The sequence below is a fragment of the Corvus moneduloides genome, chromosome 2, assembly GCF_009650955.1.
Source record: "Corvus moneduloides isolate bCorMon1 chromosome 2, bCorMon1.pri, whole genome shotgun sequence".
In the NCBI taxonomy this organism is placed as follows: domain Eukaryota; kingdom Metazoa; phylum Chordata; class Aves; order Passeriformes; family Corvidae; genus Corvus; species Corvus moneduloides.
In genome coordinates, this window is record NC_045477.1 from 3,202,694 (window position 1) to 3,274,782 (window position 72,089).

The 72,089-nt window shown below is 39.5% G+C and overlaps 1 long non-coding RNA gene across 3 annotated transcripts; it reads left to right on the forward strand.

The window, feature by feature from the left end:
- Positions 1-3,944: 3,944 nt before the first annotated feature.
- LOC116437700 lies at positions 3,945-28,826 on the forward strand. 3 transcript variants are annotated; one of them, XR_004237418.1, is made up of 6 exons: positions 3,945-11,019; positions 12,574-12,741; positions 16,198-16,363; positions 22,519-22,612; positions 23,841-23,940; positions 24,269-28,826. It is a non-coding gene; the product is annotated as an uncharacterized LOC116437700 (long non-coding RNA). The 3 variants fall into 3 exon arrangements; XR_004237422.1 differs by lacking the exon at positions 22,519-22,612; XR_004237421.1 differs by lacking the exon at positions 12,574-12,741.
- The last annotated feature ends 43,263 nt before the right edge of the window (positions 28,827-72,089 follow it).

The window sequence follows — 72,089 nt, forward strand, 5'->3', positions numbered from 1 at the left end:
TGCCAAGGGCAAAAGAGAACTTGCAGTTCTCTGGGTACAACAGATGAGATTTCTGCTGCATACAGAGAAAATGAGCCTAACAATGACACGGGCCTGTAGATAAGAGGGAGAGCTGCCAGGATGAAAGAAGGTAGCTATTTGGCTGTGGTACAGATTTTCTTTTGATTGTCACTGAAAAACATCCCCTGACTGGCATGGAACATGAATCCTTTCCGTGAAGATATTGCCACGCCTTTTGCTGGGAGACTTGGAGGGCTGAATGCTATCCACACCTCCCAGCTGTGCTGCAAAGGGACCGGTGCCATGGCTTTTGTGTGAGGCTGCCCAGTGCCCAGTTTGCCTTTCAGAGGGAAACTACTTTGTCTTTGGCTGGTACTGAACAAGGTTTCACAGGCCTTGGACAAATTGAACATTGTTTGAAACCATGCATTCCTCTGCTGGCTGCTGTTCCTCATGTCTGTTTCTCCCTGTTTATTGAAGTTCTTCTTACAAACTTCTTCCCAGTGGTCATAGCTTGCACTTTCCTGTTTGTAGTTTGTTACTGGATCAGACTGGAGCACTTGAATAGCTGTAGTTAGGTGTTAAAAATGCTGCAGTTCACTTACAAGAGCTGTAACTGATGAAGTCCCTCACAGTGAACTTCTTGGAAAATATTTTAATCCAATTTCACTGGATTAGCAGTACGCATACAAAGCAGCAGGTGGTCTAGTGGCTGTAATGGAGTATTTATTTCCTGTTTCTCGGGTTCACAGAGACATTCTGAAGTTGCTTTCAGCCTGATTTACCCTTTAGTCCTGAGTTTTGTAGTCAAATTTCCATACAGGACATCTTCCTTAGCTGGGTATCACTGGAAAGGAGAAGCAGGCAGGAGAAGAGAGAAGGAGGAATATTTTTATTAATTCTGATGGCTTAAAATCAACCTTCCTCAAGCCATCTCATCTTCCTAAAAGCAGTACTGCCTGTACTGAATTAGAAACTCGTTAACACATCAGTCACATTAAAAACCAAACCCAAACAGCTTGGGAATAGATTATTTTTTGGGGCATCTCCCAGCAAGTCAAGAAACTCCCATAACTCATCCTGGTGACAGGCATTGTTGACCTTGTTTAGCAAATACAAACTGATTTCACCCAAGCACTTTGCCAAAGAACTTACCAAATAACCTGCAATAGCATCTAACTGCATTTAAATATGGGGTAAAGACAAAAAAAAATTAAAAATGCTACAAAAGCCTGATGGCAAAACCAGTATAAAGCCTTTGAATAATTGCTTCTCTTCTAGGTCTTTGTTTTATTAAAAAGTGTTGGGCACAAATACCCACAATCTTATCCAGGAAGACGACAGGAGCACAAAAGCTGAACACAAACCAAGCCCCTACAGGAGTCTGGAGCAGCATAAGATCATTATAACAGCTTGAACCATTTGTACTGCCTTCTTTTATGAGGAACAAAGGCAATTCATTCATTTGGGCTGCTGGTGCACACCAGCAGAGAGAAAGGGTAACAGCATAATCTGTCAGGGCGTTGGCTTGGCAGGCAGTGGGTTGTGTTTCCACCTGGAGGCTGCCAAGTCCTGACTGAGTCCAGATTTCAGACTTCAGTCTCTGCCATTGGCAGCAAAATGAAGGATCCTGTGAAGGGGTGTTTGCAAAGGGCCAAATGCTGCGCCAAGAACATCTCTTATACGTCCGTCATTATAGGGACAGATATTGCACAGGAAATGCTGAAAGGAATAGAGATGCTTTTATAAATGACAGCTTGCTTTTTAGAATTGCTTCTTCCTCACTCACCCCCTCCCCCCCAAAAAAAACCAACCCACAAAAAAACCCAAACAAACAAAAAAACAAACCAAACCAAACAAGAAGGCAAAACAGAACAAACAAGCAAAAAACCTGGGAAGCTTCCTGAAGAAATGTAGTTGCCTGAGGCAAGAATTTATGACGTCTTGCTGGGCTGGAAACTGGTTGCTTCCTTGTACCAGAGGATGAGCAAGGGAAGGAAGTGAGGTAATTTCACACAGTTGTATCTCTGTTTGAGCAGGTGATCTGGATGTGGTTGAAATTTTAAAACTTATGTTGTTGTAATTCCCTGATAACTTTCTTGTTGTAAAGTATTTAAATCTTGATAGTGTGCCCCAGCCAAACCATTTTTGGTTATTTTTACTAGAGTCCTCAGAGTGAGACCAGGCTGGAATTACCCTCATTGGCTTCACCTGGCCTTTCCACCTTCAGCTGCAGCACAACAGCCCCAAGAGGGGTTTTTAAGATCCAGTCTGAAGACTCGAGGGGAGACCAGGGGCTGTTTTATATCTGCTCCTTCTCTTTTGCTCTCTTGTTGTTTGGATTTCCTGGACTAACTTGGCTGCTGATCACTGGATGGGTTTTGTTGCTGTCATCATCTTGATGCTGCTTGCCTGGATCAGGAGCCCCACCTGTTAGAGCCCTCAGGAATTCATCAAGGACTGAGAGGTAAGCTGTGCTCAATTGGGAAGAGTTGGGAAAGAAGAAGCTGAAAAACTAAATACCAAGACAGCAAGGAATAGATAAAAGGGACTGTGCTGCACTAGATTAAAACCAATCCTATTATCAGAAAGGTGTGTGCAGAGCTCATGGACAGAATGGAGAAACCAATCAAGCACTGTGAGATCTCAGGCACAGCAGTTGCAAAATGTATGTGTACTGTATCATGTAAAGGTTGTAGGATGTATAAGTAGAGTAATGTGTATAAGTATGTATAAACAAATAAAATGCATAAGTAGTGTATTATGTATAAGTAAGATGTATAAGTAGTGTGATATGTGGAAGTTACAAGTTACAAGATGTATAAGTAAGTGAAATGTATAAGTAGAGTGTTATGTAAAAGTTTTAAGATGTATAAGTAGGTAGAATGTATAAGTAAGCAAAGTGTGTAAGTAGGGTATGATGTCAAAGTTGTGAGATGTGTGAGTGGAATGTATTTTAAACAATAAGATGCTTCTGTGTAATCGGATTGATTTGTTGATCACAAGGCATGAGTTCCTGCACTTTCTCTAGGAGTTGGATGCTGGTTTAGGTGGTTGATATTTGTGCATTGACTATAGCCTGTTGTGCTATCTTGCATCTTTAGGAGACTCAGTCATGAAACAGCTCAGCCAGAGGAGCCTTTGCTTTAGCAGAATTACACAGAATTCACTTTGGGGTTGTCTGTCCTGGCAGTTTTGACTTCTGTAAAGTAGATCCAACGCAGGATCCCATTTCTCTGAGACCGGACAGCTGAGCTTGGGTATTGATATGATATTAAATAATATAAAATCAATATAAAACAACTTCCTATTGTTTTCGCTATTCCTGGCACAATAAATGATTGCTGAAGCATCACTGCAAAAATTTGATTTCTAGTCTCTTGTTTTCTTTCCCTGTCTCAATGGCTGTTTAAAGCTGGAATCAATCCATCACCCATTTAACAACATCTATATCCCAAAAATACTGAAATTTTAAAGTTATTATTGGGTACAAACATATACACACACTCCACCCCTGGACTTTGGTGTTAACTGTATTGACATATCAACAATAATTAATTCCCCATTCAGTCAAGGTAAAAAACCTGCCTGGATTTTAAATAAGTCACTCACCTGAAGAAATCAGACACCTCATTCCAGACTGTCTGGGACAAAGAGCATTAACACCTTCCTGTTTCATTTAGCTTGTTTTAATTACTTTGTTTATTTAGCATGCAGTTGGCTTTTTTGTTGCTCAGGAGACTTGGATCTGTGGCAACAGGGAGGGGAATGCAGGTTGAGGTTCCAAGCAGTGACTGGAGTTAAGTGGGAAAAGTAGGAGTGGCTATTGAGCTCATCTGGGATGTTAGAGGGAATTTGAGAGAGCTCTGTTTCTGATTTCAGGAGAGTGACTCAGCCACTGGGCTATTGGATTGATGAGGAGGAGGGATGTGGAGGGGCTTGCAACTTGCTGTCTGTCCTGGTTAGGGTAAATAGAAGGCATGCAAACAATTTTGATCCAAAGAGAGAAATTTGAAAACAAACAACAGAAATCTAACCACCTAAATATCTTAGAAAAATCTTCAGCCTGCTGCATGGAGAATAAAGGTGATAGGGACTGTGTGGAAGTACTGTGAGCATACATCTCTCTCCTCAGAACAAATTGGATCCTGTCACAGTAGGAAGCAGTGCTCGAGTTAAACCTTCCCAGAGATGTTGCCTCCTGTTTTCCTTCCAGGCAGTTGATGCCTGCTGATCCACTTCTTCTGGCACCCTGTTTTAATGATCCCTGGAGCAGGAGAGGAGCAGCCATATGGCTTGCAGGAACTTCAATTTCAGCATAGAGTTGAAAAAGAGATTAATTTCATCTCTTTTTTTGCCTAGATAATGCTTTGAACCCTATTTTACATGGACTATGAAATACTACGGAAGCTACCAGGTCGTTTCAAACCAGTGAAAGAGCATCTTGAGAGAGGTCAGCACAGGAGGTGTGCCTGGAGGACAGTCCCTTACAGCTGCCCCAGGAGAAGCTTCAGTGGGTAGGAAGCAGATGGCTCAGCTCTGTCAGCCTCCCAAAGTATCCTAAAACACCAGATTATTGAGGCAGTGAGGTTCTGGCTAGCTAACTGCATCTGAGGTGCTCATGGACATGGCTCTCTTTCAGCCCTACAAGACAAAATAGAATTTTAATCCTCCAAAGAAAATTTTGTAATAGAAGTATGTGAATGAATGTTCACTAATATCAGTGGAATATTGGATTTGGGAATGTAGGAGGGCTTTTCTAGCTTTACAGACCCATAGTATTTGTAAAATTACTTTATTAAAAAAAACAGTCTGTGTTACACAGGCACTCTGCTAAATATGAATAATTTAAACCAGTGAATAATTAAAACCTGTCTGGGAAGAATTATACAGGTAATTTTAAATTTCAGGTGTGCACAGAAGAGAATGTGAACACGGAACAATTTGGGATTGCATATTAGATTTGCACTGTTCTGAACCATGAGCACGGCACTGTGTGCCACCATGAGCAGCAAATCCCAAAGCAATATGAAAATGTGCATTACTCCTGGACTTAATGGACTTTCTCTTCAAAGAAGACAAAGTGACTTTGAAATGGGAACTGCAAGTACACTCCAGCTCCTGGGAAAACCGCTCTGGCTTTCTTTTGATGTAAAGGTCATTGCAAATTGGGAAGTTTAATTCATGTCCTGCATGTTTTGTGCCACCAGTCATGGTCCCTAGCTGGTAAATAAGAAGAAAAGTGAATTTGTTCTTGAAGAGAGGGAGTAAAGAGCATAAAACTGGCCGGGTGCTTCTCAGGGAGAGAGTTTAGCCACACCTTTGAGCTTTTTATCTATTTTGCAACAGATGTGTCTCTCAGCTACTCATTATTTAGTACAAAGAATGACAAATAACATACTCAGTTAGGGATCAAAGGGATGATGCAGGAAAAGAGAGCCTGGATGCAGGATTGCCATTTCTGGGTTGATAGATCACCTAAAAACATAGGCTGCTACATGTGAGTGTAGTAACTCAAGAAATAAAATTATTCTTGTCCAAATGAAGCAAATGGTCTTGATTTGTTTCCATAGCTCAAGCACAATAGTACCTGGTTTTGCATTAAAAAGTCAGAAACAAATTAATTTCTGGTAAAAGACTCATGTTTGCAAGTCATCAGCTGAAGGAAAAGGTGGAAGATTAAGACAGTGACATGGTAAAAAAAAGCATTTTCAGAAACTTCCATTGCACATGAACAGCAGATTTGCTTTCAGAAGCTCTGGTCCTGCATATAGTATTTTTTTGCTAAGGCGAATATCCAGGAAGTTGCTGCAATGTCTGTATGCCAGACATGAGTAAATGAAGCTGTAATGTTTTGTAGTAATGCTGTTTGCTTTTCCAGGTGGCAATTATTTTTCTTCTAATTGTGTGAAAATCATATCTGCTATACACAGAAACATGCACGAGTGAGAGGGTTTGTGAAGAGCAGAAGTAAGAATTTACTTGTGTAATGATGTTTAGGTATAAAAATCTGCTTTTACTGTAAAATAGGTTAAGAGGAGGTCGGTTTGTTGGTGGTTGGGTTTTTAAAATTTAGTCTTATTTTTTAATTGTAGTGATAGCAGTTTTTCTCTCTTCTAAGAACAAAATCCTCCAGGGCAGCACATCACTCCGTTCTGAATTTAGAAGCTCATCAGCTCCATCACGTTTGTTACGTGTTCCTTTGGGATTTATTTTTGGGATTTAACTCAGTTATATTTACCCTATAGGAGTACTTTCACTGAGGTGTGCCCCTTTATGTTTCAGCTGTGAAGATCAAAAGATTTACAGGAGTTTATGTGCCACTGCTGTGCCTTTCTTCTTCTTGTCTCAAAAACAGGGAAGGAATGTGGGGAGTTTCTCTGCGTCTTACAGAGAACTGTGGAAGGCTGAGGGAGAAGTTGAGTTAATGCTGAGAGATTCAGGAAGAACAACTAAAACACAAGGAGAAAGAATTATTCATCTTCTAGTCCCTACTTTCTAATTTGTTTATTAACTATATGTCCCTCCAGGTGTATTTCCCTTTTCCAACAGCTAAGAATATGTAGTTACAGACACAGTCATGTCTTCCTGAAGCATTGCCAATGTTTCTGGACTTACCTGTCCAAAGTCACAGGTCAGGGTTGTAAAAGAACAGGATTTTGAATGGCATTTAGAATTAATTCAGAAAACTGAAGGGAAAGTTCTGAAGAAACATGATTCATGCTCAGGTCTTTTGTTCCTTTGTTTTACATTGAATTAAAAGCCAGGTTTCTGGATGTTTTTACACTAGACTGAAAAAATTCGTGAGAGCTGCATTTGTAATGATACTGCCTATTTTAAGCATAAAAAGGTCTATAAAACATTCACTTTTATCCTTTACATGAGGTACTGCAGCCCCCTGGACTGCATTCAGTATGCAGCACAAATCAATTTTCCAGTCAACCGGATCTGTGGTCTTACTTCTCTTGCTATAATGCAGTGATTCATTTTCCATTAATTTTCACACAGCTTATAGTTCCCTGAATATTAACAAGAATGGAGTTAGAATCAAAACCAAGTCCAGAACTTGCAGCAAATAAAAATATCAGCTTTTTCTCTTAGTGTCATTGATCTTTTGAGTCAATAAGTCTCTGGCAGAATAAATTTCATGTAACTTCAGGCATCTATAGTAGATGTAACTGTACCCTTGGTTTTCTCACATCTTCCCACATCGGTAGTAGTAACAGGAAATGAGCACTAGGGAATGACTCATCTGAACTTCTTTGGGCAAACCAATTAGGCTGTAATTTAGGGTGACACAATAGGTACAGAAAAGCCAATTTCTTCCCGGTGGCAATGGTGGCAGCCCAAGCCAAAACCCAGAGGCAGTCATGCAGGAGGCTCTTCCAGACAGCTCCTGTGCCAGGTGATGTGCACAGCCCTGCTGGCATCACAGCAGCCCTGAGAGGCTCTGTCTGCTCAGGGGAGGGACCTCAGTGTCTCTGCCTGGTTCATTTCCCTGACTGATAACTCTTGTTTAGCTTTCTGAGTAGGTAAAGATGAATGGATACTAGCAAAACACACACACAAAAAATTTATTTGGTTTACATGTTATTGTTTCTGTGCAAATAAGACTAGAAAACGTTTGTTAATTGTGTTTTATTTGTTAAAAAAATTAAAGAATAAATAAACTTTTAAAAGCTTGATTCAGACCTATTACAGTAAAATTCCCCAGGTGGTAAATGTGCTTTTTGTTTCCTTAAGGTTCAAAAAAATCTTCCAGGAAAGACTTTTTTGAGGAAATGAAAATATTTTCTTTTTAAACCAGACTTGCAACCATTTCCCTCGGGAAGTCAGACTTCTTCCAGTTGTAAGGCTCCTGTTCAAGCCCTGTTATGCCAGGATACATTAGAATATCACTCCTCCATATGTGAACACTATAATTTTCTGCTCACACCTCTGCTTAGTCAATTCCTTATATGTGAGTACCTAGATGTTTCATTTTGATAGTGATCAATAACCCATCGTTGCTTTAATGCAATTTTAATGTAATTTTAAACCAACCATGAGAGGCAAAAATGCAGTGCTTAAATTCCAAGCCTATCTGTCAGGCTTCTTCCCACATGAAAACTGAGGTCCTGTAGTCAGCAGAGCAGGTGCTTCTTTGCAGCTGTGCTCCTGCAGGGTTTGTAGGCAAGAGAGGGATGTGTATTAAATATAAATATATTTATTCCATAGCAAATTGAAGCTGCTGTGGTGATATGTTTGTTGTGGTTAAGGTGTGTATTTTGCTATGGTGCCCACAGTGTTGTTTCAGGTATCATGGTTGATGCTGTGTGTCACAAAAGCCTGAATGACTGAATTTGTTATGCTATTATTTTAATAGAACATAATTCAACCAGAGAAAACTGGCATTTTCTGCTGTTTGTAGCTGGAAAACGCAGCACTAAAATCAATATTATTGTAACAGGTTAGTTACGTTCTGTGTCCTGGCAGGACTTTAGGTTCAGGTCTCCCAGGAAAAAAGAGGATTTGAACTGATTTCTCTGCTGCTCTAAAGCATGATATTAATGTGCTAAGGACAAGAATGGCACTAGAAATTGTGTCTGGGGGGGGGAGAAGAGTAAATTCAAAACTCTACTTTGGTACCTAAAGCAGGAAACTCGTACAGCTGAGGTGCACAGTGCTGGTGAAACCTTTAAAAGATTTGATCAGGGGATGCAGAAGTGTAAATGGCACAAACAGATTGAAGAGAATTTCCCTGTGTCTTAGGAGCTGCCATGTGAAGATGAACTAATAAAAACTAGCAGGAATATACCTATCAGTAAAACTTTAATTTAAAAAGGGCTGAACAAGACAAAGAAAATGTACTTAGGCATCAAGGTCACTTTCATTTGGGAAGTTTGCCACATTTGCCTGGGCACTGGGGAAATAAGAAGTGGAAAGGAAAAACGAAGAAGTGCTGGCAAGCCCAGGTGGGAAGGCACCCGATGGCAGAGAGGTGGCAAAGAGCAGCAGGGTGCTTGCCAATAATGCAATGCAAAGCTGGTATCATACTGAACAAAGGTTGAGATTATTGGCATTTGGAATGCATTCATCACCAGGACCCATCTGGGGGAAGGCAGCATCAATAGTCCTTGCCCTTGCTTTATTCAGAGTTTTCTGTTACTGGAGCTTGGCTGCTGAGCTACTGCTCTCTCTTCTGGCTGAATTCTAGCCTATGTGCAGCTCAGTTATAAGATTCTGAGCAGTCTCTCCAACTTTATGAGGATTCTGCCCCAATATTGGGAAAAAAAAGGGTCTCTTTACAACATGCTTTATTGTAAAAACTCCACAGCTGAACGTTCCTGTTGTTTCTCTGAATGCGACACTGTTCATCAAAATGCAGCTGCTTTTTTTTATTGCTTAGATTTGATCACACATTGTTCTGAATTTTTTATTTTCATTTATTGAAAGATGACAGTACAGGAAAAAATTCATACTTTTTTCTTTTTTTTTGTCAAGATACACAGAGCTGGAGGAATTAATTTCTTTTCTCATATAGGAAAGCTGTCTGCTACCTTGTATCTTTGCTGTGCAGAGGAATTCACTCCCAGTTTCTAGCCCAGAGGACAAGCAAAGTTGAAAATCTGGACCTGTTCATTATACATGCTGCCACTGTGCTTTTTAAAATTAAGTTGAAGTGTTGAAAACAGGTGGAAGTAACAAGCACATTGATTTAATTTGTACCTCTATGTTGTTCGGGCTGTGTTGAAAATCCTCATTACTTCCTTCTGTGTTGTTGCAGGTCTGGGAGGGACACTCTGAGGACAATTTTCAGTGCCTTCTCCAGGTCCCCAGCACCTGCTGCTTTCCAGATTTTAACAAATAGTGCTGTTTGCAGGTCCCCACGCCTTGGGCATCGTGAGCTGCACTCACCAAGCTGTGCCCCATACCAAAAAACTGTAGATTTTGTTCTGCATATGTTTGATATCAAAAGATCAAGACCCTTGCAAGGGTGTTAAAATGGTAAGATAAAAAAGCAGTTCTTTATTGGGAGCTCCCAGGTGCATCCACAGTTATGGGCTATGGGCACACTCAGTAGTGGATTTCTAAAATTTTTATAGGTTTAGCAAGTTATCATATCTAACAAACATTGTTCAGTTGGTTAGGTAATTTTTCCCCCAGGTACTGCCCTATTGGAATTGGTCCAGGGCTTCTTTGCCCCATTTCTTGTTGTGTCTCCTCAGATTCTGATTGGGAAACAAAATGTTCTTCTTGTAGGTCCTCTTCTTGAAAATAAGACTAAACTATTTTGGGAACGTGTTAGAAGGTTAGTTTATCACTTTAAAATCTAAGAGAAAGGATAGGAAAGATACCAGAGGCTGTATAACCACATATTAATAGTCCACAAATCTATGAAAAATGTGTAAAAGCTGAAATCTTTGGGCATCACATCCAATTGCTGGGCACAAGATGGGAGGTGGGGACCAGGCTTGCTGTGTACAGGGGCTGAACTGCTTCTGAACAGGTCTGTGCAGCTTCTGTGCTCACTGAAATCCCACAGCAGCTCCTGGAAAGCCTCCCCTTGCCCTGAGAGATGCCTGCATTGGGCCCCACGCTGAGCAAACCTGCAGGTGTGCACCTCCTGCCTGCACCTGCCCACCCACTACAATATCGAGTGATGTAATAACAGCAATTGTGTGCTTCTCTTTGCTTCCCCAGAACATCTGCTCCAGCGTTTCTAGCACAGCATGGAAGAGCATTATCCTGGTTTCGGGCTTATCTGGCTCCAGCAGCATCAGGAATCCCAGCCATCAATGTGCTCCCTCTTGAGAGCAAACCCACTGCAGGTGTGTCAGCTGGCTGCACTCATATCCACGGGCTCGTGCTCATGGCACATCACCACAACTGCAAATCTGGGGAGTTTTACAGTTATTTATTGCCCTACCGAGGAACCAGCTGACCTAATCACTCTGGGTTTTGTGATTCATGTGAAGAACAGTAACTGATGTCAGCCAGAAAAGAAACATCTGAAGCTGTGGGCAAATTTCCATTAAAGTAAGTTTTTCGTATTATGACATTTATTTCATGAAACATTAACTTTGTTTTCTGCAGACTGTTTTAACATTTAGAGTTAAAGGTTTTCTCTCACTTTGGCATTACTAGATAATTATAATAATGCAGGGCATATCATAAAGTTTGCAGAGAGATGTACATCTGAAACTGTTACCGCTCAAAAATAGAAATGAAACAAAGTCCAAAGAGAAAACTGTCAGTGAAAATTGGTAGCAATTGGATATGTATGTAAATTACAAAAACTAATCTACCGAGATTCATAGGGCAAATAACTCCAGCTACTATTACTTGGCACCAAATAGGAACATTTCATTGTAAGTGCAGCTGCTAGAGAAATGAACTGAAAAACATAAATTGAACATAAATGGCTGCAGGCAAACTGGAGTAGTGAACAGAAAAGGGACAGGGAGAAAAAATGTTTGTATACACATGTGTGTGCCTGCACACAGAGTGTTACACCCGTGTAAACATCTGAGAGCCTCAGAAGTGGAGGGGATTGTCGAGGATCCCCAACCTAGAAAGTTTCCCAGGTAGAAAATTCCCCAGTCACTCTCCCCAGGAATGGAGCCCCTCCCTGGCTGCAGGTTGGGAAGCGTGTCCAGAATGGGGCTCTGAGCTGGCCAGGAGATGCTGAGCATGGTCAAGTGATAAAAGGGATGGAAGGAAAAAATCAGGCTCTGAATTTCATGCCTTGCTGACCGATGAATTTAACACATTAGGCTGTTGTATAAGAACTTAAGTAAAGTCTTAGGCCAAAACCTGATGTAATTTTTAGAAACTTAATTATGAAATTACTCTGTTATTCCCAACAGTAAGGGGGGGAAACTCAGGTTATATCTTATCCCTCTTCCCCTTCCATTTTCGTCTTAGTGTCCCAACTAGGTGTGTCTTCTAATTAGTTCCTTTCCCTAAGGACACCCTTTAATAGCCACCAAACCCACATATCAATTAGTGAACACCAAAACCACACATACAGCCATGCATATGCACATCTAAACTCCCCTCCTCCTTCCAGGCACATAAAAGCCTTAAATCATCCTCTGCAGCTTCCTAGGAACCACACTCCAGATGTGGTATTTAAGAGTGAATGTGGCTAACATTATTAGACTTGAACTGTATTGTGGGTAATTGTCCAGTAATAACCTTTGGTAAATTATATGAAGCCTTTGCTTTACTTAACAGGGAACGCAGGCTCCCCAAACTCTAATATTATCATCATTCAAGATAATGAGCAACACAAACCATTCTATTACCAATCTAAAAGCAATAAATGTCAAAGTAAAGAACTATGCAATATTCTGGCCTGGAAGAACAAAGGACAAAAGTGATGATAATGCCTTTTTATATTTGCAGTCTATTATATCATGCATAACAAATGACCCTGTAATTGTAGACAGTGTTATTTTAACAGGTTGTAAAGGGAAAATGGTGGGGGTGGAAAGGGAGTGTTTTGAGCACTGCCCTGAAAAATGCTCCAGGGCTGGTAAATTGGAATGCCTGAAGATTTATTTGAATTTTATCCTGGTAACTCTGCAGGATTTTTCTGAAGCTGTTTTGTTTATCACCACGATCATCTGGAGCTGTTGAATGTGACACCAAGATCCTTGCTTGAAGTGCTGATGGTTTTACCAATGACTTGGTGACAGCCTCAGCCCTCCTCTGACAGGAGCACAAGCAGGGACAGCACTTCCATTTCAAGCACAGGTTATTGATTTATGGACATTTCTAATTTGGGCATTTACACACCGTTCAGTGTTTGGGCATTCATTCATTATGAGCCTGGGGGTTGCTGCAAGGAAGGGGCTCTCTCTCTACTGCCCCCCGTGGTCCTGTAAGTTCAGGTGCTCCTGGGTTTGCAGAGTGACTTCACTTTGGGCTATCTTGGTCTAATTTTTTTTTTTTTTTTTTTGGTAAACAAAAGCAGAAGGTAATAAGTTATTTGATCAGCATTCAGTGCAGTTTTTTTTTAAAGCTGGGGGGAGCAAAATTGCCTGAAACTGGGGAAGCCAATGCCTCAGCTGCTCCTGTGTAAAAGTAGGATAATTACTTTCTTTATATTCAATGCCTAATCTGAGAAAAGCGTTTTAATAAAGAAATACTGTCTCTTAGTTCACATGCACTTCATGGCAGTGTGTCTGCAAGTAACGATAAATGACCACAGGTAACCCCAAAGGGGCCTCAAATGACCTCAAGTAACCCCTGGAGCAGTTAAAAATTTCTCCAATGACCTCAAGTAACCCCTGTGACCTCAAGTAACCCCAAAAAGGCCTCAAATGACCTCAAGTAACCCCCAGAGCAATTCAAAATTTCTCCAATGACCTCAAGTAACCCCTGTGACCTCAAGTAACCCCCAAAAGGCCTCAAATGACCTCAAGTAACCCCAAAAGGGGCCTCAAATGACCTCAAGTAACCCCTGGAGCAGTTAAAAATTTCTCCAATGACCTCAAGTAACCCCTGTGACCTCAAGTAACCCCAAAAAGGCCTCAAATGACCTCAAGTAACCCCAAAAGGGGCCTCAAATGACCTCAAGTAACTCCTAGAGCAATTCAAAATTTCTCCAATGACCTCAAGTAACCCCTGTGACCTCAAGTAACCCCAAAAAGGCCTCAAATGACCTCAAGTAACTCCTAGAGCAATTCAAAATTTCTCCAATGACCTCAAGTAACCCCTGTGACCTCAAGTAACCCCAAAAAGGCCTCAAATGACCTCAAGTAACCCCCAGAGCAATTCAAAATTTCTCCAATGACCTCAAGTAACCCCTGTGACCTCAAGTAACCCCAAAAAGGGCCTCAAATGACCTCAAGTAACCCCCAAAGGGCCTCAAATGACCTCAAGTAACCCCTGTGACCTCAAGTAACCCCAAAAAGGCCTCAAATGACCTCAAGTAACTCCTAGAGCAATTCAAAATTTCTCCAATGACCTCAAGTAACCCCTGTGACCTCAAGTAACCCCAAAAAGGCCTCAAATGACCTCAAGTAACTCCTAGAGCAATTCAAAATTTCTCCAATGACCTCAAGTAACCCCTGTGACCTCAAGTAACCCCAAAAAGGCCTCAAATGACCTCAAGTAACCCCTGGAGCAGTTAAAAATTTCTCCAATGACCTCAAGTAACCCCTGTGACCTCAAGTAACCCCCAAAAGGCCTCAAATGACCTCAAGTAACCCCAAAAGGGGCCTCAAATGACCTCAAGTAACCCCTGGAGCAGTTAAAAATTTCTCCAATGACCTCAAGTAACCCCTGTGACCTCAAGTAACCCCCAAAAGGCCTCAAATGACCTCAAGTAACCCCAAAAGGGCCTCAAATGACCTCAAGTAACCCCTGGAGCAGTTAAAAATTTCTCCAATGACCTCAAGTAACCCCTGTGACCTCAAGTAACCCCAAAAAGGGCCTCAAATGACCTCAAGTAACCCCCAAAGGGCCTCAAATGACCTCAAGTAACCCCTGTGACCTCAAGTAACCCCAAAAAGGCCTCAAATGACCTCAAGTAACCCCTGGAGCAATTCAAAATGTCTCCAATGACCTCGAGTAACCCCTGTGACCTCAAGTAACCCCAAAAAGGCCTCAAATGACCTCAAGTAACCCCTGGAGCAGTTCAAAATTTCTCCAATGACCTCAAGTAACCCCTGTGACCTCGAGTAACCCCAAAAAGGCCTCAAATGACCTCAAGTAACCCCAAAAGGGGCCTCAAATGACCTCAAGTAACCCCTGGAGCAGTTAAAAATTTCTCCAATGACCTCAAGTAACCCCTGTGACCTCAAGTAACCCCAAAAAGGCCTCAAATGACCTCAAGTAACCCCAAAGGGGCCTCAAATGACCTCAAGTAACCCCTGGAGCAGTTAAAAATTTCTCCAATGACCTCAAGTAACCCCTGTGACCTCGAGTAACCCCAAAAGGGCCTCAAATGACCTCAAGTAACCCCTGGAGCAGTTAAAAATTTCTCCAATGACCTCAAGTAACCCCTGTGACCTCGAGTAACCCCAAAAAGGCCTCAAATGACCTCAAGTAACCCCAAAAGGGGCCTCAAATGACCTCAAGTAACCCCTGGAGCAGTTAAAAATTTCTCCAATGACCTCAAGTAACCCCTGTGACCTCGAGTAACCCCAAAAAGGCCTCAAATGACCTCAAGTAACCCCTGGAGCAATTCAAAATTTCTCCAATGACCTCAAGTAACCCCTGTGACCTCAAGTAACCCCAAAAAGGCCTCAAATGACCTCAAGTAACCCCAAGAGCAACTAAAAAATATTCCAATGACCTCAATCCCACAAAGGGCTTCAACTGGCTCTACTCTCTGTGGTTGAAAGAGGTGATTCATGCAGCTTTGATATACTGTGGGGGCAATTAGCACACATGGCAATTGTCCTTTAGAGCTCATTTGCCAATATGCACAGCCAAATTCTGGTACCAGGTACCCAGGTCTGAAGGAAATCCATCCATTCAGCTCTTTCTGCACTTGTCGCCATGGAGTAGGAGCTCCCTGTAAGGGGGAAAGTTGTGATTTCTTTGATCAGAAGTTAATCCTTTGTTGCCACTATTTTACCTTATAGCTCATGTCATTCTTTACACCTTCAACCCAAAATAGTCCATCAGATTCAGCACCGTGCACAGGTCAAGGCCTGTAGAGTTTCATTGGGTGAAATTCTATTTTGTTCTGCTTTGGTGCTTTGTTATTAAGGAGCAAATAGATCTCAGAATTACAGCATGGCTTGTTTTGGAAGGGACCTCCAAGATCCTCAAGTTGCAACCCCTCTGTGTTGGAACCCCTCTTCCACCAGACCAGATTGCTCAGAGCCACATCCACCCTGGCTTTGGACACAGGGATGGGGGATCTACAACTTCTTTGGGCAAGATGTAAAATCTGATATTAAACTGAACTAACCCTGCTTGTATTAATCTTATGAAGCTGGTTTAACAAGTTACCTCTGTTGTAGATTTGCTGTTTGTAAGGTCACAGTACTTCACCACCTCAAAAATGCACCTGCAGTGTTTGTCAGAGAGAAAACAGGCCCTCAGAGCAAAGCTGTAGAATTTAGGTTACTTGTACTGGTGCTTAACAGGAGTGACAGGAAAAAAACCAAGCAGCAAGCAGTTATTTTACATAACTTTATTTTTTCAAGGAAAACAAATGATGAAACTTCTCAGTATTTGCATTTTCCCCATCAGCATACATCCCAAACCTGTCAAGTGAGTGGCACGGGTGGCAGTGCCTCTCACATCTCTGCTTTTGGAAAAGATCAGAACCCTGCTGGCACAGCCCTACTGCAGTTTCTGTAGCAGATCTCAGACAAGATGTTCCCCAGGAGAGTTTTTTGAGATCACTGCTTTTCAGGTAAGTTCCATGATGATGATCACAACTTGTGTTGTGTTTTATTTTTGCTCCTTCTTCCCCCTATCTAAATGTGTGTTATGCATTTATCTACCCGTTCATCTGTTTCTCTTTGTCTGCAATTTTATGTGGTAGCATCTGTGAGCGGTAGTTTTGTATAATAACATGAATATAAGTGAAATCAACAGTTGGGTTTGAGGGCTGTGTTCAGCAAGCAGAGGAGTTTTGGATGACTCTAGCTGTAGATTGACTGCTACAGAGTTGGTGTGTGAAGAGGGATTTGGTTAAACAATTTGTCTAGATATCAAGATTATTGTCCTCTTTTCCTGGGATACTGCAGGAAAGAAACATAGCTCCTTTCAGTCTGAAAGAAAAAGTCATCTAATATACAGCTGAACTCTGTTTTGGCTCACTCAGTCCCCATCCCAAATGGCATTTGGTTGCTTATCAGACTTTGTCAAGTTCAGAAACTGTTCAGGAAAGAACATATGTGAGTCCATCCTCAGAGAAAAGCATAAATGTTAATGCTGCCATTAAGCTCGGAGCAAGATAAGTGACAATGCCCAAGATAGTCAGGAGAAAATAATTAGAGAAATTGTTTTGGAATTACTTATATATTGGGTTTTAATTCCCAAACTGAGTGGGAGGCCACAAGACTCTTCCAAATATCAGTCTGAAGGCAGAAGTGTAACCACAAAGGCTTATTACAAATCAATGAAGTATGCTGGCATGGCAGAGAGATTTAGATCTATCTAAACAAGTCTGGATGCAGGGTGGCACACACTTACCAAATCCAGCACCTGGGAGCCCAACACATGCTGTGATAGCTTCAGTGCTGTTCCACCAGCAATGAAAGAGCTGAAAAGTTGAGGAAGACTTGAAAAGACTTGAAGAAAGGCCAGAAAAACTGTCCAGAGAGCTGCTCTACCTATCTTCTCCTCAGGCAAATGGCAATTCACCCTAATGGAGAGCATTTTTAATGGCATTTTGCACATTAATGGGGGGCTCTGAGGTATTTCCTGCATCTTGGAGATGGAGAACTTACATTAGAAGGGACTTGCACAGAGTAGCAGTGCAGGGTCTTGTGGGACTGCCACAATTTCATGTAATCCCGTCACATATACCCTGTAAGGAAGTGCTAATTAAAAGTATAAAAGAGCATATGTGGTATTTGTGAAGCTGCTATCCAAAGCTGTGTTGCTGCATCTGTTGTGCGTTGCAATTAGCCACAGTTAAATCAGAAAATAAGATATCTGAGCGCTGCACTTCTAAAACTGCAAATCCCTCCTCCCCAAAAAAGCAGGCACAGGGCACCTGTAATGCATTAGTGGGAAAAGTAGATTTTCAGCAGGCGGCTTTGCTGTTGTAGGGGTTTTTTTTGATCCAGATATGGCGTTGATTTTCAAACTTTTAAAACTGGAAGAGAAAATAGAGTTTTTGGTGTGGAACAGCAGGGAAAATGGGATCAGATGCTATATGTAGATATCCTCTGCATGGCCCACGTTAATAGGTCTCTTTATGCTGCCATAGGTACCTGTCCTACTGGGATTTTTAGTCTGCAAAATTGAAGAAAAGAGATGAAAAGTGAATCTTGCAAATGCAATGTCATAATAGTTGATCCTTCTTGGGTAAAGAGTTAATTCACTGAAAATTTTTTAGATTTGACAACAAATAAAAGTATTTATAATGGCCTTATTTTTGTCTATATACTCCTATGATTTCAGCTATAGATTTCTTTCATTAAATGCTATCTAATAACTATGATTCCTCTGGCTTTGTAGTGAGGATTGTAGGTTTTATTTGTTTGCTCACACCCCCATACCTGTAGGATTTAAACAGGCTAATAAAAATGTGAAGTTAATAATCATAGCTACAGCGACAAATTTTGCTGTCAGGCTTCACCCAGCCTAAGAGTTCATCTGCAATTTTTCCCACTGCTGCTATCTGCAGCTCAGAGCCACATTTAGACATCAGATCAATCCAGGGCTCTTGCCCATAAGCAGAATGCAGGAGTTCTCTCTGTTCCAGTGTTACTAACATTTGTTACAATAAGTTATTAAAACAAAGGAATATTATTAACGGAAAATCACTATTAATATTAGGAAAAAGTAGAAAGAAATAAAGGGGATTTTTCTGTGCTGGTTTTGTGACACGTGGCCCATCTTATATCTTAACCTATAACTTGATGTGCTACAATGATTTTTAGTGGCATCCAAAATCAGCACTCTCAACTAATCTACCCCCAGAAGCCACAGGAGTAGAAAGGAGGAGAAAATTAACATTGGTAAGCATTTTCTTAATGGCTGTTTCACAGTTTTGAAATACAAGAGTAATGCTGATTTTTTTTAATTTTAGCCCTTTAGTTGCTCTATATTTACTGTGGGTTTGACAACAATCCTTGGTGCTTATTTTTGCTTGTAGGATCCCCTCTTTCTGAACCTTCTCTCTTATTTATGAGAAAATTTCTTTTCTAAATCAGGAAGACAGGCAATTCTACCACAGATGGGGCCCAGGCCTCAGGGAAAACAGGTGACCTTCCCAGAAAGTGTCTCAATTTCCCATTTCCAAGACATTTTATTACTAGGCAGTCTTCCAGTTCCACGTGTAAAAAAATACACTGTAGAACTCCTAAACAGATAGATGGAAAAGTACCTATACTATAGTGGATTTTATTAGTGCAGAATTTAGCACTAAATATCCCAGATATTATCTTCTTTTTCAGCTGTTGTTAGAGGTTTATGGGATGTTCTTCATCAATAATGTTCCAGAGCCCTATACTTAAAATTAGAACTGGGTGAATTACTCATCCCAAACAATATTTACCATAAATTTATGCTCTCCATTTCCTGGAAGAACACTGCTTGTTTTTATGCTTATTTGGTAGGACAGCCTGCTGCTTTCCAAGGGCTCTCAGTTTCGGGGTTACAAGGTCCAACTATGAATTTTGTATCCCAAGTCTTTTGTTTGCCCTCAGAGGTGATGAGGGATGTTGTTCCCTCAGGGGCAACACTGAGGAGTTACTCCTCATTATTTGCCTGGTAACTGCTGAGGCAAAGGAGAGATTTCTGAAGGTGTGACCTTTCTCTGGAGGGAAATATCTTATTTCAGAGTAGCTCCAGACAAATTGATTTGTCATTCATACACGTTTGTGGTTCACTGGTGCTGTTTTGCTCTGGGCCAACCAAGCCTCATGAATATTATTCATTGTGGTCTGAGCACCTCCTTTTGAGGTCAGCCAAGATTTTTTTGGCTTTGGCTTGCAGAGTGTGTGTAAACTCATCTGAACTAATCTGACCTGAGCTGTTAGGAGGTGTTAATATGGTCTGGCAGCTTTCCTGCTGAATCCCATGGGGTGGGAAACTGTGGCTTTCTCTGGATCAGCTCACTTGTGCACACAGCTGAGTACTGGGCTACAGCACATGCCATGATTTATGCCTGGAAGTCCCTTCAGCTCCCCTCAGCCACTCATTTCTCCCCACTGGGATGGGGTAAAGAATTGTAAGGGTAAAAGGGAGAAAATTCATGAGTTGGGATCAGGACAGCCTAATACGTAAAGCAAAAGCTGCACACACAAGCAAAGCAAAGCAAGGAATTAATCCAGCACTTCCCATGAGTAGGCAGGTGTTCAGCCATCCCCAGCAGAGCAGGGCTCCATCACTTGTCAAGGTGCCTTGGGGTCACAAATGCCAAGATTTGAACATCATCTCTTCCTTCTTCCTCCAGCTTTTGGTGCTCAGCATGACCCCATAACGTCTGGGATATCCCTGTGGTCATCTGGGGTCAGCTGTCCTGGCAGGATTCTGTGAGAAACAGAAAAAAACCTTGTTGTTTGAGCAATAACTGAAATATTCCTGTATTATCCACCCAGCTTTAACCACAAAACCAAACTGTAGCCCCACACAAGTTACAGGAAGAGAAAACAGCCTGCACTCATTCTTGTTGTGCTCTGTCTCTAACACTGTGGTGCATTCCTCCTTTTTCTGGTATGGCAGGGGTTTCAAATGGGAGGAATTCTTGGGGATTGATTCCATGGTGCCTGAAGGAAATTTACTCTTGTGCTCAAGCTGTGAATCTTAAGTGTTCTCTCAAATAAAAAGAAAATGAGATTTCCTTAGAGAAGAGATAAGAAAGTCCCAGCTTTCATGTTTGTAGACATAAATTTATAGTAAGAGTACAGTGTAGTTTAAACAGTTAAAATACACAGTGTATTGTAAAGAAGATAGAAAGAACCAAGTCTTTAAGAAAATTGCTCTATGGTGGGTGCTGATTGTATTCCTGTGATTTTTGAATATATTTTTCTTTCAACTGTCTTCACAAAATGTCACAAAGTAGGTCTTAAATGCATTTTGGTGCTGATAAAGTGATAGTTTTAAAATATCTATTTTTTTTTAAATATACTATGTAAAATCTTCTAAAAATATTTTTTTAAATTCTTTTTTTTAAATACCCTATGTAAAATCCAATTGCCAACAATAAGCAAACTAGTCTGAAATTTTCATTCATGTATAAATTTTGTTTTATCCAATTGTAGCAATTATTTTGTTTTAAATTTAAGGGTCTGGGGTTTGTTTGGCTGCTTTGATTTTGTATTGTTTTCCCCTTATCTAGAAAAGACCAAGACAATTAATGAAGAGTAAATAGATCCTTAATATAAAAGAAATTAATAAAAAGGCAAATTTACCTGATTATGCACAGGACTGCTTTACTCCTGGTATTTTGAGTAAAACAGATAAAATGAAGGCTGATTGCAGTAAGGAAGGGAAAATCATTCTGTGCTTAAACTTTGAGTGGTTTCTGTTTCATACCATCAAAAAGACAACATTGACTGCCACCCACGTGATGCCCAACATTCATGTTGTCCTAGAAAGTTTATGAACTTTTTAAGACTTACTCATATTCTTCATTACCAAGGTTTTACAACCTGCCTAGTGGAAGCCATGGAGGATGGAGGTGTTGCCAGGTGAATGTGGAGTTTATATTCCCCCAGAAACTACAAAAATGTCATACCTGAAGATGATTTTACCTCTGTCTGTGAGCACCTGTGGGTACAGCAACACCATGTTTGCATTCTCCAGCCAAATCCCGACTTACAGGTTCTGCTTCTTGCCAGAACTACAGACACCCAGGAAAAGATAGGAGGAATTCTGAGGGGAAGTGAGTGAAATAAATTTTTCCTTTTACAGAAGATACAGTGATTTTCAAACCCCTGAAATACCAGGGGGAAAAAAAGGTTTACTGTGCATTTCAGTGGAATTCTGCATGAGGAGTTACATGGTGAGGTACAAGGAGGTGTTTGGCCAGCTTGCTGCAAAAGGCTCTGTTCACCTTGTTAATCACCAAAAGTTAAAGCTGCAGCATCATGAATCGAGGTTTCCTTGTTCTTTGACTTTACCTGCAGTGCAGAAGATCAAAATTTTACTGGCTTCTTTGCCTGACCTCCCACTGAAGGATCCTACGTGATCTTTTCCTCCTCTTTACTCCCTCTGTCTTATTCAATTAATATCCAGGCAAACCCCATCTCCTACCTTCTTACAGAGAGATTCTGATTTCAGGTGATGCCTCTACAGGTTGCTCTAGTAGAAACATTATGGAAAACAATGGTAATCCCCAAATCCCAGTCATTTGTCCTCTGGCTCCCAATGACTCCCAGTCTGGAGCCCAGTCTGCCTCCAGGGTGTGGTAACACTGACACCAAGCAAATATTCTGTGGGGAGAATGGGAGGAAAAGGACATAACAGAAGCAGAACTAAATGGCTTCATATCCCTGGAGGTATTTCAAATGAGGCAAAATATTTCAGCAAATGAGCCTCTCTGAGCACATTATTGCTAAAACTACTGTAATAGGGACAGGACAGCATGTCCCTATTTATGTCATTTGGTGGTTTTGGGGGCTTCTGTTGTTTTTTTTCTTCTGCTTTTTTGTTGTTGTTGTTTGGTCTTTCTGTTTTTTTTTGGTTTTTTTTGTTTTTTTTGTTTTTTTTGTGTGCCTGTCTCAGTTTTGTGAGTTTCTTGGGTTTTGTTTAGTTTTGCTTTGCTTTTTCCTTCATTAAAGGCATGCCTCACTGTCTCTACCTGCACCCTGTGAAGTTAAAAAAAATCCCTTGTGTCAGAATGCAAGTTAAGTCATCTGTCTTCAAAACTCTTTTTCTCTTCTTCAGATACCTGTTCTCTCCTTCATCCTAACCCCTTCTACTGCCTTAAGACAAAATCCTCTCAAGTGCTTAAGAAACTATATTTCCTCAGAAATTACAGGTTCTCCTTGGTTCTTCTCTCTGTTTTCTTTATTAAACTACTTAAAATAAATATTTTATCTGAAGTAAGGAATAAGAAATGGGGAAGATATGACCTAGTTTCCTTCTTATTGTGAGGTATTTTCAGTAATTCTTAAGAGGATTGCCTCAAATGTCCTTTCCAATATTCCACTTTCCTTCCCACCATCTCTTTTGTTTTAATATTCATGAAGAACCTGGTGCTGGGTGAGATGTGGCTCTGTCACTTCATGGGATGAGAGGAGCTCAGTGTAAAGAAGTGCATTCTCTCAGAAGGCAGAAATAGAGAGTGCGTGTGGGAGGATTAAGGGAGTCTTTCAGAGACAGTAAAATCTTGCTTTCCTGGAAAGACAAAAAAATAGATATTATGAAGTAGAATACTTTAAGTTCAGAAGACAGTTGGTCTGATCTTCTCACACACCCTCTGAAAATCTTAGGATTTTACTGAAATAATTCTGATTTTTTTTTTTTTTTTTAATGGAAATTGAAGTTGGAAACAAAGTTAGTAAAGACACATTTATGTTTTAACTAAGGTCTAGTGATTTCAACCACCTCTCAGCTATATACAGGCATCCACCTGACTAAATGTCCCTTTATCCACAGGGCAATTGTACTGGTCCATGGAGAGGGATTTCATTTGCTTCTCACATGGATTTTAATTATTTTCAAGTATTGAAGTTACCTTCAAAATACTAAATTTTTCATTTGGAGTAGTGGTACCATTTACAGTAATTCTGATCATCACTACCTAAACAGCTTTTTATTTCTTTCAAGTTGGTTAAAATCTTAAGAATATCATCAGTTCCCTTATCCAAATTGAAGTTATAAAAGGAATTAGAGTTCCAAATCTCTTTGAGTAGTTTATCTTTCACTGTAACAAATGAAATAATTGACCTTTTTGGGTTTGACTGATTACCTGAGGACCCCTCCTTGCAGGGAGGGGTTTGCCTGGGAATTTTTGTTTGGGAAGACCCCAGGAATTCTATAGGCCTACAGGCATACAGCTGCTTTGCAAAAGTAGTTCTTGTAGCTGCTGTTAAATTATAGAGGATTATTTTTGACAAAATGGGAATGCTTGGAAGTTGAGTCACAACTATAGGTCTCTCCTCTGGAGAAGAGAGAATTTTTTCATAATAACTGAGACAAGATAAGAACTTTAAAGGCAGGATTTTTCACAAAATGTTTCTTATTTCTTTTTTTCTTCCATGCAGGAATAAACCCTCATGGCTCTACAGAACTTGGATCTGAGAAAAGAGAGCTTTCACCTTAGGAGAAGACAGCCAGTATTTCTGATAAAAAGTAGAATTTATGGTTAGTTTAATTTGTCTTCTTTACTGGATCATTAATGAAAATAACATCTATTTATTTGTTAACTTAGACCCCAGCCTTGAAAATAATTTGCTTTGGCAAGTTTGCTTTGAAATGCAAGCAAAATCGATGTGATGCAAGGTTTTTGTTCCTCTCCTGAAGCTTCCCCACCGTTCAGTGTTTCAACCAGAGAAATTTGTTTCCTGCAGGCTCAGTAGCGGCATCAAAAATGAGAAGTGCTGACAAACAGAGCATCTCTATAGACAGTGACAAGCTCTGTTTGAAGCCAGCAGCATTTGGAACTTATTTTTTTGTCTCCTTTTAAATGCAGGGACTGAAGTTTACCGTACTGCTGAGTGAAATCTGAGACATGACATCCATGTTGGCATTTCTGCTGTAGAAGAATTTACCCTTCATCCACAGTCTTTGCCAGGCTATCACCGGTACATAGCACTGAGGAGAAGTGGGTATGATAATTAACACGGCTTAATTTGTCACCAAGACATTTTGGCTGTTTGCACTTAATAAGTCCAATTTTTTGGTTTTGTTAAAGAGGAAATTTCTGAGCCTTCCATAAATAAAGGATTGTTGAAGCTGTCAGCTTCTGATCACTGGTGTACGGTGAGACCAGTTTATTTTTCAGCTTCAGCATCCTCTGGAACCTGATTGATTTTTATATTGCTTTTCTGCCTGAACATGATTCCATCTTCCTAGATGAAAACCTGATACCTTTTCTTCATGGAGCTCTGGACACATGATGACATTTGAGAAGAAAATGTCATTTTGTGCCTGATGAAGGTGTGATGAGGTGTGCTGGCCTGGCAGGCCCAGAAGCTGGAGCACAATCAGAGACATTAATGCTAAACTGCAGCATAAGAATTGATAAATTCAGTAATCTCATGGGTACTTTTTGTTGCAAATGCCGTCCTGATTGGGTTGGTTTTGCTGTAGAGCAAGAGCAGGTGTGCCTTGAGAGGTTGTGTTGTTTTACAGGGAAGTGCCCCATCTAAAGGGAACTGCAAGTGATCGTGGCTTTTAGATAGTTCTCTCTAGAAGTTAAATGCTTATTCCAGCATATTTAATCCTTAAAAATGGCAATTAATAATTAAATTTTCCAAGTGGTTAAATTTTTCCAGTGGAGGATACAGTAACCTCTGTCCCTGTGTGTGAAGAGCTGAGAATTTAGTTTTAGGAGCAATAAACTAAGGGCTTGTTTGAATTGTAAAAACACAAGCTGAAAAGGGCTGACTTGGGTGTGAGAAGAGTTAAATAGAAAAAGTTCAGCTCCATCTCACATAAAGTTTGCACTGTCTGCATTACCCCCAATAAACTTGCTGCCATTATGATTTTTTGTTTAACCTTCTGTCCATAAAGGCCTTAACAATATATAAAATAAACCCTGGCAATAGCCTTCAGTACATTTTTCCAAAGGGAATTTTGTTACAAATTTTTGTCCATGTTTTCTTGAACTCTTGTGCATTTTTAAGCTGTTTTGTGATGTGGTTTGGCCTCTGTTGAGTGTCCTAGTCACCTCCAAATTACAGTGGCTGTTCCCACACTTCTCCTCATGTCCTGACACACAGGAGGAACCAGGGTGTCTCTGCAGCCTGGGCAGACTATCAGTCACTTGGAAAAATGCCTGTTGGCTCAGCTCCAGGCTGCTGAGAGCTAAGTAGGCTGATGGCATTCATCCTGAGACAGAAATCACTGCCTCTCTGAGTGGGAGATTACAAGAAATTCATGTATGTATAGTACAGAGGGTATATATATATATATATATTCATCTACAAACCTATATATATATTTTTTAAATGACAGCTGGAAAGTACTTAGTGATTAAATGTAGACAAAGTCTCTCCCTGCAGAAGGCCAGGAGCCCAAGAGCTGGAAGGGATCAGCATCCCCTGCCTGGTCAGCCTGGGAGCAGCAGCTCAGCCTTTGACCCTGGGTGGAGCCTGGTTGTGTCTCCTGCTGGTGTCCTGGCCCACGGGGGTGGCCTGCTGGCCCTGTAATTTTGCACCCCTCCGAAAGAGCTGGAGATTTGAAAAAGAGAAGTTTGTGGCAATGGTTTTGTCTGTGCCGTTGGTTTGTTGCTAAGATCTCAGGGTATCAAAACCCAAAATGAATCCATGTCTCAGTCTATTCTCAGAAACTGAACATAATGTGTCTTTTATAATGTTCTGCTGCTTGGAGTACTCTGCCAGCTCTTCCAAATTCAGTGTGTGCCTTGCCAGCCAACAGTCTCACAGAAATATAGATGGCTCTAGATGAGCCAGGCTGGGCAGAATAATATAGACATATTTATTATTACACAATAATCTGCAAGCTATTTTGTATTGATAGGCTTTCATGTCTGATTTTTTCCTGAGGTCTGAGTGATATTTTATAAAAATTATATCAGGTCCCTGGACATTATAGAATAGAAACATGTAAAAAGGGGGTTGATGCTAAAGTTATATTAACCAAATAATTCAGAATGAAAAAGGTACATTTCCATGAAACTCTTCTCTCAGTGGCAACACCATGTCTGGTCTATTTGGCAGAAAGAGGAAAAACAAAGAGGAGATGATCAGGAGCAGATAACAGTTGCATAAATATTATGCTTATCTTGAAATTGGATTTATGTCTAGAAGCAGTGTTAATAATCAGAGAAGATAACCACATAATTTCAATTATTATAAAGTAATTAAAGTGTTAAAAGGCTGAAAAATATTTGCTACTCTTGTTTGATTCAGTACTAATAGCATTACACAGCTTTTTGTTTAATCGTGGTTCTTTTACCTTTTACTTTTTCTTGTATCCAAAAGATACCAATATTTTGCCTCACCTTTTCATCTCAGAAAAGAGATGAGAGAGGAAAAGGACAGAGTGTTTCCCTCAGAAACTTAGGACTCTGAATCCCTCAGAATATGACTCTGAGGAGGTGGGAAGGCACTTGTTATTAAAACAAACATGTAATTGTAACCTTAGCCATTGTAATAGCTTTATTCCCATGAGAACTGAATTTAAAAGATTAAAAAACCCTTGGGAATTGAAAGAAGTAGGAGAGGAAACATCTCCTATCCAAAACAGCCACTGTGACTGCAAGAGATATTTGGAATAGTTGTATTGTGCACTGGGGAAAGGAGGGCTGTGAAGGTAGCTTGGTATGTATTTGTTCTTTTAAGGCACAGCTGACAAAAATAGATAGAGGCAGAGAGGCTGGGTCTAGTAATACTCATTTTTAGCTCAGTCATTTGCATGAAACTGCATTGCAGCACATTCAAACAAAGTGGAAACAAAAGCCACTGAATTTTCTGCATCACAGCAGAACAGGAGGAAGCCAGAAAGCATCACCTGGGCCCTACTGGTAGACCTGAAATCTTTTTCTCATTCAGATTAGTAGATCTGCTGCTGTGCCAGAGCATTTTTTGTGAGAGGGTGGTGGGGGTGTGAGGGAAAAAGGTGCTTCCATGCAAAGCCAGACTACCAAAAAAGCTTTCTCATGACAAACATCACACTGGTGCAGTTCTCCCGTGCACCTGCAACTTCCATTTGCACAGACTGGGCTGTGCCTTATCAGCCCTGAGTAAACTGGAATTAGGGTTTCCTACAGAATTTGAGCAGTCCTCAGCTGCTCTATTCCCCTTGGTTTTCACAAATTCTAGAGGGTTTACTCCCTGGCTTGGAGAAATTACTGCAAGGGGGACAGAACACTGAATTCAGTTTCCCAGGGAGAGTCACAAGCAGCAATACAACTTGCAGAAGATCTAAATTGCATCTTCAGCACTCCTGGTGATGCATTGAATTTTGGAGTCCACCATGCACTAGCATCTGTTCTAAAGAAGAATGTGCACATGGACAAGTATATACATGCATATCCCTAATCCATCCCTGTCTAGTAAAAATATTTCTGTGTTAATTAAAAAAGAGAAAGGTTCTTAACCTCTGCCACAATTGCATTTAATGCCACATAGTATTTGACAAATCAGTTAAAGGATTAATTTATTCCTAATATTTATTTAAACCTGTTTATGAATTTAATTGCCTTTGGACTAATTAAACAATGCTTACCACCAGCAGTACACCCAACATGAGATTCATTGTTTTTCCTTCAACTACTTGCTTTTAGGTTTTTTGTGACAGGTGTGGAAAGGACATGTTTCAAATGGAGCTAATTTGATGTTTCTAGAAGAGCAGCCTTTTGAGAGATGCTTTGATTACATGGCAGAGCAGCTTCTGTAAAGACGTATTTGGCTACGTAGGGCTTTTTAACTTCAAACAGAGGGAAAAAATTACGGAATGGCTCCTAAAGTGAGTATCACAAGAAGAAAGAAGATAACCTTAACAAGCCCCAGGAGACAGATCATTAGCTGAAATTCCCACATCAGTAAATGGATCTGCCACACAACTTCAGCATCTCTGAGGTTCTGTACAAGCCCTGTCCTGAAAGGTGCTCATGGGGGTTTTTTTGTTGTGTACAGTGCTACCTCTTTGGGCTTGTTTTCAGGTCACTAAAGGGGAAAAAGCTGCATCTTTCAGTCACATTATTCTTCATGTTTCTTGCAAATGAAGTCTTAATTCTGCCTCCTTACACTACTGCAATATTTTTCTGGGTCTCTCTTTCCTGTCTTTCAAAATATTCAGAGCAGAAAGCAGGGAGAAGAAACTGAGAGTTGGTGAGGTGATGGAGGAACCTTCAAAAAATTAAATTCCTTTTTCATTTAATCTTTTATCCTGTGTGAAGAATGTCAGTGTTGCACAGTAAAACAATATTTGGGTCACAGATTGCCTTGTATTTTGTGGAGTTTTGCAGTAAGAGGATTCTCACTGCCAGTATCTCATGCAAGATGACTGCTGTTAAATTTGTCTCTGCAAGCATTGTAGGCATTAAAATACAATGAGATTTTTGTGGTTTTTTGTGTTTCTTTTATTTAAGGTGGATTGCTATTTAAGCAAATTTGATCTCAGGCTTTCCCTGGGAAACAGTAGTTCAGTTTTTTATTTCATTTCTTAGATTTTTGTTGGCTTGCTCTTTTCCCCATCAGCAAAAATAGCACCCTCAAGATAAAAGCAGAATGTAAACAAATTCCATAGCGTATTTCAAATGTTATTTCCTGCTTTTCATTTAGATTAGCTTTTTTTTGTGTTTATAATTGGAAAAAGTGTTAAAGCGCAAGCACAAAGAATTAAATATAAGAGGAAAAGCCACACAGAAGATTCATATATGGAAAGCCTTACACAGCACTCTAACATGCACAGCTATGGGCCCCTGATCAATAACAATCTCTTTTCAAAGAATCTGAAGTTAACATCAGCTCTTATTCCTCAATAGAACACCAAAAAGGATGAAACAAAATGAGGAAATCACCTCCTAGGTGCTGTTTTGATACCCCCCTATTGAACATCTCCTTGGTAAATCCATCCAAATGAGACAGGAACAACACAAATCTATATGAACTTGATAAATGCTCCAGTTATATATTGATTTTTTTTCAGCAGGCCTTTTACACGTTGTTAATGGCTGTGGTTGAAAGAGGCTTAACTCACAATTTCTGGTCAACTGCAATTCATGTCCTAGCATGTCTTTGGAGTTGATTGACTCTGGCCTGTAATTATGGTTTACATCCTTCTTTTACACCCCTGGTTTAGGAGATGTCTGCATGATCTGGATGATGCAGGCACGCTCAGAACTGTAAATTCCTCCTTTCCAGCCCTGTAGCCTTGTGTGTCTCACCTGCACTTCCACATTTTGCTCAAAGTCTCATCAGGAGGCAGTTGCCTCACTCTGCAGCATTTTGCAAAAGATGAATTCTGACTTTGTTTATTGTAGTTCAGATATAGGAGAGGAATATGAGAAAGATGGGAATATTACACCATTCAAATTAATTTCACTGCCTTTAGCATCCCTGAGATTTCAGGTAAATGATCCTTGAAAGTTTTTGACTCCCAGGTCATGCAGAGCTGACTTAAGACCACAGAACACATAGATTTTCAGTGCTTAAGAGTTCTCAGCAGATTCTTATCATTTCAAGGAACTGCATAAAATTATGTTGATCAATACTTTTGTATTTCATAAGAGAATTACACAATGAGAAACTCAGTGTATATGTGCTTTTCAAAAAGGGTCACTTCCTTGACACACAACTACAGATGTATAAAATCTGAGACAAAATAAGTATCTTTCAAAAGATCAAAAAAAGAAAATACCAAGAGTACAGAAACATTTAGAACCTTAGCCTCAGGGATAGTGGGGAATAAAAGAACACAGTGAAAGTGTAGGAACTTCAGAATTCATGAACAATCGAATTCTTGAATTCATGACTTCATTGTTTTTAGTTGAGAGATCTTTACTAAGGAAATAATTGCAAAGTATGCAAGTATAGCAGTCTGTGTTCTGTATACAGTATCATCACAGCTGTAGTTTTCATGACAGAAATTAATCAAAAGACTGTGTGGGAACTGCAGAGAGCAGGGAAAAATCCATCAGGATGGAGAAATTAGATGAAATTATAATGCACTTCATAACCTTGGCTGTTAAGGTACTCATAAATCTATTACTTGCTCTGCAGGAAGATCTTCACAAAGAACAACATAGATTTTGTAACTGTTTGGTAGAGATTTCACCTGCTTGGACAGGGTCATAGAAATGGGAATTTCTTTAGTATGCTTGCAGGATCCTTTCACAGTCAGGCTTTGACAAAATCAAGGAATAAATTGGATAAAGTTTGTTTTAATGCTTAATGTTTTCAATTAGAGTTTGATCATCTGTAGGCTTGAAAATGTTAAGTGAGAGCAAGAGAATCACCAATTCAAATACTTGCAGTTTAAATTGTCAGAGCAGACATAAAAGAGACATTTATCACCATCTTATTTACAAAGGGTTTTTCCAAATATATGCTGTGGTGTTGTGTAAAATTTGGGAGGTCTTTGTCATGTATTGACCTGCAGGAACTCATGCCTTGTGATCAACAAATTAATATGATTACGCAGAAGTGTCTTATTGTTTAAAATACACTCCACTCACACATCTCACCACTTTGACATCATACCCTACTTAGACACTCTGCTTACTTATACATTCTACCTACTTATACATCTTACAACTTTTACATAACACTCTACTTATACATTTCACTTACTTATACATCTTGTAACTTGTAACTTCCACATATCACACTACTTATGCATTTTACTTACTTATACCTTTTACAGCTACTACCTAACACAGTACTTATACACATTACTCTACTTATACATCCTACAACCTTTACATGATACAGTACACATACATTTTGCAACTGCTGTGCCTGAGATCTCATAGTGCTTGACTGGTTGCTCTATTCGGTCCATGAGCTCCACACACACCTTTCTGATAATATGATTGGTTTTAATCTAGTGCAACACTGTCCTTTTTTATCTATTCCTTTATCTATCTATTTAGTTTTTCAGCTTCTTCTTTCCCAACTCTTCCCAATTCAGCACAGCTTACCTCTCAGTCCTTGATGAATTCCTGAGGGCTCTAACAGGTGGGGCTCCTGATCCAGGCAAGCAGCATCAAGATGATGGCAGCAACAAAACCCATCCAGTGATCAGCAGCCAAGTTAGTCCAGGAAATCCAGCCAGCAAAGGACAAAGAGCAGATAGAAGCCTGCCCCACCTCTCTCCTCGAACCTTCAGACTGGAGCTGAAACCCCTCTTGGGGCTGATGTGCTGCAGCTGAAGGTGGAAAGGCCAGGTGAGGCTGGTGAGGGTAATTCCAGCCTGGTCCCACTCTGAGGGCTCCAGTAAAAGTAACCAAAAATGGTTTGGCTGGGGCACACTATCAAGGTTCAAATACTTTACAACATTGACCTAAGACTGGAACTTCTCTGGGATGCATTTGCAGAAAGAATTTAATTCCATTTCTAGTGCATTTACCCAATAAAGCTGAAGAGCCTTTTAGGTGTGATATTATATTTGTATCTTGTGGGTCTGTTTCAAGTTTTCAAATGACACAAAAAGTGTAACGATCCATCTTTTCAACTGAAGGTAAGAATCCAACCAGATACAGCAGGATACCATAGCAAAGGAGTATGAGATCAGGGAATGTGTGAGTGACACATCACAGAGAACAGTAATTACTTTATATATATATATTTTTATATATATATATATAGACACACACACGCACACACACATAACTTTTTTTTTTGTGGGAAGTTCACGTATGCATTTTGCTCTTAGTGAGTTTAACAGCAACATCCCTTGATATGAGTATTTAGCAGCTAATTAACAAAAGACTGCAGCACAGCTTTGTCAAAATCGTCGTCCACCTTGGACTTCTCTAAAATGAAAGTGTTTGGTAACAAGAACCACCTATTGATTTCCATGGAGCAAACATGCAGCTGTCTGAAGTGATAATTCTTTATAAGGAAGCTGTTGGGAACTGCCTGGTTCCCTTTCTGGGGTGCAGGTTCAATACCATCCATCTCTGAGCAGGGCTCGGAACCGCCACGACACGACACCGTAATGCATGGACCCTCCATTGCCCCAGTGACTGCTGCAGAAAAAATTGCAGGAGCTTTGATTGGTTTTGCTTGTTGCAGGTTAAAGATCAATGTTCTATGGACACACAAGGCAGGGAGACAAGCTTCTCTCTTATTCCTGTTAACTTTAGGAGAAGGTTGTCTGCAAGTGAATTGTTTGGCTCATTCGGGGATCTACAATAATGCATCAGAATTCCAGAATTGCATAAGGAGTGGAGAACTCAAATGACAGATTCATTTCTGGATTTTTTTTTTTATGTGATCAAAACCCACCTGAATTTGCTTTCTTCAGTTCTGTCAGAAAGTATTACTCCTGCTGTCTGCCCCTTTCCCTGCTGTCAGCATTCTCCACAGATCCCCTGGGGTGCACAGGTCTCAGGTTTGCATCAGCTGCTGTGTTCTGCAGCACTGGTTTGCCAGAGTGTGGTAAAATCACCCCACAATACAGATAAAGGTTGCACACTTCACCTACAAAAACACTAATAAAGATCACAGCTCTAAGTGAGGAGAGAAACCTCCGCTTGCATCTGAAGTATGTGAATTGAACTGAATTTTCTCTGCTAACTGCAGCTATGGTTCACCTTACCAACTTCATAAATTTTCTTTGTTTTTTTCCCCTCATACACAATAAGTACCTTGCTCATTTTCAACCCTTTGGAAAGGTAAAAGGTTTTTTCTGCATTTTTGTTCTAAAACAATAGCTTCAGTTCCTGCATGTGTTCTCTTTTTGTCTCTGATGTAATTTTTCTTACATTACTATTTCATGAACTCTTTCAAATATATCTTAATCAGTTTCTGTTGCTAGCTCAGTTTTGGAACTGATCCAACATTTGTAGCTCCAGTGAAGCAAAGCACAAATTTCTCCTTAAACACTCTGAAAATGTGTTCCACTATTTCCTACAAAGAAGGAGATCAAGTTTTATATTTCTGCATTTTTTTCCTCAGATTTATGTTGAACAGAATTTGATTTTCCAAGGGTAAATTATAGGCCTGTGTTTTGAGTGATTTTACTTTACAAAATGGTCTCTCATTTCTAGCCATCTGATTTAATACATGTAAGATGTAATTGCGAAGTTGGAGAGGTTGGGTTTTTTGGGTTTCTTCGGTTGGCTGGTTTTTTACAGCTGCTTTTAATGACAAGTAGGAAAAAAATGCACCAGCCTTACGGTCAGTCTGGGAAAAGAGAAGAGCTACATTTTCTGTCATAGTGAGGAGAATTTGGTGATACACAGCATGGTTAGCCAGGAGCAAGAATACTGCTACCAACAGAAACTGAGAGAAAAATACAAATAAAAGAGAGAAGCTGGGATCTCGAGTAAATTATTTGGCTTGCCTCCAGACCCCTGAAACAAACCCCAGTGCCAATTCACAGACAGTGCCCTGAAGTCAGTGAAAGAAGTTTTGATCTACAATCACCTAAATCATTTGAGAAATAGGGAGCAGTAATGCTATTTCTTCTGCCTCGAAGTCTGCCAGACTCTTTCCAACCTGCAGATTTACACCAAACATAATTTCATCCTCCAAGGATAATTCAGAGCCCCATAGTACTGGTGGGCTTAGGTTACAATTATTTGCTTGCTCCCAGATATCTTCTATGATACCTGTTATGTATAATTGTGTAGCTGGTTGGGTGGAGTATTCCACACATCTCAATGTACTCATGGTGCATCCTTTGTCTGCCCAAACATCTCCCAAATTAGTTATCATCTTCATTTATCTAAGTTTAGGTGTTCTGGCATGTAAATTATTTGGTCATTAGGTAACATTTCCAATCAAAACCCACATTTTTCAAAAAAATTGAGGTGCTACTCACACTAGGTGATAGCACTGGGAAAAGAGCTTTAATGGGAGCATTAATTTTTTTAACATTAATTTTTTAACATTAATTTTTCTGCGGCAATCCAGCAGGGATCACAACTGGGAGATGGCTTTTGTGCTCCATCCCAGCAACTTTTTCAGTCTCCATCTCTACCTTTTTCTGTGAAATCACAGAATCAGACAGAATGTGAAACTGGACCTTGATGAGGGCCAGTTTTCCTCTTGGGTTCTTCTTCAGTCTCTTCATTAAAATGAATCTGTTCTGGTAAGACAGTTTTTGAAAAAGACTCCACAGCAGGTTCCCCTTCCTTCAAGACATTTCTCTTTGGTGAGCTCATAAATCCAAATCAAATTAGATAATCAGATTAATTAGATTAGCTGTGTAGGACAGTCTTTATGGGCTGAACACAAAACTTTGAGAACACCTTTTTGGAGGCAAAACAACTCTTTCATTGCTCTGCTGACAAATACTTATGTACTAGACATATAAACACGTTATTTTGTAACTCATTCTGATGGGTTAACACGTCACTAGCACAGGTATATTTATTGTGTCTGTGTCACACATCTGCCTCTGTGGAGAACAGCTTAACTCCATCCCACAGGGGTCAGTGTCACTGTATTTCCCACCCAGCACAAAATTATCTGGGCAGAGATTTCTCCCAGATACTTTTTCTTACTTTTTAGTGAACAAAAGAAGTATTTCTGAGCATAAAACACCTCTTTTGCTGGCAGATAGTGCCTTATTTTTTGAGAAAGTTTCAAAACAAGGTCAGTATTTTCACATCCACGCAACATAAAAATTTCTTCCCTATTTTTTCCCCTGAGCAGTGAGGTTTTTTGCACACCGTTCTGGCCAGCAGCAGCCAGGGTTATCAAAGTGAAGCCTTCCATGAAAAAGCACTAAAATATTTGTGCTGCTAAAGAAAGTCTCTATTATTTTCAGGAGATGTTCTCAGAACTAAGCACTTCACCTCAGTTAGGTGCCATTTTTCTCCTGCCGGCCACAGTGGAATGAAAATTACAGAGTCTGACAAAGCCAAAGATTTGCTGGCTGACAGATGCTAACTTTAGTTTAGCTTCTACTTCTAATTTCATTTTTTTTCCCCTCATGTCCTTAGTCTGTTCCTCTATGACTTTAGCTTGAGTCATTTTTTCATTCCTTGCTCATTCCAAGGAATTCCAAGGTCAGAATGAGAGAGGATCTTCAATTGTCCATTTTTTTCATTGCTTACTGTTTGTCTGAAAAGATGAAGAGAAGATGCCCACTTTCAAAACAAGAATGAAGCTGATTTGATAGAGTTGTAAGACCCGAAAACTACAAGCTTTGTTTTGACACGTTCCATGACTTTTCTTAAAGCTCCCACCTCAGCCTGGTCATGCACTCAGCTGATGGGGAACTGGGTCTCCAGTGAACATAAGAATGCAATTTTAACCACTCCAAATAAAACTTCACTTCCTTTCTCCTAGCTGGACTTTAGCATTGCTTTTTCCACTTGCAAATGTCTGTTGGTTTACACATTTAGAAATGCCCCTCTTATACACTGAATTCCTCTCCCATTTTTGACCTTCTCCTATGTCTCTTTATCCCTTTTTCCATATTTCTGGAAAGACAACTGTCTTTCATGCCCAGTGTGCACTACAACCTTCTTTTCCTCTCTACAGTTTCCTCCTCTGCCCATTCTTATCCCAAACAGGTCCTGATGTGAGGATTTCCTCCTCCTCCTTCCCAGCACACTCTCTTTTGTGCCACATTTAAAGGATTTGTGTAGGATGAGGCTCAGTTACTTTCAGGCATGCTGGCAGATAGTGGCCTTTCTTACAAGAGGCAACTTTGCTTCTATTTTCATCATTGACAGAGTAACTTCAATGATTTTGAGGCTTCCAATTATATCAGAGATGGCTGTTTTTCAACCTTTCAGCTTGAAGGGCTGATTCACTTAACTTTTTTGATTTTTTTTTCCTTCATTTCTCTAGCATTTCACTCTCATTATATTTCTTACTCTTTTACTGATTTTTCTCTTCAATCCTCACTGAAGCATTGTGAAATCCTAGTTGAAAAGATAAAATATCCAAAATCATGGTTACCAGAGAGCAGAGATCAGTGCCTGCCCCTCCTCCTCACAAGGAAGTTGTAGACTGTGATGAGGTCTCCCCTCAGCCTCCTCCTCTCCAGGCTGAACAGAACAAGTGACCTTAGCAAAAGTGTAGATATAATTCTAAAAAGAATCTTGTCATCAGAAGAAGCATATCTTCTGATTTAATATATTCCTCTTGTGTTCTTTTTTATGGCAACAGCTTTTTCTTGTCAACTGGAAACTATTAATTATTATGAAAAACAGAAAAAAATAAAAGCAAATATTTTGCATGAAAATGAGTTTCTGTGTGTGCACACAAATTTAGTTGACAAACTTCAGGATTAATTTCTATAATTGCAAAGGTGTGTTTTACAAAAGAAGAATCCTTACCTGTTATCTTGACAGTATGCTCCTGTAACCATGCAAAGCTCTAAAAGAGAAAAAATTGTAGTCTAATTTTTTTTTCTTTTCAATTAAGGCATTAAACTGCTTTTTTGGTTTGTGGTTTTGGTTTGGTTTTTTTTCAGCAGGCTAATGTAGATTAGAGAGAAAACAAAATGGAGTAGGAAGTCCTCTCAAAGTACTAAAAGACAAGGGCACATTGCATAATGTAGGGGCTTATTTTGTGATTACAGAATATAACTTTTACTAAGATTGTTTCTGACTTTTTTCTCCCATAAGTGCTTTTAGTTGGATTAGTAAACCAGTGCTCTGATCCCATCTGCTGTTTTTATCTCTATTGTCATATATTCCACAGACAGTTAAAACATCTCTCTGACAGAAATATGACAAATTATATGTAAGCTTTTGAGTGTGGTAGTCTGAATTTGGCTGTTAGCCAAAAATATGCTTTAAATCTCACAGTAGCTGGAAAACCTTGATGATACCATTTCTTATTCTACTTTATTTCGTGAAGTATTTCACATACAATTCAGCTCAACACATCTTTGAAGAAAGATCATGATTTGTCCTTTTTTTTTTTTTTTTTAATAGACCTTCTTTTACTTTTTGGTAATGTAGATTTTCTAAATCTTTATCCCTTACACTCAGCACATATCCCACTTTCACACTAAGTGGAGCAAGTGTCCATGAGGAAACTCCCTGCCTTAAAGTTAGCAGAATGTGCATTTTCACAGGGTTAATTAGTCCTTACACCTCCTTGCATCGAACAGCTATCAAGCAAAATTTTTCCTAAGTAGTAGAATGATGCTACAATTTGATATAAATATTATTACATGTAACATATGTACTAATGTTGATGATTGTTATAAGTAAATTCACTTTTTGATCATTTGGTAGTTTGGGCTTTTTTTTTGTTTATTTTTTTTTATTTCATAGTAAACTTAAAGTTCATGGTTAACTGCCAGCTGAAATCCAGTGGAAAGCCATTGATCTGGTGGGATTCTCTGGTGGCCATCACCAGGGTTTGACGTTTTACAAGAACTGTGGCACTACAGCAGTGGGAGTCTTACACCAACCTGCATCATGGGGGGGTCCCTTTTACATGGCAGAATTGCAAGAGCCTGGTGTCCTGAGCCCTACAGCTTGAAAAGTCTTAAAATCCTGTAACATGACCTGCTCTATCAGTGGAAGCAGACCAGACAACCAGGGAAAGGGGACAGGAATGTGTTCTCTTGGAAGCGCAGTGTTGGTGAGAATGTACCTCATGAAAGCCTCTCCCTTTCTCCCTTTTCTCTTCCTCTCCAAATACCCTGAGCTGGGGGAGGACATTCACATCAGGAAAAGCAAAAGAAAGGCCTGGTTCTCCAGTGATACAACAATTCACCTGCTTTATTCTCATCTCATCTCATTTCTGTCAGCACCTGACCCACAAAACCTTTGCTTCGGTGCTCTCCACACTGTGTCTGTAGTGTCAGTTGTCTTTTGGGCAAAGATAAAAATGCTCTTACAGCACAAACATCATGATTTTCTTCTCTTAAAATGTATATACTTTCCTCAGATACTTCCTTGTTTATTGTAGCAGACAGCAGTTTTTAGACTCTTTGCGAGCACTTACTTTTTACTCATCATACATCATTTAAAAGGATATTTTCCTGTCAATCTCACAAAGTCAAATTTTCATCATAGTAGAGAATATTAAAGCTGCTTTGTACTACTTTTTCTAAAAGTTTATCACAGACTGTATTTTTCAACCTGGTCTCATAGGAGGTGTCCCTGCCCATGGCAGAGGGGTTGGAACTGGATAGTTTTTAAGGTCCCTTCCAACCCAGGACATTCTAAGATGATTCCATGAAGTTTTGTTAAATGATCTTTCACTTAGGTGGGTTTAAGAGAAAGATCAGCAATATTTAAGCTGTCCTAAAATGTAATATTAAATGGAAAACATATGAGTAATGAACCCACTCTTTAGCTTAAAAATTCTTTTGGGTGTATTACTAGTTAACAACAGATAACCTGTGCAATATGAAGCACAGCTCCTATGCTTTCCCTTAAGATTAATTAGCTTTGTAGCATATTAATCAAGCAAATTGGGGAGCAGAATCAGAATGTATATTCCTGTGTGGTTCTCAGACACCTCATTTGTTTAATGGAGCCATTTGGATAATTAAGATCAGTACCAGTAATTTAGCTAAAGTGCAATCTTTGAAGATTATCTGGCAATTTACTTGTGTTTGCCTCAGGTTTTTTGTCTTTGTTTTCTCCCTGGTTATTTATATACATAGCTTGGTAGTTTAAAAAACTACTCTTCTGTAGCAAAGGAAATACCCATTTATATTGATGAAACTGTTCTAGATTGTTTGTATTCAAGAAAGCCCCACAAAACAAGTAGTTAAGAGGAGGTCCTATTTGATATTTTGGAAAAACTGTCTTGTATGTCTTCATTTTCATCCTCAAAAATCCAGAATTTTTACCAGTGCTGGAATGCACTGAAGTGAGATCCTGCCCTCCTTTACGCCTTTTTGTGCTGTAAGAGGAGAGCTGTGCATTTTTTTCCATTTAAAAAAAATTAAATAAAAATGATTCTGCAGTGATTCCATTTAAGTGAAATTACTTTCATTACTTGTAGGAATGAAGTTTGGTAAACTTGCTCTTTCCAACCAGAAGACTATGCCTGACTAGTATTAGTAGGCTAGAAAGCTATGTGAAAATGTTCTGTGGGAATTGAACATTAAAATTAAATTGAAATGTGTGATTTGACTATTTGCCAAAATAAAATGCATGAACAGTCTAATAACTGAAATCTTAGAAATGTTTGTACTAAGCATCTTTGACACTTCAATGAGATGATTGAAAAAACCCCTGCTGTTTGAAGTATGGCACATTAATAAATTAGAGAGAATAAAAAGTATTACAGTTCACATAATGCACTATTCAGGCACATTCTGGTATTACATTACTGCCTTCATCATTCAAACTTAGGAAACAGACCCTGCAAGGTGCAAATTTGAGGCAATATATGCAAATCTGTTATTCTAGTTCAAAAATTCAGCAGCTATTCAAGCTAATGGATCCATAAATGCTCCATAAAAGTCAATATTATCTTGAGGTTTGCTGCTGTAATTCTGACTATTTGAACAGAAGTGGTTTTAGTGGTCTATTGTTAAATATGTTGTACACAGCTGTTTGTTTGCCTTTCCACAGTGGAGTTGTTTGCACTGTTGCAAGGAAGAAAAGGAAATTGTGGAATACTTTAGGAAAATTTTCATGTTATGTCTGAAGCTGATATTCCTAGATTTTGCAGCTTTAAAGATCTGAATTTGCAATCTTTGCAACCCTGATCCCACTTAATAATTTAATTTAGTGCTAGGAGTGATGGCAGTGCATCCACACTGGGTAGATTTCTCTGGGACTTTTATCCATGGTAGTCACTTCTTTCCCAAGCAACAATAAGTGCTGGCAAGATCAGTGTTTTATATTTTAAACCAAACAGGACTCAGATGGGATATTGAGCGGCTCCGAGTGTTTGCAGTGATATTTTCATATTTTTCAGAGAAGAGAGCCAGTCGCTCATACAGAGCTCATACATCAAGCACTGCAAGCAAGAGGCAATAACCCCAAATCCAGCTAGTGACTGGGGATGTGCATTTGGGCTGTAAAATGAGGAAAAAAAGAGATCAAGCTTGGCACTGATGGTGGAGGTTTGGGCTGCAAAACATCAGTCACTGTAGAAGTGGTAAAGATATAAGTGACAGCATCTCTCTGTCTCTCCATGTATGCTCAAGACTGGACAATGACACAAGTGGGGTGTTATTACAGCTGTGCTATTCATTTTAGGAAAAAGATCATTAATTCCATTTAAAACCACTGTATTCACATGTTTTTTAGCTCCGCAAGATAAGATAGGAGCTCTGGAGTAATTTTTTCTCCTTTTTAATAAAATTCAACCAAAGTTTAACATGAGAGGCACAACTCACTTGCTTCACCCCACAACACCCTTGCTTTGTCTATATCAGTGTGTATTGATTTGCATGCCTTGACACATAAAATTCAAGTTTTAAAACATTTTATTTGAGTATCTTATGCTTTTAAGGGATCTCACGGATGTTCTTTAGGCAAAAGTAAAAATGCAATCAAGAACAATACTAGCACTGAAGAATATTGATTCACTTTTTTTTATCCATTTGCAAATATTATGTCCAGCATTGAACATAATTGTTTAATGAAGTTATGATCTCTTTTAGAGAGTAAGGCTGAAAGGGATAATTAAAAACGATAGAATTTTGGTGAGACAGGTGTCTCTAGGTTTTCTGTTTGAGTCACAGAGGGAGTCTTGGCTCTCCAGAGAGAAGATTCAAAGAAGTCAAAGTCTCAGTGTGCTGAGTTGTCTGGGAAGTGGAGGAGGGATTGTGTTCTCTCTTCCCCTGCACAGAAAAGGAGCCTGAAAATTGATTACCTGTGAGCATCATGAAGTGTTTCAGTGGCCCCTGCTGCTGTTTATATGTCTGAACGTCTTTGAGAATGTTTGGAACTTGGGTGACATCCTGATACCCCTCAGATGAGAGAGAAATTGCAACTATAGCAATTCCACTTTCATCAAAGTGGAAAAACTGGTTTATTTGTTAACCAAAGACAAGATTTCTTTTCAGATTTCCCTGGAATGAAAGTCAATATCCTTTCCCAGTACTTAATCCATTTCATATTGGAAGCATTATATGAGGTTAGTTTTGCACAAATCACATTGTGGGTTTGGTAGGAAGGTTTTCATATGGTTACAGTGAGAAAAATAGATGCAAATATGAGTCTGTGTTTTGTTGATGGTTATTAATTCCTCTGCTTTTCAGTGGCATAGCTGGAGAGTTGGGTTAAGCTTCTGGGCATGAGCACAGCAGGTTTCTGTATTTATTTTGTATAATCTATTTTTTCCCTATCTTTTTAATCTTTGTTTACTTGCCAGGCTTTCCTTCATGGCCTCCTTTCTACTACTGAGTGCTGAGTTCTGCTCTCTCATGTTGTTTACTGAAGCTTAGACATGAAAGGACAATGAAATGGACATTTTAATCAATTAACTGTAGCCTGATCAAAGAGTCCCTCTTCCTTATTGTTGTTGTTGTTTAAAGCGCTTTTATTTACAACATCCAGTGGGGCTTTTGATCCATATGGTGTGACAAAGTCACTCCCTTGCATAGAATAGTGAGCTGGGAGTCTGAAAACTGCTTTTGATCAAGGCCTAGCTTTAATCACAGATCACATCAGAGTTCTGAGCAGCAGCTCAGCTTTGCTTGTGGGCTAAAGCTGAAGGCAGAAGGGGAGAGCGAGTGCACAGCAAAACACTCACTGAGCAGAGAGCATGGGCAGAGAGACTGAATATCTGAACACTGTCCCTTCACCCAATTCCTTTGGCCTTCAATGGTTTGCTCAATGTTTCCTCTTAGAGGAGAAAAACAAACACCTTCAATCTCAATTCTTGTCATCGGTATAAAGGACAGTATTGTTCACATGAAGTCATTATCACACGTTTGTGGTTCACAGAATCACAGAATATTCTGAGTTGGAAGGGACCCCACCAGGATTATCAAATTCACCTCTTAAGTGACTGGCCCATACAGAGATTGAACCCACAACATTGGCACTCTTAAAAACATGTTATAACCAACCCTGTCTCAGAATTGGAATTTTTAAGTGCTGGGGCTTTTTTTGTTTTTTTTTCCTTTTAAGGGTGCCACTTCCCTCAGCTGCCTTTTCTACCTTTGAGAATTATGCACAACAAAGTAAAGAATAAAGTGCATTCTATAGCCCACCCAAACATTTGTGTGGGCAAATTTGGTGGCTTTCTTAGGGAAACATGACCTGAACATGCAGTGTTAGTAATAACCACATATTCCTTCTGCTCCTATCATTTTGAAGACAAACAAAATTCGCTTGCAGACTTCTACATACATATAAATGCATGAAAGTAAGAAATGTGTTTTGTTTCCTGCATGTTTTTTCCAATCTATCTTCCCCAGTGGCAGTGGTTAATTAAAAAGATTATTTAATTAATTAAACATTCAAAACAATGTGGCTTGATGCTGGCAGCCACTTGTTTGCAATACTGTTCTATGCATCATAACCTTCTATATTTGTATTTAATTGCTTTTCCCTTTCCCTTCCTCTGGAGCACTCTCTGAAAAATCTCCCCTGACCTTTCATGCTGCTTTTTCATTTCATGTAATTTCAGTTAAGAAATGTTTAATTACTAAAATAATCACTTCTGCTTTAAATCTGTTTATGTTTTTCTGTCTGGCTCTTGTTCTTCCACTTTAATTCCTGATGACTGCAATGATGCCTGTGCTAAGGGGAGAAATGATCTCTCCCAGTTCTTAGGAGGACTCCTTCATAGTTATAGGTCAGGAGTTTAATCTAACAGGAGTTTCAATCAAGCCACCTACCAAGAATAATTCATCTGAAGTAAGAGAGGCGTCAGGTTTGGGGTCACAGAGCTTTACACACAGGTCAGAAACAAGAGAATGACCCCACTTGAAATATCAGTGAAGACTTCACCTTGTTATCATGAGGTGCACTGCATATGGAAAGGATAAATCTGTAGGGAAAAGCAGTGTGGTGATTTAAGGCCAGCTGGCTACTGAGTGCCATGCAGCCACTGGCTCATCCACACTGCTCCCTGGCTGGATGGGGAAGAGAATTGGGGGGAAAAAAAAGGTAAAGCCCATGGGTTAAGAACAGTTTACTAATTGAAATAAAAAAAAATAGCACCCATAATGATGATGATGTTGATGACGATGATAATGAAAATAGAGACAACAGAGAGAAATAAACACCAATCAAAACAGGTGATGTACAAAAGAATTGCTCACCACCCCCTGACTAATGCTCTGCCCAGACCCAAGTGGGGTTTGTCCCCTCCCAGGAGGAGTCTGCTCACTGCCTTAAACAGAGAAGATTCATTGGTAGCTACTCTGCTACAAAACTCACTACAGAGTCGCCAGGGCTTAAGACAAACATAATTCATGGCCAGTATTTTACAATAAAACAACCTTCATTTACACTTCTGGTATCTCTTTTAGTTCTTCCTCTCTTTTTTATTTTTCAAAGCAAATTTGGTATTTTCCTTGTGAATTTATTGAGAACCTAATATATTCAGGCAAGCACAGATTTTTAGCCCTAAAATAACTACACGGTACAAAAGTTAAAAAGAAGCATTTTTACAGATCTAACCTTGAATAGTTATCAAAACTTTCAATTTCCCAAACAGCAAACAGCTGCTGACCCAATGGGCTTTCTGCAGATGTATAGATGTCATCTTCACTTTTCCTTCTTCCTCTTTCTTTCTCTTCTTTTTTCCTTTATCGGGAAAGCAAGGGGGATTATGTAAGTGACAATCTGAGCAGATCCATCAAGAATAAACTCAGAAAGAAATGGGGAAATTTGTTGCCACTCACTGTTTCTTTTCAGATCTGTTTCATTCTAAATTGCCTTTGTTTTTCCAGAAGTCAGACTTTATAAATACTCTTACAAACTTTGTTTAACATCCTGTCATATCAATCCCTGACTCATTAGAGAGAGGATACGGAGGAGCACTACGTACCTTCTCTGTATTGCAGACTCTGGTCTAACCCAGTGCAGAGACACTGTGGGGAATCTTTAAATGAGCTTTAGCTAATTGATCACCTTTGGAGTACAACTACAGTGCAATGGAGCAGGGAATTTTGGGTCCTTCAGGCGAGATGGTTTTTCACACCTCTTGTCAAGGCTGGGGCTAAATGTGACAAATTTGTTCTCAGTTTTGCAGTTCATTTACAGGTTTGCCTGACCACAGACAGAGTATCTGAGAGAATTTTATTCAGGAACACCTGGGTTATGATGTCACAGAATTGTTTGTAGTGTATTATGCTTACCAAGGTTATTCTCTCTCTCTCAAAAAAAAAAAAAAGGGTTTGGAGATAAAGTTTGTTACGAAGCAAAATAAACTAGTTGCCTTTAGCAAAAAAAAAAAAGTCATGATCCTCTTGTGAAGTTATTAACTTCCAGTAATTTAATTTTGTAGAAATGCATTTTTATACCATGCAGTGCTACTGAACGTTTATTGTATCTTTGTTTACCACAGGGACTGGTCTCCGTTCTATTGGAGAGCACATCTCAGGCAGTCTGAAAGTGATTATGGAGTAGCAATACAGCAGCAGCCTGATGAGCAGCAGCATTATTGGTTTGTGGAGCCTTGATGATATTGGTTGCACTCATTTCCTCATGGGAAGACTTGCCTGTTTCTGAGTGCAGCTTTAATTAAAAAGGTGAGTGTTGAAAACTACTGTCAGCATATAAAACAGTGAAAAAGTGCCAGGGAAGGGAATCCTCCAGGTCTGTGAAGCTCCAGCCTCTTCAGGGGTAGATATTTGGGAGGCACCTGCCAGGTGGACTCACAAGAGATTGCTTAAGGACTGTCTTTTGTGTGCCCAGGGATTTTCTAAACTATTCAATTATATTCCACACAAGATAGGTAAGCCTTTGCACCAGTGGTAAGTTGTTCAGTTTGCTAGATCACTGCCTGAATTTCATACAGGATTGTTTAGTGGTGAAATAGTTAAATTAAATGTGTAATTCACACTTTGCGTGTTCAATTGACTACTTAGGTAAAAAATGAGGCTATAAACTCCCTGGTATGTTTAAATAAACTTGTTCTTTGGCCAGTGCTGTCAAAAAGGAGAACACTTCCACAGCCAAAAAAGGTCACTATATCACTTAGCAGGAATTCCCAAGCTTCTCCAAATCCGGGACACCCAATTTGTTAGCTAAGCACTTGTATTCTTTTAAAGATTTACAGTGATTTATTTGCAGTGTCAGTAACAGCATCATCATTACTGGAAGATCCAACTGTACCAAATGTTACTTTAATAAATCATCAACCCTGAAAATCAATACTCCAATGAATTGAATCAAATGAAATCGTTTCTGTGCACAGTTTCACCCACAAAGTCAAAACCTCTGCTGTCCAAGTTCATAAAATTTCCATCATCTGGTTAGACCAGAGCCATCAGACACAGCTCCCCAGACTCAATGTCAAACAAACCTTATCTGTTGATGGATTTTTTTTCTGTTTTTTATGTCAGCCCATCAATGTGTCTGTGGTGTTATATTATGACATTTGCTTCCTCTGAAGTGACATGAACTGCTGCTTTATTTCATGTCCTGAAAAGACACCACAGGTTATGTCTGACCTGCCTTTTTCCCCTTGTAGAGTCCTGGATTTCTGTTCTGTAGGAGCTCTGTCCTCCTCTACCTCCTTTTAAATCTGCTCTTGCAGGAAAAATAATAGCTGTATTTGATTTTTTTCAGGTTTGCTCATTGGCCAAAGTACACGGCGTAATAAATGTGTATTTTGTGAAGACATTTTTGTAATCTGTGCCAGGATGTTTATCTTGTCATGCTGGAGTTGCTGGTAGGACTTTTTTTGTGTTCACTACCTTTTTTGCCTGAAAGTCTCATGGAATTGGTGGTAATTTCTTTTCCAGCTGGCATTACTTCCTACTAGTGTTGAGGAAAAATCTCTTGTGGCCGAGAAACTGTACATTGGTACACCTTCTGTCACAGCTGTCAGCAAACGTGGGAAGAAAATGAGTTATTTGCAGAATCACAGAATGGATAATGCAATGATGCCATTATTTTGGTGATCAAGGATGTTCTGCCTCGTGAAGAAAATCCAGCCAGCATTTCTTTCATAAACTCCATGGCTTTCTCTTTTAAATGTTCCATTTTCATCTACTACGGTTTTTAACAAGAGCCTTTATCCAACCCTGAAGGTGAAGCTACAGGCAGAAAGAACAGTTTTCTGTTCTCATGTGAACAATTTTCCAGCTTCAGTTTTAATTTGACAGGGAATACCAAAAAGATTTTGGAGCAGTTTGCACTAATTCAGCTGTAAACAGAAACAGTGATTTTTGGCTGATTTCCATGCTTGTGTGCTTGTTTGTGGTCCCCTCAAAGAGCTGAAAAGAGGCTGTTATTTTTAGCTAATATTTATAACTATATTTAGCAGCTTTTGCTTCCTTGTACTCAGGTGTCATCTCTTGCAATATCCTTAAATACAAATGTTTGAAAGATCTGGCATTCCGTGAGTGAGCTGCTGCCACTGGGGAGAAGCAGGAAAACCCTTCCCTCTTTGTGCTCTGATGGTGTTGATCACACGGGACATTTGGAGTTTTCTCCTCTTCTGTGTGTTGTGCCTCCTCACTAACTGCAGAAGCATCAAATTTTAAGTTCATACCCATTCATTAAGTTCATACCTGTTTTGGTGTTTTGGATTGAATTCCATCCTTGCACTCTGCAGTCATCATCCTGATTGTGATGGGAAGGGCGAGTGAGCTCTTCGTGTCTCACACAGAGATAGGAAAAAGCACAGCAAGTTTACATCAGAATCAGAGCCAGAGATTCTGTTTTGTGTCCTTGTCACAGGCTAAATCTCTCTTTGGCAGGACAGGGATGCTTGGAGCACCCGCAAGCTCCAGGACTCTTCACTGCCTTCTCTCCTCTCCAGTGCCAAACCTTCCTGTTCTGGTGCCCTGAAGTCTTCCTGTGTCCATATTCCACCTGCTCCTTCTTGTCTTGATGCCTTCTGGCCATGCTGTGATGGGGAGGGCTGCCTTAGGGCTATAAGAACTTTGAAGAGGTATTGTGAGGTGTGAGAGCCTTGCAAATGTATAGAGTTCTTGCTGGGCATCAGAAGTCTGTGAACTTAATAAAGTTTGCCTTGGGGATGTGTGGGTTTAAGGGCTCTGAATGATTTAGGGATATAAAAATGCTTTTAATAACTCACTTTTAGATCTTCCCAAAAAAAGCCACCTATTAAAAAATCATCATGCTGGACAACTACAATAGATAGGACAAAATTAGACCTGTCTTCCCGAAGCTTTATTTGAAATGTGGGATGTCACTCTGCACCACAGTTCCTAGTAAGATGTAGATTTATTCCAGGTAATTCTTGAGGCAAAGACAGAATTGTAGTTTAGAGTATGAAATGTCCAACAATAGAACAAGGGTGATATATATTAAAAATTATTTTGGGAAAAAGATTTTGAGATTCTTACACCTTAAAAAATTATACATACTGTGTTTTTTTTTTTCTTGATGAGTATCTGGAGCACCTCTTTTAGCTCTGATATTCCTCAGGTGGCAACTAATCTCAGCTACTGTGCAGCAACTAGTCAGGGAACAAATATCTGAGTTATCCTTGGTATTAATTGAGTTTACAGGTTGGCTCAGCAGTTCAGCTCCGAGAATGCAGGACATAAATTACTCACGTGTCTGAGGACTGCAGGACTCTTGCAAATCAAGGCTTGACAGAGGTGCTGTGTTAGATTAAGGCACTGGCTCAGTGTGCCCTGCTGTGGGCTCTGAGTTGCAGCAGCTCATGTTTATATCACAGCTGCTGCCGCTCCTTGATCTGTGCTCGTGCTGCTGAAATCTTCTCATGAGAAAAGGTTTGACTGAGAGGGTCATTATTCAAAAATGTTATAAAGTCGGGGGCGGGGGGGGGAGTGAAGGAGCAGAGGTCATTCAGATTATTAAGGAGCAGAGGTCCTTACTTACATGCTCTTGAATGGAGATTCACTTGTGCTCATTACTAATTGAACAAAGTAGTCCTGGCTCTTTCTTCTGGGTGTGTTGGACAAGGGAAACAAATGTAATCAAAGGAAATGAGTTGTTAGTGATTAATTATAAGAATTGGGTTAAGACTGCATTGTTGAGCACGGTGTCTGGAAACTCGGTCAAAGCAGTGAGGTTTGTCACCCTGGGCAAATAAATTGAGTTTCAGTTTTTTACAGCAATGCTTTTACAGGTTCCAAGGCAAGAGGGATCCTGCTTCTAAGCCACAAAAGAAAAATATTGATAATATGGAGTTTTAAGATCAAGCTGAACAAGTTTGTTTGTTACCTCAGAAAACCCACAGAAAAAATAGCAAATCAGCACACAAAATGATGTAAAAACCCCCTAACTTCAAAATCCTAACCAACACATTCATAGCCTTCAAAAAAACACTTTGTGATTTTTTTCACACATTGAAAAGGAAACCTCGTAGTCAATTATGATCAAAGGGATCTCAGATCTTCTCTAGCTCTCTCCAGTAAGTAGCTGATTTAATTTCCCTACTCCAGTTCCAGCACAGGCCACAGTGATAAAATAATGACAAAGCTGCACTTGAGGGATTGTATCACCCATAGCTTTCCTTTCCTATTTCTTGAGCACTTATTAATGTATAAGCAGGCTTTCCTTATTACCCCAAAGCAGATTGGTTTCTCTAAGAGCCTGTGATGAGAGACCTTCAAAAAGCCTGCTGAGATTCCCATTCACTTTTACCTAAAATGTTTGAATTTCAGTGGTTTTATAAAAAAAGAGTTGTGAGACAAACATTCCTGTCATTCTATATATGAATTTAAGATTCAGGTTTTCTTTGTGGGGAAAGAAGCAGGGAGGAAAGTAGGAGGAAAGGTGACCTTAAAGAAGGTGTTTAGCAAACCAGGTGTGCTACAACAACTTTGTATTTTGAAATTTTAAAAGTCCAAATTAAATACATGTTTCTTTGTATGAGATGGGGTTGATGGCTCTCTGAAAAAGAGCTGCCAGGGGCTGTCTGCTTTTAATGAATAGACCTTAAGCTGGCAAAATATTAAAGCTTTTCACACAATTAAAACTTGAAAGTACAATAAAGCTGATCTCCTTTTGTCTTTCCCTTTCTTGAACAAGGAATTTATTCTTGTTCTACTCTGTTATTCCTTTCCACACACCCCCCCATTTCAAATATGGCTTTCTACAGCATGGTCTGTAGCAAGACTAGTCAAGATAATAAATAAATAAATAAATAAATGATCAATAAATGGAAAAAGGATATAGATGCAAAAAGGTTCAGTTGCACTTCCTTATTTCCTTATCCCGTACTTTTAATTTCAGAAGTCAGCAGCAGTGCCTACTAAACCCCACATGCTCTTTTCCCTATTGGATAAAACATAATGTGACACAGGATATTTTGGATTCTCTCTTAAGGGAGGGGGTTAAACTGGGATCTTGAGATGACCTTTTCATAAGTTTTGTAAGCTGGAAGAAAGTTAATTTATGAGTTCTGCCATTGATGTTTCAGCTCTTCAAAGTGTAGTATTTTTTAGTGTGATTAATTCACCAAAATGTGTTTTGTAAACCAATTATGACTGATTTGTAATACTTTTCTCTGCACTTGTAATATGTGCGTTCACCACCTATCAGCCCTTGTCACGTTCTGGGGCGCACTTATTACATAATGAAGTCTCAGGAATAAAAGCAGCCACAAATTGGCTTTATTAGAAAATCAGGTTGGTGACAATGAACAAAGAAAAGAATTGCAGTGAGGAGCAGAAGTGTTTTCTCTCTTCTCCATGGAGGCAGAGGCGCTGTGACTTGTCAGGACCTCCTGTACATCATTTCATTGTGAAAGAACAACATCAGATCTCCTGCACTTCATCAAACCTTCCTCTCCCATTTCTGATGTCCACAATATTTATGGGAGGTTCTCATATTTTCACAGCCTCTATAAATCATTTTTAATTACTTGCACATATGCAGAAACAGCAATTTAGGTCTTGCAGAACCTAATCTTTTGCAGCAGATTTAGTTAGTTCTCTGCAATACTGGTATAGCTAATTTATACATGGTCGAGCTCTGAAACAAACAATTTGCTCTGTAGGAAGGGAGATTTTGCAAATAGGAATAAATTTAGTTAGCGATAGTAATATTTCATGGTAATTCAAAAAAGAATGGGTTTGGGTTTTGATTATCATATATATGTGCATTAATTTACAATAGTTCAAAAGACACTACTCTCTGAGAGCAGTTAATTTTTAACTATTTTGTGGCAAAGATCCACACACAAAATGCAAAAACCGGGCAAGTGAGGCCTGTAAGATCTCAGAAGAGCCCCATATACACATATCTTAATGCAAGTCTGGTTTAATAAAGCTTTAACTACCTGTTAATTACTTTTTCATTAAATTGTTTATCCTCATATTTTATCGAAACTCTCAGGTGTCCCTGCCTGGGAGCTGCTGTCCTTTCAGTGGCTGACAAAACTTCAGGCAGTGAAGTGCTGCAGGGTAGGATTGCATTTAAGCCAAAGTTGATGAGATGACACATTTAGGTGGAGGAGGAGGTCTTTGAAATTGCACACCATCCAAATTTGTGAATTTTAAAGCTTCTCTGGCACCCTAAAAGTAAAGACAGTACATTACCAAGGAGCAAGTACGGAAGTGCAAACTTAGCACTGCAGTTTTCTTGATCACACCATGGTTCATTTTGAAGTATTAAAAAAAAAAAAAGAATATCTCTCAGAGATGCCTTCCCATGGAGGAGTCCTCCTGTTGAATGAGTCTTTAAAAAAGACTTTTTTCCTTAATGTGCACAGAGAAAGCTCATCCCCAAAATTCTCTGGAGTGGTCTAAACAGCAGCACAGTGTAATCAGAAGCGTTTTGTTCTGAGACCTGCTGAATCACAAGATGGGGTGGTGATTTAGGCCTTGCAAATCGTGCCCTGAACACCTGGAATGAGTGAGTGGCTTTTATATCATTGCTTAAATCAAGCTCTGTTCATCCAGCTGGGTTTTCTTCCCTTCTTTCCCACACTGCTTTCTCTTTTAAAATTACAATATGCAAAAGATGATGTGGCAGTATGATAGTGGCTTACCCTGTTTTTCTGTACAGTCAGCACCTAAACCAGTATATTTTGTAATATTATTAATCCCCAGAGTTCATTCTCAGAGTTTAATACTGTATAATGATTTTACCCCTTTTATGGCTAGAACGCAGTCTCCAGGCTACCTTATTTTTATTCAACGTTATTAAAAAACAAAGATAGAATAAGATGTTGGATACCGAGCTTTGTTTAAAATCTGCCCTTCTGAGTTTTCCTCCGTTATTCTTTATATTTATTCCCTGCCGTGTCAGGTTCATACAGAAGTGTGACAAAATCTTACGCCGCATAAAATAATAGCAATGCACTTTAGATTACGCTTAGAAATTGAAACCCCTGAAAAAAGTTTCTTGATTCCAGATTTTGGAGAGAGCAGGAGGGCGGAGGTGGGAAAACCCTGGCAATCAAACCTCTTTAGTCAGTTGATTAATTAACAAACAAGCTTTTTCATTAATATGGTGAGTTAATTCCTGGACCAGCATAAAACTAAGAGATCTTCCCGCAGCCTGTAAAACAGCACCTGGCCCTTGCAGAGACCCAGTGGTTCCACGGCAAACTGCTCATTTATTCTCTGCTGGGCCTTCTCACAGATTTAATATTTCTTGCTTTCCTATGCCATAGCTACCAGCTACTGCTGTTTCCTGTAAGAATCCCTTCTCCTTCTGCAAGAGGCCTTGGAGTGATTCTTTCCATGATATTAAACAGACAAATCTTTAAGATTGGTGCATGTGCAGTTCTGCCCATGGACATGTGACTTGAGCTCTGATCCATGGTGCTGCTGCAAGGACAATTATGAATCCCAAATAAACTGAGCCATTTATTCCTCTGCATCTATTCCTGGCCAAGATTTGTTCTAAGAGAGACAGATGGATGTTTATGGGATGTTTCAGATCTGCTCTGCTCCCTCTACCTTAATTTTTATGAACCTCTGCTGGCTTTTAATTTCTTGACAAGCAGGCTGTTGTAAACAACTCATATTTTATGCATCTACAACATGTAATCATGAGTTTTATGATGTTATTGATTGATGGCCTTCACGACGTGAGCAGGGAAGGTTGGGAGGTTCAAGACTTGGCAGGAATGGGCGGTTGCTTTGTGATACTTGGTTACTTTGCCAGATGCTTTATGTCTCCACAGTGAATTTTGAAAATAAATCAGGTCTGCTCCTCAATAACCCCTAAGTTTCTGGTGAACACAGCAGACTCAGCTTTCAAGGGCAGCCTCCCAGGAGAGGTATCAAACAGAACAAGTTTTCAGACCCCTTCACCACATTTTATCATATGATTCTCGTTCTCTGTGGTTTTCTTTAGATAGCTACCAAATTATGGCTGGCTGCTACAGACATAACCTGTCTAGGAAAGTTCCAAGAATCCTAAAACTTTTTTCCATATCCCAAAGGATGCTAAAAGTTCAGTCCCAAAACCCAGAATTCCACAAAGGCTCAGATGCAGGCTAACTTCTACAATGACCTGCACTATTTTCAAGGCATAGGATGGAACTTCTTTCTTTATACAGATAATACACAGGCTGTGTATCTAAAAAATCTGATAATTGAGGGTGGTCGTATAAACAACTTCATGGCTGCTTAGAATGAGAGCTGGTTGAAAATACTTGAAAACTCAATTTATTTTATCTTTGAAAAAGCATGGTAGAAAAAATTACTTCCTGCTTTTATATTATGGTCAGTTTGGGCACACATGGATGGAAGAGGGAGTAAATAGTGTATTTTTATCTGCTGTTGAGCAAAACACATGCACACAGCTCCCTCCTCTCTCTCTCTTTCCTCAGCTCCCTCCCTTCCCTCTGCCCCCTCTTCTGCCCACCTCTCTCTGTCTCCCTCTTTCTTAATTGAGCCCTTCCAGAACCTGAAGGGAGCCTACAAAATTATGGAGAGGGACTATTTAGCAGGGCCTGGAGTAACAGAACAAGGGGGAAAGGCTTCAAATTGAAAGAAAGTTTAGATGAGCTATTAGGAGAATGTCTTTTACTGTGAGGGTGGTGAGTCCCTGACACAGGTTCCCAGAGAAGCTGTGGCTGCCCCTGGATCCCTGGAATTGTCAGAGGCCAGGTTGGATGGGGCTTGGAGCAACCTGGGATAGTGGAAGCTGTCCCTGCCCATGGCAGAGGGTGGAATTGGGTGATCTTCAAGGTCCCTCCTAACCAAGCATTCTATATTTTTATGATTGTTTCTTTAATTTCCAAAGAGAGGCATATTTGAAAATTCATCATGAAAATTGACAACCAGGTCCATCCAAGTCCACCAGGGCTCCTGGTTACTTTGGAAATGTCTGGAATTCCCAAGTGGGCTTTCTGAGGCTGTGTCATCACTTGCATCACTGAAACGCAAGAAAGACGATGATTGAATCCTGTCTCAAACCTCCATGATGTTTGAGTGGGGTTTTGGGGTGTTTGTATTTTATCTTTTAGGTTGTTTTATTTTTGTTTCTTTTATAACTAGTCCTATGTAGAACTATTTCATGTCGAATGCAGTTCATTTTGTGGAGTCAGTCCATTCTTTAAATGTTGGTGTGGTGCCTACAGGCACTGTGGTTACGTGCCTCTCACGTAAATAAAGTGTTGTCCTGCTGCTCAAGTGACTCTTCATACATGGATTAATGTATTTCAATAGACAGGGAGGAAATGCTGAATTCACTCCCCTCAGGCTAACTAAGGAGAGGTCTTTAGGATGGCAGAGTGGGTACAAATAACACAGGAGTTGGGTATCAACACCACACTCTCCCCTCAGCTGAAGTATAACAAGCTGACACTCTTTTCTCCCTAATTACTTTCCTGCATTTCTTCAACACATAAACCCAGCCATTATTCTTTTTCAGAGATTCTGGTTTTGCTGTGCAGGCCCCTTTTAAAGTGATTTTACTGAAGAGAAAAAAAAAGTTTCAAGCTGGCCTATGAGTACAACTGATTCCTCAGAAAATGCCTTTATTCTGTGGCAGAGTCTATTGTTCTATCACAGAACTTCACTCACTTCAAAAAGATTTGTGCTGAACTGCAGGTGTCCTTCTCCCTTTTTGTTTGTCATGGTACAGATGCATTCTCTTTGCTGAGGAGGTTGAGTTACTTTTGAGTTTCTACAGTATTTTAGTTTCTGTTTAGATATTTTTCAGCCTTTCTCTTTTTTTCTTCCATTTTTTTTCCATTCCTATCTTCAGACTAGATAGGAGTACAAGTGTGGCTTCAAGTTTAGATAAACAAAAGCAGTGCTCACTATTCCACTGAAAAACTGTCTTTAGCTGAGCCCCAATTTGGCAACTTTGGGATATAAATGACAGTAGATTAAAAACATTGGGTCCCTGTGTCCTTTTCATTCCATTAAGAGCTAACGTGTATAATTACCAAAGCAAATGTGCAGCAGGCAATCATGTAAATACCAATAAAGGTTTCTTAGTGGCAAAGCTGATTTAATGTAAATAAATCCTCTTAATTTGTTTTAATTAAAAAAAAGGTCTAATTAGAGAGAGAAGCTTACATTGATCAGTGTGTTCAGCTGAATGCTGGTATAGGTCAGCTGTAAATAAATAAATAAATAAACAAATGGGGAAATCATCTATGTAAAGAAATTTTCAAAAATAGTGTCAGATAAGAAGAGTAGATAGCAATCAGTAGGCACTGAACGGGTATTGCTGCATTCATCCCAGCCAGGTAAAAACAGAAGGATATCTGGAAATAGTTCAATTGGAAAAAAAAAAGGAGGACAAATCCAACAAAAACCACACTCGCTCCTTTCCTGCCCTCCCTTCCTCCCTCCCTCCTTCCATTCCCTCCCCAGAAATATCCATCATGCATTCCTCTTGCTACTGAGGACATGAAGCAAAGGCTTAGTCTGAGTAACACAAATTTTCAGGTATTTAGAAGAAATAAAAACAACCTAGTTGCAAATTTGACCTAGTGGTGATTTGATTATTATCTAGAAAAATCATGGTAAAACTGACTTTTCCTGTTACTCAGACAAGGAAAAAAATTTTTTCAAAAAATAACTTCTCGATAGAATGGACCAGATACTAATTGAATAAGTTTTCTAATTTCTACTCTTATAATAATCCAAATATTTAAAAAATACTTAGAAAATCCAAGATTAGCAGAACCATCACCAGTAAGGAAAAACAATACAGAATTACTAAATCGAGGTAAGTTTTTTCCCCACAACAACATTCACATAAGAACAGATAAGAATTTTCTTTTTATTTTTAAATCTCATGATTTTCCTCCTATTCTTTGAAGGTAGGATTTATGTGAACACATTGTTTGTCTCCTCCAATGAACTTTTGACCTTTCAAGTGATTTTAAGCCAAATTTGACAAAGGATTAGAGATCTCACAGCTTTGATTAAAAAAATTATCAAATAAGGGTGGCAAGGAAGAAGGGAGAAAATGATGGTGAGTTCCGAGTTTGAAGTCATTGTTAAACATCAGAGAATCTACCACTGCTCTCATGTGAATATTGCCTTTTATTTTACACTTCCCTTACTGTAAAGGGAAGATGTAGTAAAATAACCTGCTCCAAAAAATACTAAAGCATGTGTATTTGTGGGGTAAGTATCACCAAATTTTTAAGAACATCCATGTGGTTTTGGTGCAGCAATTTTTGATATGAGTTAATTTCTACCAAGAAGTGGAACAACTTCAACAGCTCTTAGAAGCTGAAAGCTTTTCAGTCCACCTCTAACACTCTCAGAGGTGAAAAGGTATAGAAATTTCACGTACAAATTCTTGCTTTAATTTGGCTCAAAGCAGGCATTTTCCCAGCATGGCTGGAGTTCCCTAAATGCCTCGGCTGAGGGATTGAGCACCAATGAGAATTTAATTGTTCACTGAGGGTAGAAGAGTTTGAGCTGTACAATACAAACTGTCTCTGTGGCTCCACGAGTAGAGATGTAAATGAAGTAGTCTGAAACTGCAGACAGAATAGCACCAAAGAAAATTTGGGCTTTATTCTAGTGTTAAAAAGAGGAAGTTTAGCATTTCTTAGAAGGAGGAGATAATTTCCTAATGATTCAAAATTCAGCAGTAGGTCAAGACTCACCATCCCTACCAATCCTCAGGAAAGAAAAACAGCTGTGCATTTGCACAGCCCAGGAAAAAGTTTTATAAATGAGTTAATGAGTTTTATTTCTCATTAACCTATTCTGATGTGATTGGTAATAAATTAAATTTATCTCCCCAAGCTGAGTTTTGCCAGTGAGAATAACCGGTGAGTGATCTCTCCCTGCCCTTATCTGGACAAATGAGCCTTTTGTTTTATTTTCTCTTACCTGTCCAGCTGAGGGTGAGAGTCATAGGGCAGCTTTGGTGGGCACCTGGTGTCCAGTCAGAGTCAACACACCACAGCCTAGAAGGCCATAGATGAAGCTTTTACTACAAGGAAAAAAAGGAAAAAAAGCTTTCATTCAAGGCCACTCTTTCCGTAACAGAAGATGAAACAGTTTACTGGTTTATATCTTTTCCCCAGATATTATTATCCTCAGCCATACATCATTCTGCTACATTTCCACAAAAAGGCATTGATTTAAGCATGACTTGGGAGGCAGAAGGATGTTCAGCAGAGTGATTGCTCTGGTGGAATCGTGGGCTGTGTTCAGGAGCTGTGGGAAAACATACAACTTGTTAAAAACATTTCAGATTTATTCTCTTCTGTGGATATGTCACTACCGAGCTCAGACAGCATCTTCTTTTAGAGATGCAGCCCCTGTTCTTCTGCCCAAATAAGTCCTGGTGCACTGAGATTTGTGTCTGTGGTCAGGTGCACATGTACACAAAATATGTTTGCATTCCTTCATCCACATGACAAAAAAGGGTATCTTCTTGTAGTACCTCTGAATGGGAGCCAGTTCAGTGAGAGAGACTGAGAGTTACACTCCCCTGCTTCTTATGATCAATTGGTTTTCTCTCTGAAAACGCAGACGCACAAAAGCACAGCAGGGCAGATCTTCTGAGCTTCATCGCTTTGCTTCACGTGTAGCAGAATCCCATTTGCAGCCAGCAACAGATTGAAAAGAGGATCAGGCTGAGATCAGCACCTTCAGTGCTTACACACAGCCTGGCCTCCTGCTTGATAGATAGAGTACAAGTTTTCCTTAGAGGTTCGATAAGGAGGACTGAAATTGATGTCTTTACCCCTGTGGTACCTGCTGGTATGCTCAGCTGAAAAAATAAAATACAGTTCCCCGTCCTAGAAAGCGTAAGAGTAGCTCCAGCTGCCCCAGACTTCAGTAGCAGCATTTTATTTATGCAGCTGTAAAACACATTAATATCTTTAAATGTATCCTCTGGAAGAGTAAATACAAATATTTGGAGCATACCGGGAGTGTGCTGAGGAGTTAGAGGCAAAATGGTTGTAAGCGATGCTACCCTAAAATTCAGAGTTTATCAGGCTTTCAGCTTTGGGGAGAGGTGTTGCTCCAGGGGAGAGTGAATGATAGGACAAGGTTTTATCTTTCTGGCAGAATTTCCCCATCAACCTTGCCTTGAATCCTTTGCAAGAAATGTTGTGTCTTTCTAAAAGTCTCGAGTTAGCAAGTCAGTGTGCTGAGAGCAGAAATGTATTGTGGGCCTCAGTGAAATCAGTCTTTTGACCACGAGGATCAGCTTTTCTTAAAATAGCGTCATTGTCATTCTGTAGGAGGTGGGAAATAACAGCTGAGTCTCAAGAAAAATAAAGAGCCGTCAGCATGTTCTGCAAACAGAGATGAGAAATGTCCATTATAATAACCATAAACATCCTGTGCATGTATAGGGTTGCAGTACAAGCAAAAGAGCGTAAATGCTAAACCCCTGATCCAGATGAAAAAAATCAATCTCAGCTTTTCCCCAGGAGGGTATTGCTGTTCTGAGTGTTGTCTCCAGGTGCCTCTCACCTTTCAGAGCTGGTTTGTGAGGGGAAAGGCAGATGAGGCCCATGATGGGCATTTAAAAACACCAGAGATGGGATCTCGCTCCTCCATCTGAGCCAGCTGTGGGTAAAAAGGCAGCTCTGGTTGAATGTTTACAAATCAGGTATTGTAAGAGCTGATAACCACTTACCTGCCTGAAAAACGTGTTGCCATTCAGTTCGTTCTTAAGAGTACAGAAAAATCAAAGTGTGAATATAACCCAGAGAAAAGTGAGTTTAAGAGGGATGCCAGCATGGAGACCAAGGATCTCTGAAAACATTGTGCTCCAATCTCTGGCATTTTGTTGTACCACACACACCTCTAAATACATGAGATTTGTCTGATGACGCAGTATTTTACTGGTTGTGCAATATTTCAGCAGCTGGCAGACACAAACTGAGCAAAAAATATCAATACACCCCTGAGACAAGCACATGTCTGCCCACAGGACTTATCTACCCTAGTCATTAGAATATGACCAAGCATAAGGGGCTGTGAGTTCAGTACCCACACCTCAGGCTTTTACCCATTGTGCACAGGCCTTAAATAAAATCAGATTCAGTTTCCTGTTCAGTTTAGAAGGTCTTTTTCCTTTGCAGCTGATCACAGGCTGTAACTGTCTCCTCCTTGATGGACTGAAGTTGTCTCTTTGCTGCAGTTTTTCCTGTGGGACCACTAGACAAATCAATCTTTTCCCCAAATCCTGCTCCTTATTTATGTTCTCTTGTTGGATAACTTCTATATCTGTGCCTGAGAATGCACATTTCTAGGTTTGGTGGTGTTCGTTTTTAATTTTAACTCTGGCTTGCAGTTTTCTGACTGCTGTATGTGAACTAGTGTCTCCATGTTTAGGTTCCTTCTAACAATGTTCCCCAATTTAGGAGTAAAAAAGAAAAGAAAATATTTTTCAGAAAATGTCATTATATTGTCATCGGATGTACAGGGCAACTACAATTCTGGGCTGGTTTTTGTTTTCTTCAGTGGGATAAAAAAAACCCCAGCTTTAAGACCGTGTCCTAAGTGCTGAAATTTAGAGAAAAAATGTTTCTAGATTAATGTCTTATTTATGCCTTTAAATGTAACAGAATCACTTTAAAATGAGGTGTGTCAAATAGAGGGAATAAATCATTAAATCACTTTATTAACCCACTGAAGATGAGTTCAGCTACAGTATATGAGTTTATATATACATATATACACACACAGAAACATAAAATACATAATATATATATATATATAAAACCATGATCTTTTCCTGTATACTTCCTCTATAATCAATGGGCAGAAACAAACATTTTTAGAATGTGATTTCCCCAATAATTTTCTGCTTCAAGATGAGATGAATCATGTGTTATAAGCGCTGATTTCTGCCCACTGAGAAAGGGGTATTTATATTCTCCATGTAGCAAAATAAGGATGAAATATTCAAATACAGATGTCTTCATTTGGACCACATAGAGCTAAACAGAATCCTATTCCCACATGCAGCAAAACCTGGGAAAAACAGTTCCTGTAGCCATGATTGCAAATTTATAATATCCACAAGTGGTGCAAGGCTTGCAAATCTTTCAGCACAGGAAAAAGCTCAATTTGAGTGTCAAGTCAAGACTTATTTTATAGTCTGAATAGGAATGACACCCTCATGAAAACCTGTCCCTCTCTGCAGCTGCTGAGCCCACCAGAAAACTTAATTGAGCTGCTACATCTGACATCTGAGAGGAATGTGCCTCTTCCACAGTACAGAGAGCAACTTTAACACGAGCAGCTGCTTGTGAAGTGCCGTGTTTGCTCTGCATCGTGAAGGGATCATTGATGTGAGAATGGATGTCTTGGCTGAGCCCAACAATAAAACATCCTTGTGGTAATTTGGATGGGCAGGTTCTGCCAAGGTTCACTGTCTCAGCTCATTTTCAGGACTTTGGGAGAGTTTCAGTCTCATCCTCAATTGATGATTGTGACTCTATTGAAATCCATGACTTGACACCAGTTGCTCTCTGGTGATACATTGCTTTTTCTCCATCTCTGTAAAAACCTGATTTCTGCTTGTTCAAAATCACTTCAGAAAGGCTGTATCATTTATCTGCGTTTATTACTTAATAATTTTGCCTCTTTTCTTCATGGAAAAGCCACACTGGAAAAAAGTTTCTACTCTCAAAGTGCTCTTTCACATCCCTCTAGAAATGGGCTCCAGTCTTAAGTCAGGTTTTATATGGAGGCCCTTTTTTAACTGGAGCATCACACACCAGAATAAAATCAAAGAGTATGGGGGAAACAATGAATAAAACTGTGAAGGACTCATAACCAAACCAACACAGGGAGGTGGGAGTGTCAAGATGGTGTTGGCTTGGATCTGATATCAGAGACTGCTTGAGATGGCTCATTCCTAACCTCTGACATCTATATCTCTTTTTCTTCCTGTTTTTTAAAAACTTCTGTAGCATAACAGATCAAAAAGGTATTTTGTACCATAAATTTAGTCCAGACTTTCTCTTTCTTCAGGATGCCTGCACCTCATAAAGGGAAACAACTTAAACAAACCCCAGCAGCCATCAAATTCTGTTTTGATCTGCAGGCACAGGCTCAACTACTGTTAAAATGAGGTTGGTTATTAGAAAACAGCAGATAGAATTTACACTTTCCTTTCTTCTTTGACAGACTTCTCCAATTTATATTGAAGATTAAGGACATGCATGTATCTGTCCCATCAGAAATGCTTTCCATCAAATTTATTTATATGACACTGATAAACTAACGCTGAAAGTCATTTAAACATTCATTAATATTGTGTTCTGGAGGGTTTTTTTATTTACTCATTAAAAGAAGTGTGATGCCAGATTTGTAATTTTAGAGATAGTAGTCTTGTCTAGACACATTTACCTTACAAGCTATATAATTCCATTTCCCTGGGACAACACCTCAGCTGTAAGATTTTTTTGTCTGACAGTCATTTTTTCTCTAATTTAACTCAGAACTTCCCACAATTAGATTAGTTGTTTAAAAAGTCAGTTCATGTGAATCTGAATAAAGGCATTTTAACCACTGTGCCTAGATCAGCATGTCACTGGTTTTTTGAGATGCTTTAGCTATTAAACTCAGTAATATTTTCCCTCTGAGTTGCTGTGTTTCTCCCAGGCAATCCTGGTTTCGTTACCTCATTCTTGCCACCTTTTGATAGCAACTGAAAAGTTGCCCTACAACCCTAAAGAAAACATATCTAAGGAGGAACCTTGTAATTTTATTCTAACCTACAACAATTAAATACTGAAAATCCAAACTCTTCATTAAAAGAATCACAATAATAAGAATTGCCAATAAGAAGGGCCAGAGTCCTCTGTTGAAATAAGTGTGGAAATCCTTCCTGTAAATGGTCCCTTCTGCTAATATTTCAGTTATTCTTTCAATATTTTTCACTTCACTGGAATTGGAAATACTTAAATCAGGTAGAAATAGTGGGACTGTAGCCACATGTATTTACTGTAGGAATCAGAAATATTTTCCCCAATGTTTATACTTAATTAATAAAACCTTTGCAGCTTGCTCTAAGAGGAAAGGAACTTGACCTTTCTTTCAGCACTTTAATGAACAGCTCCAAAATAAAAATTCAGGCAAGATATGCTTTTGGTTTATTTAAAGATGCTACCTGTTCTGTGAATGAGATCAGTGAGAGTCTCTCCCTAGACTTTGCTGGGATTAAATTCAAGACAGGCTTGCAGAACGCCCCAGTGAACACAGTGCCTGCATTCCCAGCAACTCTTTATCTAAAGGCCCAAGGAGGGCAGACTGGAGCAGACTGTGAACACTTTTGAATAAGACAAAGTATATCACATATTTTACCAAAATTATTTCAACTTCTAATGGTTTAAACCAGTATTATACTCAAATTTTGCAACAGGTTTTTTTTCCCCATTCCAAGAGAAAGTCAGGAGCATGATCCATCTGATCTGTTTTATTAAAATGTTTTAAAGATTTGTTATAGAGAAGAGTCTCTTCCTTAATGTGTATTTGGCTAATTAAGTACACCTCAAAGCATGTCAGAGTGTTAGCCACAATCTAAAAAACATAAATGTTTAAAATCATTGGCCTGCATTAGGAGCTTTGTGAGATTTCTAAATATGTTCCACTGTGCTTTCACACTTTTGCTAAATGATCCCCTTGTTTTCCTTTCAGACATGATTGTTTCTGTATCAGGTTAGAGGCTGTATTCCCACTTACTGTTTTCTTAGGTATTTGTTCCTAACAGTAATTTTTGTTTCTATTTTATTCTTATTTATTTTGACTTTTTGGAGTGCTCCACACTGGCTTTGCTGTCAAGAGATTTCATTTGTGTATGAATTCCTCACTCTCCTTTCATGAGCTTGATTTATGACTTGCCTTTGAACCTGCTCATTTTGTCTTGTACTAACTGTGAATTTGAGACAGAGCTGTACTAATTTGTCATCTTTTGCTACATCAGGTTTCCTCTTCCATGCTTCCCTTTTCATTCATTGTGAAATGTACACCTTGGACTAAGACTGACTAACAACTGACTGACTGTTGATTTCTCTTAATATTTAAAATTTACTTGGACTCTTTGAAGAGCTAAAAATTTGGCGACCCTGAGGCCTTTTCCTGCCATGCACTTAAGAGTTGGATTTTATGAACCTTTTGGGTCCCTTCCAGCTCGGAATATTCTGTGATAATTGAGAAAATCAATTGCTAAAAAATAATGAATACAAAACCACCTGTTTGGCTTAGCCCTCCTCGTTATATGGGAATAGAAATGTAGTCAAAAGGAGGTGATTAGTAATTATTTTCATTAAAAAGAAACTGAGTCTCTAGGCTGTGATGTAAAACGCTCTTTATATCCTTGTGATGGGCTGTAGAGGCAGTTCCCTTTCTGAACTGAATTTCTTTCAAGGGTGTATTCACTTGAGTCAACCTCTGTCTTCAGCAGTCCTGAGCAAATTTTTGGCATGATTTACTTTACAATTACTTATTTGGATAGGTTTTCTGTGAGGCTTCTTACTTGGCTAATGGTAAGATATGAAGTTAAGCCACGTGTGTGATTTGAACTGTAAGACAGAGCAGCCCAGAGGTTCATATTGCCTTCAATACCTTTAATTTAGCAAGGTTTTGCAGGAATGGTTTCGGAGCAATGTAGATTTTATCATGAAAGAAATAATAATAATTTTTTAACAGCTCTTAATATGCCCTTACCTTATCCCACAAAAGGTGTTTGCTCAGGTGTTGCCTTCAGAAGCTGCTTTACAGTTTGGCTTGTGGACCTAAAGAATCATTAGATAAACCCTGGAGGGTGGAGGATTGCCAAGAAGCAGATGAGCAACAAAAAGTAAAAGCAGGGAGAGAAGGGTATGAAGGGAAGTAGAGAGTGAGAAATTTTCCAGGACAGAAAACAAGAGGAAAAAAGATTAAAAGAACAAAAAGCTTGTACTAGTTTGAAAACAAACCAGTGGGAGGTACCAAGTCAGAATAACAATTTAATGGGGAAATTAAAGAAAAGGAAAAAAAAAAGAAAACACTGGTTCAAACTGACAGAGTCAGGATACAACCTGAGTCCCTGTTAGTCAGGGTGGTGGTAGCAGTCTGGTAGAATGGTGGCTGCAGTCCTCTGAAGTGGTGATCCTGTAGAAAAAAGGGTCTGCTCTTCCTCAGGTCCAGTGGTGGCTGTGTAGCTCCTGTCCTCTGGAAATCCATTGGAAAGGTTATCTCTGGTGTCTCAGCTTATATCCACGATGGGATGCTTGGTTCCTCCCCCTGGGTGGACCATCTCACAATGGGGTCATGAGTCATGAGGCCAAGTGTTGATTAGGCTCATTAACAGAAGATAGTCCGGAGGGAGTTATCTGTGAGTCATGCGGCAGGACAATGATGGGCCATGAACAGAAAGACAGTCTGGGGGGAGGAGGCAAGGAAACACTGCCCCTCCTGATTTCAACAGCTCATGAGGATGGTGATGGAATACACTGCAACCCAAGACAAAGCTCTTGTGGGATAAAAAAGTACATGTAACACAAAGATATTGAAACTGGAAGAGCTTTTTTCACTTGGAATAAATATTGTTTAATTCATCTAAAAATTAGCTATAATTATCAATATTTTATAACTTTGCACTCTGCTGTGAAATGTTTTATAGAAATAGAAGTCCTTGAGAAAGCTTTGCATTGTAAGCAGATAAGCAATTAAGGAAAAAAGAGTTTGTTACCATAACAACTTCTTATTGACCCTTTTATTGAACATAAGAATCTCAGAAGTACCTTGTATTTTAATGGTATTTTACAGACTTATAAAGAAGACAGGGGAAGTGGTACATAAATCCACTCTTCATATTTAGTTAAAAGAATTTCACATTCAGCTTCTGAAAAGCAGTTTTCTTTTTGCTACATTTAATTTCTCCTTTGCCCCTTTTGAAAGCACACAAATATTGAGAAAAAAAATTTAAAAGGTATTTATTTGCAACTTCCTAGCTTTATTCCATATTCTTCCTTCAGTGTGTGAAGACAACAAGCAGATATTCCTGCTACTGGTCAAAAAGATACTGTGAAGGTTGTGAAGGGCTTCTTGGTGAATTCTTGTGTCCTAATGGGGCTGAAGGGGAGCTTTTTACTAGTTACAGCCTTTTCTGGAAGAAGCAGCAGAGCTAAAACCAGTGACAGAAAACTCCTCACAGCAGCTTGTCTTTAAAACCATGGGGAGACTGGTCCTGAACAGCCTTGCCAGAACAGCACTGTGCATGTCCTTTAATGTGCACTCCCCATCATCAGATTGATGCCAAGCTCTTGAAAAGTATGAAACTCTCTGAGCCTGTATTCAGTGACCACACACTGTTTTCCCACCACTGCTGAAGAACATGTTAAAAAAACCCAAGAAGTGGCCTTTCACTGACTAATTCCTATTAAAGAGCTCAGAACTTCAAGGCAGCCTTCTCTGAAGCGTGACAAGGGTGAGCTTGTTGGGGCTGCATACCCCAAGTTAGGAGATCATTCAGAATGTTTAATTTTGGGTTTTGCCCAGGTCTAGCACAGCCATACTTACCCTCTCTTTAGCTGGAATAACTGTGCTGGGTTATCCAGCTGCACCAGCAGAGCCTCCGGGGAGCAAAAAGGCGTTTGTGTGTTTGGACAGAGATTTCCGCAAGGTGCGGTAACAAGGCTGATGGGATCTGACAGCGCCCAGTGGAGACAGGCTAAATTCATGGACAGCAGTAGGATTTGGAGTTTAGTCACAGCATAAGCAAAGAGTGTCTAAAACCATCCATCTATCACTGTGACAGTTCCCTGGACCTGCTTCCCTTCACCTTTGTTAATCACATGCACAGGATCAGGCTGAGACAAGCAGTGAGCTGATCTTTGCTGGCCACAAGCTGATGCCTTCAAGGATTACACTGCAGTAGCTTCTCCAGAAAATCTGTTAAGATCATTCTCAGATTCCCTTTATGGCATGTAGTTCAATGCTGCTATCTGTTGGATTAGCTATTATTTTTTTCCAATTAAATCAATCATTAACACTCTGTGTGGGGTTTGAAGGACATTAGGATATTCTTGCAGCCTGCACATTTTAGACATCTGAACGACACTGATTGTGAATGGTTGAGGTGCAGATGGGAATTTCTTTTTTCCTGTGTTAGCTCTATCCTTTTTTAATTAGGGTCATGTATCTTATGTATGTCTTGTAAATATTATAGGGAGGCTTCTTGTCTGTGCCAGTCCTGCAGCATCACAACCTCAGTAAAGGAGGGTTTAATGGTAACAGCAACAAGGAAAAGAGATTCTGACCCTTCTTAAAGTTTTACTTTAATTACTGGTAGTGACTAAGAAGAGGAGATAGGTGGGATAATATCTAATTTAGAGAGAGGAAAGTTTGCAACAAAAGTAGTACAGGAAAAATGGAAGAAAGACTTTTACACTGAAATCTTCCATCTTGTGAAGGGTGATGTTTGCCTGTTTATACATAAAACTCAATTTTGCTGAGGAGTCATGTATCTCTGGACTGGTTTACTCCTCAGCAGCCATATTAGGGTGATGGAGGTACATGTGTACATAAATGCTATAGGAATATTAGGTTAGTGTATGAAAGAATCTGAATTCTGCCAACAGTCCGACAACACAGATAACAAACTTGGTGCTGAATCTTTCTTTTTTCTCTGTTGAACAAATTCCCTTTTCCTGCACTTTCCTTTCTTGATGGCAGTGCTCAAAAATATTCTGAGCTTCTGCTTCAATTGACTAAGATGTGACAAACAGCATATCTCCAAGGACAACCATAATTTAAAGGCCGCATTAATGCAGTCTTCAGCTCAGTTTATAATAAACTTCACTGCTCATCCTTACTAAGCAGCCTTTTCCGGTGTTTTTTACCCTCCCAAAGTACAAAATTGGTAAGGCACATGCAGGGCTTAGAGTTGTTCTGACTTGGGTTTAGCAGTTCCATGGATTTTGTTGCTCTCTCAGTCCTATCCTGGTTGACAAATCTTTGGTCATAACAGCAGTTCTCTCTCCGTGGCTATTATTTCAGAAGATGATTTAAGAAAGCACTTAATAGCCTTAATGAGGACAATAAATGATCCCAGTGGAACTCATATGCAAATATTTTTTTAGTGCCCTGCTGAATCAGGTTTGCAGGTCTTATCTCTAACCTCAGTGCTAGAACCACAATTTTCCTGCTGCTAACCACTCTCCCTCACCAAAGAGGGTTCATTTGGGAACAACTAAAGCTTTCCCAACAACCTACAAGGCACTCCAACTGAACATTTCTGTGCTTAGTAAATATGCTATTCAGTTGCTAAGAGGAGTAATGAATCCTTAAGTGTACATAAGAATGATTTATTGCATAATGTGAATTTACAGCCCATTACGGGAAATAATTACATTCCACTAATTAAAAAATTTAATAGTCACTCCAGCCTAGGAAACAGCAGTATGAGCAAGCAGATTTGCAGCCATGCATTCAAAAGAATGAACCACATGAGAAGCAGTTAGATGAAAATCAGTTTACCCTTTAACCCCAGCTCAATTCAGAGATCTAATTCATGTTAAAGTTGTTTTGAATTAGGTTTTTTTTCCCATGGTCAACTTTTCTAAAAACTTGGAGGAAATGGGATCATTAAAAAGATTGAGTAGAAGCATATTAAGAAAGTTCATCAGTCTTCAGATTCACCATATTTGTGATAGAGTCCCTCAGGAAGAAAAAAAAGACTTCTGCCCATGGTGTGGGTGGGTTTTGTAATGGGTTTGTAATGATTTGCTTCCCTCTGTAGAGTGCAAACACACTCCTGTGTCAGGTACTGTTGTTCACACTGGGCAGGCAGTGCAAGGCCTGGTGCTCTCCTCTGAGCTGTGTAAATGATTGGTGACTGCCAGAACCAACGTTGTAAATGTGCAGAACAAAGGGCAGCATGTCTGCTTGGAGATTCCCAGCTGAAATGTGGACAGTATTTATTTTACTCTTGGAAACCTGCTTCACCTGTCAGGACCTTGACAAGGCTGCACAGGGTGCTGTGTGCTGCAGGCTCTACAATGGAACTTAGGAGACAGATTTTATAGCAGGAGCTGTTAAATTAAACAGGAAAATTGCCTAGGACAATTTTAGTTTGGTAGAATGGCATCTAATAGGAAGTGGAGCATGTTAATTGATATAATGGATTTGATACTTGGTGAACTAAATGTGATGCAAAAAGAAAAGCCACCCATTAGGTAGAGTGGTCTGTTTAACCTTCTGAGTGACTCTTGTGGTTTTTAAGAGTAACTTTTTGGCAGATTATGTGTTTTGTCCTGGACTTGGGAAAGTAAAACCATCTTTCACTGACCAAAAAAGTTCCAACTTAACAAGATTCAGATGGGGACAGCAGATTGTCAGCAAATTGTCAGTCAGTGTGCAAATAGTGGAGTGTGTGTAGCAAAACTGTTGGTTTTGGATATATGAATGTTGCAGAAGAGAAGACGCTAAATGATGGTACTGTCCAAAGCTGATGAATTTTCTTGGAGAACAAGAGAACTTCAAGAGCACAATCAGTTGCCCAAGGGCTTATTAAAACACAGCTGCAACTTTTGCTTCCATAACTTCACAAATTCTCATCAGGGTGAAACTGGTAAAGCAACATTTGGGCTAGTAAAGGATACCAGATCACATTCACAGAATTTAAAATTATGCTCTTGACTTATCAAGACTTAGGAGAAATGTAGTCTTTTTGAAAGTACAGAGCACACCAAATATTTTTATGTGTTTGGAGCCAAAGGCAATATTTCAAAACACAAGTCCCTTGACAAGTTTCATTGGGTTTGCAAACAGCTAATAAGGGATTTGTTGGGGAAGATGAAACAGGAAAGCCTTATAAATATGATTGCCTGACAAAAGATTTTGGGAATATGAAAACTACAGGCAACATCGAAATGAAAGCCACTTTTGAAATACCAAGTCTTAGTTACTGAACAACTGGAAAACAATGGTATGGCCACTGAAGGTAATCCCCTCTTGATTGAACAATACCCTCTGCTTGCAAGCGGTCCAAGGGTCAGAGCAGACCCTACTAGCTCAGCAGAAGGGGTCCAAAGAGTAGTTTTTAGAAGTTAAGATGTAACACTCTATGGTAATATAAGAACTCTTATAGGCTGTATGTAAATGCTATAGGATTTGTATCTTCTATTAGATTGGTTAGTGACAATTAGAATACTCAGTACAGAAGATGATTTATTGTATTGTAACCAGGACTTCACCATTCCTTACTACTTCTTCCACTCTTGCTCTTACTTCCACTCTTGCTCTTACACTCTCTCTCTCTCTCTCTCACTCGCTTACTCTCTTGCTCTCTTGGGCCTGCTCAGAGCTGAGTCTGGCAGCTCTGAGCAGTGCCCTTATACCCACGCCCTTTACAATAAACCGCCTGTGTCCCAAGACCTGCCTATAGAGATCTCTCGTCACCGTCCGTCCGAACCCGTCCGTAACCTACAGGGATTAAAATTTCTTTTTTCTTCTTAAATATACTTTAAATTTAAGGTCTTATCAAAGGTGTTTTTTTTCCCTTACCCAGCTCAAACCAGAAAATAAACCCAATCTTATTTCAGAATGAAAATATGTGTTATTAAATGCCATTTGGCCTCAGTGTTACTGCTCTACCCAAGCTGGTTGGTGTAAATTACTTTCATCTCTCTGTCTCATCTGGTGCTTTCCTAACTTGCTTGTCATAAAATTATAAGTGAAGTAGGAATGCCAAAAATTACCTACCTTTAATTCTTTGTTAATTAGTCCAATTCCACCATGTTCCAGGATTTACAGCTCCTATATGGAAAATGGATTTATTTTCTTGTCTACCTGCTAATCCACATGAAGATGGAGATAGCTGCAACTTTCTTTCGCAATTTTGGTGTTGGCTGGTTATTTAAAGCAGCTTTAAAAAAAATGGGAGAAGCAAAACTGATGCATAGAAACCAGGAGGAAATTCAGTTGTATGATGGTATTTGCATGTCTGTTTAGGAAGTTCAAGCCTAAGGTTTTCTTTTCTAGTCCATACATTTCCTAGGATTACAAACACAAGGCTGAAGTTGCTCATTTTTACCTCTGTTTACAAACTGGATGCAGCAAATTGCAATACACTTGAATAAATATGTTCATTGCTGTTGATTTAAATAAATACTTGCAAAACAAGGAGGTCAGACCCTGAGGTTTTCTAAGCACCCAGAGTACAAATGGATCTTGGTTTGTACCGTCTGGTGGTGCATTCAGTAGTTCAGGACTGCTCAACACTTTGATATCCACAGTGCCTGTAATGACAAGCAGTCTAAGTGTTGTTTCTGTGTCCTAAAGGGGTGACTATCACTTACATCAAGTTTTTTTGGCATAAAAGGTTAAATAGGAAGATTGTTACAACATTAGGTAACCTTGCCACTGACTTTCTTTTCAAACAGAAAAATAGCCTTTACTCCAACTGCAGCAAAAGCTGCTTACCTTGTTGATGGATGCATCCAGTCAACAGCTGGGGAATGATACAGTGAAGGACCATTCAAATGATTTGGTTGATATATGAGCACTGGCCTGAAATTTATGGCTGACAGAAAAAGGACCGATCAGACTCCAAGACAGCCAGGATTTAAGTTCATGGTTTGTCTGTTGTTATCACTGCAGAATGCTGTTGATGGCCATTTGCCATTCATGTTCTGTAGCCTTGGTACTCATGTATTTTGAAATATTTGGGCTTGGTCACATCCTGTGTCATTAGAACTGCAGAGATCACATGCCTTAAATATAGTCTTACTTTATGTATCATGTAGACACTGTTTCTCCTCAGCAAGGGCTTCTCTTCAGAGTCTTTATCTTAATATGCACTTACATTCATGTAGATCTTTACAGATTAACAAATATTTTTTAAAGTTCCTTAAATTGCATGTATTCATGGTAAGTAACCAAGGTTAAAATGGAATATTGAATATTGCTGTGGTAAAGAAGGACGTATAATTTACCAACTAAGGAATAGTGGAGGGGCTTGAAGTTAACCTACCCATAAATTTCTTTTCCCCAAGACCTATCCTGCAGACTCCTTATTTAATAATCAGTATATATATCAAACTATGCTGTTTGCACAACTCAGCAGATTTTCTTTTACCCTTTCCTATGGTAGCAAACCTTCAGTAGAGCCAAGCAAGTTCACTGTTGGAGTTCATTTGACCTTAATTTAAGGATGGATGTGAAATTATTAGCTGGTTTCATATCTGCTGCCAGGCAGGTGGCATCTTGTGTGTGAGTGTATGCAGGGAACCAGCTCCCCTCCCAGTGCCACAATGATTTGAGCAGCTTATACAGTAAAACAGTGTCTGTAGGCAGTGTGTGCACGAATTAGGTGTGCAAAGCTTTTTAAAACTTGCTAATGCACCCAGCGGCTAACTGTGAATAATGATTTGCCAGGCTAAACATTAATATGTTCCTCACCTCCTAGTGAAACACCTGATGGGGTTTAGCCAGCCAGGCAGCTGTCAATCAGACGGGGATGTGTCGGTCCCCTTTGCTTCTCAGAACAGACCAATCCTACAGTGTTGCTCAATTACCATCTCTGCTGGTTTTTTCTTGGAGTTCTACATGTTTTCACAGAAGTGTTTTCCTCTTGAATTTTGTTTAGCTGCCCTTTCTCAGGGCCCTCGCTCTTGCATCCCAAAATGTTTGCATCCAAGCTATCGCTTGTCTCAAAACTCCATTACTACCGGAGAGATCTCAACAGCATTCCAGCTGAAGCTGACAAGAAGATGATGGATTGTTCTCATTAAACACTGACACTCATATTTTAAATGGTGCCCCAAACTTTCAAGGATTCAAAGGAGGATTCAAAGTTAGACGAGTGGAAGACTGGAAAGATTAAAGCTTGCCGTGGCCCAGAACTAGGGCCAGGGGATGACTAAGTCATGAATTCTTCACCAATGCTTATGAAGGCTTTGGGGCTCCTTGCCACCTTCTATTCTAGAAAGTGAAAGCCTCAGATCCTTTTACTGTAGTGTAAAGTGAGGTTTTTATATATAACAAGAGCCAAGGAACTTCTAGCCAGGTTTAAACTTACAAGTTTCCTCCTGGTGTGTATTAAATTCTCTTATTAGCTGGGTGTTTTAATGCTACACTGCAGTTGTACCATAAATATATTCTAAATAATTAACAGTAATTTCTTTAGCATGGGTCAGGAAATTAAATCATTATTTTTAGAGAAAAGGAAAAAGTGGTTCTAACCCTGAATGCAGTTTTACATGAAGCACTTGAACTCTGACTATGCATGACTGTGCCAGCCA